The sequence below is a fragment of the Salmo trutta genome, chromosome 17 (assembly GCF_901001165.1).
Source record: "Salmo trutta chromosome 17, fSalTru1.1, whole genome shotgun sequence".
Classification (NCBI taxonomy): Eukaryota; Metazoa; Chordata; class Actinopteri; order Salmoniformes; family Salmonidae; genus Salmo; species Salmo trutta.
In genome coordinates this window covers 6,932,728-7,004,816 of record NC_042973.1, presented here as the reverse complement: position 1 = coordinate 7,004,816, position 72,089 = coordinate 6,932,728, and the positions used below count along the sequence as shown (strand labels likewise).

General features: G+C 43.1%; 1 protein-coding gene across 1 annotated transcript; it reads right to left on the bottom strand.

Moving 5' to 3' along the window:
* Window positions 1–22,489: 22,489 nt before the first annotated feature.
* nmur1a (neuromedin U receptor 1a) lies at window positions 22,490–56,815 on the bottom strand. Its single transcript, XM_029695474.1, has 3 exons — window positions 56,569–56,815; window positions 44,191–45,103; window positions 22,490–23,586 (listed from the first exon to the last, which is right to left on the bottom strand). The coding sequence occupies exons 2-3, from the start codon at window positions 45,083–45,085 to the stop codon at window positions 23,225–23,227; spliced, it is 1,257 nt and encodes a 418-aa protein (XP_029551334.1). The 5' UTR covers window positions 45,086–45,103; window positions 56,569–56,815; the 3' UTR covers window positions 22,490–23,224.
* Window positions 56,816–72,089: the final 15,274 nt, after the last annotated feature.

Below are 72,089 nucleotides of genomic sequence, written 5' to 3'. Positions count from 1 at the left end.
CCATGCTGTCAATGAAGCATGATTTGTGCCGCGCACAAAACAACTGTTAACTCGGAACTGTGGGGGGGGGGACGAGCTCCGACTGGGAAAATACGTTTTGAGCGGCCATCCAAATCGGAATTGTAAATTGGGACCTCGGGCCTCTTTCTAGAGCTGTGACCTAAAGATCACTGACATCATCATGATTCAACCTTGTATTTTTCAGAGTTCACAGTCGTCTTGAAAGCACCATAAATCCAGAGAATGCCAGACTTTGACGACAAAGTTTGATGGCAAAATTTGCCCACGAAGGATCGCTGCGACACCTTCCTGTTCAAGTGAGCACAGCACAACAAGGTGAGTCCAAAAATGTATTCTATGCTGCTGTATTAATGATGTAATATGCCAGGGATATATGTATACTGTAGCTAAGAAAGTAATACTAAGTGTATGTTGTCTAGTAAGCTGTTAGTAGCCCATGTGCCTCACCCTAATAATTTGGTCTATGTTTCCCTCTTAATTTTGCCTATTGTTCTGAGTTGGTGGTGCACATGTAGCCTATAACCTGTTTTAGAGAAATGTAATCATCAAATATTGTAAGAGCTTTCATTGTCTGATTTATTTATCCTACGGTTCTGACTTGGTGTACAGGGGGAACACTGTAAGGACGGCCAATGTTATGAATTCTGTCGCTGTACATTTCAAAAGTGCTGAACAAATAGCTTATATTGACCTTGTCCATCCATCCTAGCTCGCTCATTAATGTCTTAATCGGAATTACGGATTGCCTCTTATCCGCTTATCCCTTATGCCATAGTTTGTACATCTCAATTGTCAGTAGAAACCACATTTCGTTTTCAGCAAGTCAGCCATATCAACTATGTTTTTTTAAAACGGCAGTAAATGAGGCTGAATGAGCGGAGCCTTGCTGCTGTTGGGACTCTGCTGTTGGGACAGCTTTATGTAGGCCCTAACAGTTTGTGGACACCGCTTGTCACCGTCATAGTGCAATTCATGTATTGTTTAGTGTTGTGTTGTGTAATGGCTTTGCTGGCATGCATCCCACATTTTCTTTTTTGGTTTTCCGCACCAAGATTTACATGCTAAAATCACCCCTGATGAGGTCAGAACCCAAGGATCAACCCTACATGCTAGAATCACCCCTGATGAGGTCAGAACCCTTGGATAAACCCTACTCCTCGACCAAAGCGTCCAGTGTGCGCTCTGAACGCTCCGAGAGAACACTCTGAATTTACAAATGGCCACTCTGACACGCTGGTGGCCATTGACGAACACACCCTTAGTCTGCTTCGCAAGCGTTCCTGGAAGTCTCGCAATGTTGCATCTCTAGGTTTACAAATTTTATGATAATACTATAATGTACAGATATACCACATTTTTTGGTGGCCCCCCTCTTGATGGTGGAGAGAAAAATGTTAAAGTACATTTCCTGCAATTCTACACTTTTTGCCATGTGGTGTAGAGAAAATGTTTACATTTTAATGTACGTTTTCTGCAGTTCTACACATTTTGTCATGGGGCGGAGAGAAAATTGTGCAATCTTCTAACACATTTCATGCAATTCTACTCATTTTGCCATGGGGCAGAGAATATCTTTTCAGTTTTAAAGCTAATTTCCTGCAATTCTACAAATTTTGCCATGACTAGTGCCATGTTAATGATATCTGAGCGAGTGACTAACAAAATCAATGGGGGCCCCCTGGAGGTCAGGACCCTCCGGTCGGTATTCAGCTATGATTACTACGAGTTTAGATAGCTGGCAAGACTAACTTACCAATCTAAAAATGTTTAGCTGACATGGTTAATTGAGTGACTGTCAGTGACTGACAAAACAAGAGAAGAACTGCTTACGCACAACCAAATGTCAAACTCGCATCTTGTGTATTCTACTATTCTAACTCTCAACAGTAAGTTCCAACTGAGTTCCCTAGCGACCAGGGGCCCTAAGCGACCGCTTATGTCGCCTATGCCTGGAGCCGGCCCTGTACAGATAGATATACAGCCATCAGAACATTGAATGTTATGATGTACACAGCTTTGTAGAACCAAAACATACACAGCCACTGCTCAACAAACTCAAACTCCAGAAGGAATAATTTGGAGTGCTGCAGTTGGAATGATATTGTGCTTACCACCCTCACGGCAGTCAAGCAATGCATTCCTCCGAGAGTCGTTCACAATCTGGTCCAGTTGCGGCCACAACTAGACATCGTTTCAAATGTACAAGAAATAATATTAATTGTATGCCTAGCAATTTAAACAATCAACATTGTTTAAAGAACGCTTTTGTAAGTCGCAGTCACAAATTACTCCAATGAGCCCTTTATGGTGATAGACGTGAATGAGAGGCTTGTAGAATCCAGTGGCGTGTATTCATGGATGACAAGGGAAGCCAGGCTCCCCCAAATATTTGACCAATTAAAAAAAATAACAATTGATTAAATAATGTATCCTTTGTCCGTCTGTGTTTTTATAATTTTCCGTACATTTTCAGTGGTTGAATCTCACCGGAGAAATCATCTGAGCGAGGGAAACAGCGCCCCTCTGTCTCATTATAGGTAGACCATGTATCTGATACTGTCTGGAACAAAAGCGTTGGACATGTTGTCGCCATAGCATTTGATTAATTGATGCCAGCAAGCTTTTGGCCTCCCTTGATACAATGAAATAATGAATAATGAATAATGAAATAATTAGCCAATCAGTGTTGAGCTGAGCTCAATTGTGTGTTGTCCTGGCGCAGCAGTAGCTAACTTGCTAAATCAATCCTTTCCTAAGCCATGGATGGAGATGGGGATTTGGAATTAGTTCTCTGTACAGGCCAATGATTATGACGGCGATTCTGATCTAACCATCAATTCACATTTTGTGACACTGTCCTGAGACGATTGAAGTTCAATATGTAGCCTAGATGTAGCCTAGTAAGCTCACGTTAACTAGCTAGCTAGCTTAGTTGGTTCATTGTTGCCCATGCGGAAAAGTTAAGCTAGTAAGCATGACAACAAAAACTAAAAACGTATGACAGAGCCACAGACCGTTTTGCCAACATGAAAGAGAGGAGAATAGCATTGGCGATCAACTAGTCTGCAGGTCCCCAAAAGGTTTTTTACTTGCACGCGCACACACAGCCAGTAATAACAACCTTTAGCAACATTGATTGGACTAAACAGTTTTTGGTATCTTTAAGTTTGTTTTCAGTGTATTAACCAAAGCATAAACTCAGCAAGAAAAAGATACGTCCCTTTTTCAGGACCCTGTCTTTCAAAAATAATTCGTAAAAATCCAAATAACTTCACAGATCTTCATTGTGAAGGGTTTAAACACTGTTCCCAATTAATGATAATGTACCTGTGGAACGGTCGTTAAGACATTAAACAGCTTACAGATGGTAGGGAATTAAGGTCACAGTTATGAAAACTTAGGACACTAAAGAGGCCTTTCTACTGAAAAACACCAAAAGAAAGATGCCCAGGGTCCCTGCTCATCTGTGTGAATGTGCCTTAGGCATGATGAAAGGAGGCATGAGGATTGCAGATGTGGTCAGGGAAATAAATTGCAATGTCCGTACTGTGAGACGCCTAAGACAGCGCAACAGGGAGACAGGACGGACAGCTGATTGTCCTCGCAGTGGAAGACGACGTGTAACAGCACCTGCACAGGATCGGTACATCCGAACATCACACCTGCGGGACAGGTACAGGATGGCAACAACAACTGCCCGAGTTACACCAGGAACGCACAATCCCTCCATCAGATTCAGACTGTCTGCAATAGGCTGAGAGAGGCTGGACTGAGGGCTTGTAGGTCTGTTGTAAGGCAGGTCCTCACCAGACATCACTGGCAACAACGTTGCCTATGGACACAAACCCACCGCCGCTGGACCAGAGAGGACTGGCAAAAAGTGCTCTTCACTGACGACTTGCGAAGAGCCCGGATCTCAATCCCATTGAGCACGTCTGGGACCTGTTAGATCGGAGGGTGAGGGCTGGGGCCATTCCCCCCAGAAATGTCCGGGAACTTGCAAGTGCCTTGGTGGAAGAGTGGGGTAATATCTCACAGCAAGAACTGGCAAATCTGGTGCAGTCCATGAGGAGGAGATGCACTGCAGTACTTAATGCAGCTGGTGGTCACACCAGATACTGACTGTTACTTTTGATTTTGACCCCCCTTTTGTTCAGGGACACATTATTCCATTTCTGTTAGTCACATGTCCGTGGAACTTGTTCAGTTTATGTCTCAGTTGTGAATCTTGTTATGTTCATAGAAATATTTACATATTTTAAGTTTGCTGAAAATAAACGCAGTTGACAGTGAGAAGACGTTTGTTTTTTTGCTGAGTTTATATACAATGTACAAAACATTAGGAACACCTACCAAATATTGAGTTGCACCCCGCCTTTTGCCCTCAGAACAGCCTCAATTCGTCTAGGCAAGGTGTCTAAAATGTTCCACGGCGATAGTGGCCCACGTTGACTCTAATGCATCCCACAGTTGTGTCAAGTTGACTGGATGTCCTTTGGGTGTGTCGTGGAAGTTCAGTACAGAGAGAGATTTGGTCATTTCTTCAGCCAATCATCTTTATTTAGTATCGATTAATTATTGCAATAATGAGGCTGGTCGACCCCCCCACCCCCCACCCTTGAGTGTTGGACCGAGTAACCTAACCTTTACACAAATGCAGAGTACTATATATAGCTGACACTAACAATGTGATGAAACAAACATATGTGTTGTTGATTTTATTCCGCCACCGCGTGACTGTTGTCTTTTTGTTGTCACGGGCCTTATTGTATATCATGGTGTATGAACGTGGTGCAGCGGTCTACGACACTGCATCTCAGTGCTAGAGGTGTCACTACAGTCCCTGGTTTGATTCCAGGCTGTATCACAACCGGCCATGATTGGGAGCCCCATAAGGCGGTGCCCAGTGTCGTTAGGGTTTGGCCGGGGTAGGACGTCATTGTAAATAAGAATTTGTTCTTAACTGACATGCCTAGTTAAATAAAAATAAATGAATGGATTATAGAGCAAACAACACAACATAGGTTGTAATATGGCTTTATTATTACTGGCTTGGCTTCCTAAGGGATTTTACCCATACGCCGATACTGGTAGAATCATGACTATTTTGAGTTTTGAGTTCATCGTTTGCCGGTAGGCGGTGCTGCATGCTCTGGGCATTACTGACTCAAATAAAGTAAATTAGTTGAAATATTAATTATTTTGACTGAACAAGTGAAAATAAATTCCCATCACTACTAGTTTTAGTACAAGTCATAGTTTACAGGCCACATCAGTCCTGCAAAGCACATTCTGCTGGTTTGTAAAGTGATGTGTAATAATTCCAATTGGAATCCAGCCGGAGTGAGCATAATAAACATTTAAAATGTTTTATTCACCCGCAAGGTGCATTTATAATTACTGCCAGGAATTATTCATTCCTTTATAATTACTCCTTATAAATTACTGCTGGGAAGATTACGATTTAAGACTACCTTAAACATCTAAACTGGACCAACCAGTTCAGTAGCGGATGCAATAAGTCCAAGTAACTGATTTGGAATAGTTTAGAAAAATATGTTATTTATTTTTGAGTTGCATAAGATTAATTAATCAATCAATGTACATGCAAAAACACAGATATTGAAACAAGCAATTCCAAAAAAAACTACCTGCAATAGAGCATGCTGGGAAAATGATGGGCATGGTTTTGGTTCAACTTTGGTTATTAACACCAACACTGTTTTTTTTTTTACACCACTGGGTGTTAATTGAACTCTTTACAGTGTTAATTTAACTCTTGAATCAACACTAGAAATGTTACACTGAAAAATCAACACTAGTTAGTAACACTGGCCATTTTGCTGTGTGCTATGAAAGGGACACATCGGCAGACTTCCAGAACCTTTCTAAAGAACCATAGATGCCATGTAATGTCAAGAACTACATTTACATTTTACATTTTAGCAGACGCTCTTATCCAGAGCGACTTACAGTAGTGAATGCATACATTTCATAGTTTTTTTCCCCATACTAGTCCCCCGTGGGAATCGAACCCACAACCCTGGCGTTGCAAACACCATGCTCTACCAACTGAGCCTCACGGGCTCAAAGGTTATTTATCAGGCAAGAGTCCTCCTAGGAACCTTAAGAACTAACCTTTATTTTTTTCAGTATGGGTTCTGGCACACACTTAACTCATTCTGATCATTTGCAACTCTTATCCCCAAACATCACCACCCGCTATCCTCTAAGCCTCTGCATTGGGATAGATTACTGTCTCTTTATCACAGTTGGCCCCACATGTAACCTCCATGGTGTGATGATGATGACAAATACACCATGACAGGGGCGGACTGGGACCAGACACTTTTTAAAAAATATATATTTTTTTTAGGCCCATACATCAACCATTTTTCCCCCTTGAGGCCTCCATTATGAGCCAGAAAATTATCATTTGTTAGACAGGCCCACAGGACTAAACATTTACTTGCCCATCTGGCATTTTCCCAATATACCAGATGCCCAGTCCGCCCTGCTGTCATCTTCTTATGGTTCCGTAAGAGTTTGTCCAAGCAGGCACTGGCAGCGTTTGAGTCAAAGGAGCTCAGAGACCTCTGTCCTTCTATATTTGTCTGCCATGTCGTTGTTAAACAGGGTGTGTCATTGGCAGGGTGCATTTTAATTTATATAGATGTGAGCCAACCTTTCTAGGAGCAGAGACAAAGCATTGCTACACAGAACAATGTAGCCCAATGTACTATGAATATACCTCTTGGGGCCACAGGGGACTGCATTGTAGTGGCTCCCTAATAAATCACCATGGTGCCGAAGTACACAAGGCACAAGGTTTAATCAACTTGTTTGTTTCTGAAGCATGCCTCTTTGATGATGGCAATTTTGGTGTTTCTTTTTGTCCAGATGGCTGGTGTATGTGGCCAATTGTGTTGCCAGATTCTTGAAGAAAATAAATAGCAGAGGGGTGCTTCATTCATTCCAAAACAACCACAGGTGCTCCTAGAGGGCAATCAGAATTGAAAAGCAGAAAAATTCAAACTACAAAAAGTGGCATAACAAATCCAAGTCCAGGTGCTCTTTTCGGTTTGAAAGTTAAAAAGCATTTAATGTACAAGCTAAGACATGATTAAAATACACCAGGCTTCATCAGGGTGTCTCAATTGTGTTGGCAGATTGTTAGCACATTTTTTTTGCTGGGCCGAATCGGAAACCGCTCATGTGGTGACCTCACCTGTGTCACTTTTTATTTACTTCCCCTTTGGACTCACCCAGCCCTCTGTAGATTTTACTTACTCCCAACTTCATACTGAAACATGCTGCACCTCAATGTAAATAAAATGTATGAATTGTGGCCTATAGCAAATACATTTTTCCCAGAGTAAGGTATTCTACGATATATAAGTAGTCTGAGCTCAATGATAACAACATATTGGTATTTATTTGGAAAGTCAGTGGCCAATGTGTATATAAATAAACAGACAGCTGTGTGTAATTCATTCATAAAACAGAAAGTTTTTGGTACATTTTTAGACCACAGCGTTTTCCAGCAGGTAACCAAACATGGTTTGTATACTTTTGCAGTTGCACTCCGGAGATTTCTGGAAGATGGCTGTCACTAGCGTCCCAAATCCTAATATTGTTACGCATTTAAAAAAAAAATGTTTACTGACGGATCCCATTCAGCACTGTGTGTCTGCATTAAAGAGGGCATAGTTGCATACTTTATAGTTTTCTCCAGTTAGGGGGCAGAAACCTTTAATACACTCAGGGAGGTAAGAATAGATTCTGCAGTGACAGCAGAGAATGTTTGGTGAAGGTTGACCTGGCTGAAGCTCCTAAGTCTCTGTCAAAGGCTGTAGGTTGTCATCCCAGATGATCCTCTGAGCTGCTGATGATCGTCCCCGATATCAAATTGTATTTGTCACATGTGGCGAATACAACAGGTGTAGACCTTACAGTGAAATGCTTACTTACAAGACCTTAACCAACAATGCCGTTTTAAGAAAATACCAACAACAAAAAAAGGTAAAAGATAAGAATCACAAATGATTAAAGAGCAACAGTAAATAACAATAGCAGGGCTATATACAGGGGGTACCGGTACAGAGTCAATGTGGAGGCTATATACAGGGTGTACCGGTACAGAGTCAATGTGGAGGCTATATACAGGGGGTACCGGTACAGAGTCAATGTGGAGGCTATATACAGGGTGTACCGGTACAGAGTCAATGTGGAGGCTATATACAGGGGGTACCGGTACAGAGTCAATGTGGAGGCTATATACAGGGTGTACCGGTACAGAGTCAATGTGGAGGCTATATACAGGGGGTACCGGTACAGAGTCAATGTGGAGGCTATATACAGGGTGTACCGGTACAGAGTCAATGTGGAGGCTATATACAGGGTGTTACGGTACAGAGTCAATGTGGAGGCTATATACAGGGGGTACCGGTACAGAGTCAATGTGCGGGGGCATCGGTTACTCGAGGTAATTGAGGTAATATGTACATGTAGGTAGAGTTATTAAAGTTATTGATAATAACAGAGAGTAGCAGCAGCGTTCGCATGGGGGTGCAATGCAAATAGTTTTTGTAGCCATTTGATTAGCTGTTCAGGAGTCTTATGGCTTGGGGGTAGAAGCTATTTAGGAGTCTCTTGACCTAGACTTGGCACTCCGGTACTGCTTGAGATGCGGTAGCAGAGAGAACAGTCTATGACTAGGGTGGCTGGACACTTTGACAATTTGTAGGGCCTTCCTCTGACACCGCCTGGTATAGAGGTTCTGGATGGCACAAAGCTTGTCCCCGGTGATGTACAGGGTCGTACACAGTACCCTCTGTAGTGCCTTGCGGTCGGAGGCCGAGCAGTTGCCGTACCAAGCAGTGATGCATCAAGTCAGGATGCTCTCGATGGTGCAGCTGTAAAACCTTTTCAGGATCTGAGGACCCAAGCCAAATCTTTTCTAATCCCTCACTGAGACACTAACAGTTGACATGGTTGACATAGTTTTGAGGGGGTGAATGTTGGGGCGGTTAGATAAAGAGGCCAAGAGGTCAAGCCTTTGAAGTAATACACAAGATCAGAGCCTCAATTCTGCGCGGACAAACCTACCGATATCCTATCTTAATTAGACCAGTTTCTCACAGCCCGAAAATAAATCTGCAGCAACAGGAAATGTGAATTATTATGTGGATCGTAATTAATGGACATTTTTGCAGGGGTTGATAGATTTTTCATTAGGGAAAATCATGTCTGAAATATTAAATTGCAAGCCTTTTTAAACCTCGAATACACTGCAGTTATCCAATTAAGATAGGAGATCTGTACATCAGGAACTGTATAAGGACAGTTATTTGATTGAAGGGCAGCGCAATTAAGACAACTCTCACATGGGGAAGGCTGTCATTGTAATTTGTATTTTATTACGGATCCCCATTAACTGCTGCCAAGGCAGTTACATACAATAAAACACTCATTAACAAGACTCATTAACACAACACATTAACACAAAACATTAACACAACTCATAGTAATGATGAGAATTTGAAGAATAATCTGTATTTTAAGCTCCCGGATGAAGACCCTAAATATAAATTTGACTGTGTCAAGGAGAAGATGTATTGGTGCCTGTACATTTAAAAAAAGCAGAGCTAGAACGAAGAAGATTATTATTTTATTCTTGGTCTTCATCTTTTAGTCCTTGTTTTTACCATTTTAACTCTTTGCCATTTTTAAGCCTGTTTTTTTTATTTATATACACTACCGGTCAAAAGTTTTAGAACATGTATTCATTCAAGGGTTTTTCTTTATTTTTATTCTATTTTCTACATTGTAGAATAATAGTGAAGACATCAAGACTATGAAATAACCCATATGGAATCATGTAGTAACCAAACAAGTGTTAAACAAATCAGAAATATTAGATTGTCTAGTTTGAGAAGCAGACGCCTCACAAGTCCTCAACTGGAAGCTTCATTAAATAGTAACCGCAAAACACCAGTCTCAACGTCAACAGTGAAGAGGCGACTCTGGGATGCTGGCCTTCTAGGCAGAGTTGCAAAGAAAAAGCCATATCTCAGACTCTCTATCCAGTGTCTGTGTTCTTTTGCCCATCTTAATCTTTTCTTTTTTTGGCCAGTCTGAGATATGGCTTTTTCTTTTCCCACTTAATTGCAAATGGTTTTCTAATGATCAATTAGCCTTTTGAAATGATAAACTTGGATTAGCTAACACAACGTGCCATTGGAACACAGGAGTGATGGTTGCTGATAATGGGCCTCTGTACGCCTTTGTAGATATTCCATTCAAAATCAGCCATTTCCAGCTACAATAGTCATTTACAACATTAACAATGTCTCACTGTATTTCTGATCAATTTCCTGTTATTTTAATGGACAATTGCTTTTCTTTCAAAAATAATGATAAAATGGCGCTGGAAGAAATGGCAGCAATTTTACAGGCGCCCAACCAATTGTGCTATTATGTGGGGTTTTTTCGCGTTATTTGTAACTTATTTTGTACATAATGTTTCTGCAACCGTATCTTACGGCAAAAAAGAGCTTCTGGATATCAGGGCAGCGATCACTCACCTCGGATTAGATGAAGATCTTTTCTACAACAAGGAGGAACGCATTCACATTCTCCAAGCACCCCACAGGGCCGACATCCCTGTTATTTGCAAGAGGAAGCGAGGCAGGTACAGATGACAAAGAGCCGGATGCCTGGTCAGGACCCGGAGAAGGCGAGTGGGAAAGCTGCCGTTAAATCAAATCAAAACAAATCAAATGTATTTATATAGCCCTTCTTACATCAGCTGATATCTCAAAGTGCTGTACAGAAACCCAGACTAAAACCCCAAACAACAAGCAATGCAGGTGTAGAAGCACCGTTACCATCAATACTACTCGCCAACGTACAATCATTGGACAATAAATTAGATGAGGTACGATCACGAATATCCTACCAACGGGACATCAAAAACTGTAATATCCCATGTTTCACGGAATCGTGGCTGAATGATGACATGGATGTTCAGCTAGCGGAATATATGCTGCACCGGTAAGATAGAACAGCACACTCCGGTAAGACGAGGAGGGGCGGTCTGTGCATATTTGTAAACAACAGCTGGTGCACGAAATCTAAGGAAGTCTCTAGATTTTGCTCGCCTGAAGTGGAGCATATTGTGAATAATTGCAGGCCACACTACTTGCCTAGAGAGTTTTCAGCTATACTTTTCGTGGCTGTTTATTTACCATCACAGACAGATGCTGGCACTAAGACCGCACTCAGCCAGCTGTATAAGGAAATAAGCAAACAGGAAACCACTCACCCAGAGGCGGTGCTCCTAGTGGCCAGAGACTTTAATGTAGGGAAACTTAAATCAGTTCTACCAAATTTCTATCAACATGTTAAATGTGCAACCAGAGGGGAACAAATTGTAGATCACCTGTACTCCACACACAGAGACGTGTACAAAGCTCTCCCTCGCCCTCCATGTGGTGAATCTGACCACAACTTTATCCTCCTGATTCCTCCTTACAAGCAAAAATGATAGCAGGAAGCACCAGTGACTCGGTCTATAAAAAAGTGGTCAGATGAAGCAGACGCTAAACTACAGGACTGTTTTGCTATCACAGACTGGAACATGCTCCAGGATTCCTTCGATGGCATTGAGGAGTACACCACATCAGTCACTGGATTTATCAATAAGTGCATCGAGTACGTCGTCCCCACAGTGACTGTACGTACATACCCCAACCAGAAGCCATGGATTACAGGCAACATTCGCACTGAGCTAAAGGGTAGAGCTGCAGCCTTCAAGGTGCGGGACTCTAACCTGGAAGCTTACAAGAAATCCTGCTATGCCTTGCGACAAACCATCAAACAGGCAAAGCGTCAATACAGGGCTAAGATTGAATCATACTACACCGGTTCCGACGCTCGTGTTATGTGGCAGGGCTTGCAAACTATTACAGACTGCAAAAGGGAAGCACAGCCGTGAGCTGCCCAGTGACACGAGCCTACCGGACGAGCTAAATCACTTCTATGCTCGCTTCGAGGCAAGCAACACTGAGGCATGCATGTGAGCATCAGCTGTTCCGGACGATTGTGTGATCACACTCTCCGTAGCCGACGTGAGTAAGACCTTTAAACAGGTCAACATACACAAGGCTGCGGGGCCAGACGGATTACCAGGACGGGTGCTCCGGGCATGTGCTGACCAACTGGCACGTGTCTTCACTGACATTTTCAACATGTCCCTGATTGAGTCTGTAATACCAACATGTTTCAAGCAGACCACCATAGTCCCTGTGCCCAAAAACACAAAGACAACCTGCCTAAATAACTACAGACCCGTAGCACTCAAGTCCGTAGCCATGAAGTGCTTTGAAAGGTTGGTAATGGCTCACATCAACACCATTATCCCAGAAACCCTAGACCCACTCCAATTTGCATACCGCCCAAACAGATCCACAGATGATGCAATCTCTGTTGCACTCCACACTGCCCTTTCCCACCAGGACAAAAGGAACACCTACGTGAGAATGCTGTCATCAAGACAGTGTGGCTACTTTAAATAATCTACAATTTTAAATATATTTTGATTTGTTTAACACTTTTTTTTGGTTTCTATATGATTCCATATGTGTTATTTAATAGTTTCAATGTCTTCACTAATATTCTAATATTCAGTGAAAATAAGAATTTGTTCTTAACTGACTTGCCTAATAAATAAAGGTAAAATAGTAACAATAAAATTAATTCTGCAATGTAGAAAATAGTAAAAATAAAGAAAAACCCTTGAATGAGTAGGTGTGTCCAAACTTTTGACTGGTACAGTATATACAGAAAAATATGTATCATAATTTGGAAGAAACTCTTCCAGTTCTTTTAGTAAAACCCTTTGTATGTGAATGGCATCGGCCACCTCTCTCAGACGTGGTGGCAGTGGTGAGATAGGTTCCTAATGGCAATACCCAAGATTACATTTTTGTTTAAGAAAAGGTTTGTTAGGAACAGTGTGCTATTCGACGGTGTAAAGCAATATGGTGGGTGACAGGACTTCATTCAGGAGTTTGCTGGACCTGAGGAGTGGTTTGTCTGGAGGATGGAGCGTGGCCAGTGCCCAAGGGGTGAGCCGTTCATGAGTCCACTGGTGCTAAAGCGAGCTAGGAGGAGAGCTACTTCCGCGGCTTCATCAGGTGACGCTCAAAGGTCCATGGGGGCAGTTTCCTGGGGCTCCAGAGGGAGGCAGCCTAATGGTCTAGTCTGGAGGCCCAGCTTGGGGAACCCCAGTTAATTCTGCAGAGGGCGAGCTGGTGGGGTTGACACTCGTCGTCTGGCGTGAGGTGCTGTCTGCAGCGGGACAATGTCGTTGTCCTGCGCAATGTGCCTCGCGAGAGGTGCATGTCATCACCACCATACCATCAAATGGCAAGAGCTGTAACTGTGTGGCTTATTTTGTTACAGGCTAAGAGTAGCTCCACATCACTTTTGTCCAGCTAGGAAGAAGGGAATGATGTGTGATGCCAACACAATCCATTGAACGTTGCCACTTATTTATATTGTATTTGTGTTTGTATTGTATTCCAGGTTCCTGTTTAACTTACGTTATTCATATCATGCCATGCCATAGATGTGATCACATTTCATCTGAACCAGTTAAGTGTCTAGTAATTGAGTGTTTGTGTCTGAATTGGTATTGGCTAAAGAGGTAATTGTAGGCCCCTCTCCCTACTGTGAATAAGATAATGAGCTAGACTTGTGTTTGTGGGAGAGCGCCAGTGAGAAGAGAGGTAAGCAGGGATAGACTGGCAAAAATTATTCTTGGTCTTGTTTTACATTTTTTTGCCATTCCGAAGCCTGTTTTTTGTATTTCAATATTATTGAATATCTCCAAATTTGAAAGAAACTGGTCCAATTCTTTAAGTAAGTCCCTTTATGTGAAGGGCATCGGCCAGCCCTCTCACACATTGTCATTACCATTGATGTTGCACAACGGGGGAAAAAAAGCCCCATTAGTTTGGTCTGGGAAGAATCGTTGCATGAAAAAGCAGATAAATTAATGGCATACTGTGTTCACTTCTCATATGGAATCAAGTATTATTGATCCCTGGACTATCAAGTCACTAAGGTCATTATATACAATGTACCACTTTAAACGTGTTATTGAAAATTAGGAAACAACGAGTGGTCCTTAGTAGACATCATTAATTCACTTCACACACTGCATGCAACCCATGTTTATTTTGTTGTCCATCACAAGAGGTTGTTTTTAATGGTGTAGCCAGGAGGGGGGCTATCAATGGTGGACTGATCTTCACTCATATGCCGCAAATATCACAGAAAATGTTGGCAAAGCACTTGACTGACCCCTTAATCTTTAACAGCTTACAATATTCAGTATCTATCACAGTGACAACGTGAAAAATGTGATGCATCCTCCATGAATGCTTTCTCAAATAGAAATCAGATTATCTAAATACTGTACATGATTACTGTAATATATGATATATGCCATTTCGCAGATGCTTTTATCCAAAGCCACTTAGTCATGTGTGCATACGTTTTACATATGGGTGGGTCCCAGGAATCGAATTCACTACCCTGGTGTTACAAGTAGCCATGTTGCAAGCGCTATGCTCTACCAACTGAGCTACAAAGGACTACTCTGAGACAAAATCTGTATCTGCATTGTTTATCAAATTAGAAGTGGAATTGTAATTAGACACAAGAGAAAAGGTTATTCGTAAATGAAATTATTAATGTCATTAGCTTTCCATCCAACTGCTGACAGAAAATATGCACATTTCCCACCCAGTGGTGTTTTCGCCAAACTGAATTGTTGTGGATAAAATCAGTGCGTGATGAAGTAGTGTACACAAAATGTACTTTTTTTCGCTTAATTTTTCATAAACCGAATTAAAATCTAATGTTCAATGTTTTTCTATTGCATTTTCAACTCTACCAATCATTTTGTCATAAAAACTGTTGCGTTAAATAGCAAATGTGCCTAGTCTGGTCTCGGCACGTGCTCTCTAGCCAACAGCTTGCAGATAGGCTACAGTGCGGGTAGGCTAGTCTACAATACATGATGAGATTATTATGGAAAAGAGCGAGGATATGTGTATTTGTCAAGCATCAATCATCATCACGTCACCAGAAAGAAGACCCTCAACATTTATTGGAAAGGAGCATCAAGCTCATATCGCCCCTCCTCTCCCCTGTAACTATTCCCCAGGTCGTTGCTGTAAATGAGAATGTGTTCTCAGTCAATGTACCTGGTAGAATAAGGCTTAAATAAAATAAAAATATTGTGCACTTTCACCACCCTGTGAAGATGTTAACTTATTTCATCTGTAGCCTAAAACTATCATATCAATATTTGCACATAAAGGTGTTTCCATCGCCATTTCTCTAATACATTTTGTGCTGAAACTTCCTCTTTCCATAGCAGCTGCCTTTTTATATATATTTTTTATACGGTATGACTTTACTCTAATAAAATCTGTGGATGGAAACGTGGTTAGTTAGTGTTTATTTTCATTAGTGATGATCGAATTGAACGTAATTTGCATTCCACAATCCACAGTTTGTCTTCTTGGCAAACGTCCCATATTGCAAAACAAACAAACAAACAAGCCATCTGTTCTCTGTGCTGCCTTCACACAATATTCACCACGACATCCTGATATTCTAAGGAAGTTTGGGACATCCCCTATAGGACTGTCGGGGAAAAATGTGTGGAATATGAAGAGTTTTAAAAGCACTGTCTATGGGTTCCCGAAGGTCGTATGATATGTTCTTCTGGAAAGTCCTTAAATATGAAAGCCCTCCATCTTTGGAATTTGGTATTAGAACACTGTAAGATTGGCATAGCGTGAAATATAATAAGACGGATTTAGAAAATGGTGTAATGTAAAAGAAGCTTTAGGAAACGCATGAAAAGTAAATTACTCATTGCATTTCTGCTGGTGTGAACTGAAATTTGCACTCTGACTTTACAAGGGCAGTTATCAGTAGGATACAGTTCAGAGAGATAGTTCTCAGGGGGAACAAGAAGAGGACCGGCTATAGGGCAAAAAGGGTAGCCTGGGGGATAAACTATGTACCTTGATCTGACGTTGTGAGAATCGAGTGAAGGTTATTGTTGCCACTTGTGTATTCTGGCTAATATTCTGGCACTAGGCTTGTAGCAGTTGCCACTATCGAGAATGTTGTATATGTGTCGCAGGATACTGAATGGACATGATGCAGACATTTTTTTGTTGTTGCATAGTTATCACCACTGGATAACTAACTGATTTGTTCCTGAAAGGAAACACGGGGTGACAGTGATTTAGCAGTCTTTGTATACGAATAGAAAACAGGAAGAACCCCCAAGGACAGACCTTCATTTGGATAAGGTCTACGTAACTGCCAAGGTTCAGCAGTCTAAAATGGTTTGTTGAAATACTGTACCTTTTCAGAATATGGCCCACTGTGCGCAAATCCTCCCCTTTTAGTTCTTCTGACAGTGGCTCCACATAATGTAAGGCTTATTTTTAAATAAAATGTATTAAAGAGTAAGTACTTCTCAGTCTGTGAAGATGTTTTAATAACGCGTTGCAAGAGTCTGCGTTGGTTTCATACCAGTGGGCCTGAGTCATCTTTGTCTAATGGGAGAGTAGAAGATGAGATGGTCACACCCACTTTAGATAAAATGTTGTTAGTGAACTATTACATATATTGCAGTATGAAGTTCCAGTGGTTAGTACACCATTGCCTTGACCTCATCAGCCCACCTAAAACAGAAACATGGTGGAAGCTTGAGTCATTGCCCCCCCCCCCCCCCCGCTTGAGTCATTGCCCCCCCCCCCCCCCCCGCTTGAGTCATTGCCCCCCCCCCCAAAAAAAACATTTGTCTGAAGAAAAGAGGCAACCTTTCTCTGTGCCCTTTACCATTGATTTACATATTCCCCTTGGGTACAGTGTGGAGCTTGGGTCATAAACAAAAGCTGAACTATCACTGCTGAGACAAAAAAAAAAGGCCTTTTAGCAGAGATGCATATTTAACTGTCTGTAATTTAGAAATATGGAGAATATTTAGTCATCAGTAAAATAATGGTGTGTGGGTCAAAGTCCTCTTTTAACATTTGTCAGGTACAATTAAAATGTCTTTCAAACAAAGGAATTAGAGGAACATTTAGGTATATTCATTTTATTTTTCAGACAGAAAAATACCATACTTTTAATACATAAAAGAACGTTTTGTTGCTTTATGGTTGGTAATAATCTCTGTCATTTGCATACTAAAATCCAGTTCAAATCAACCTACACAATATTTGTAAACTAGTTTCGACATAAACAAAAACATTTTTTAACAAAACTGTGTCAATGCAGGTATCGATTTTACTGACAGTTAATGTAAGGATTATTGTTTGGGGGGGGGATGTGTTCTCAGAAATTGCTGATGTTACCACTAGATCAACATCACTTTTATAATGCATTCAAACACAGAACTCATCTTACAAATGTGACATTACATTGTATGAGTTTAGATTATATTTGGCATAACCTGTTTGGTAAAGCTTTGCATTTTGGTAAAGCTTTTCCACGACATGTTCAAGTTTTCTATTACATATTTAATAATCAAAACAGAAGCACATATTTCAAGGAAAAATAAAATAATTCCTTTTGTCCTCATTAAATACCCTGTTGAACACAATAACTCAGTACAGTGCTCGACTTGGACTGAAACAGATTCCGGTACTGATTTTGGGAGCCGGTACTTTTTATATTTAGGTGCAGAAGCTATACAATACTTTTCAGCTAATATTTTATAAGAGGAAACAGGTGCTCAAGCAGTAGAATATTTTATGTGCCGGTACTCGGCTCCGGTGAGCTCCTGCCCAAGTCAAGCATTTTTATTTTATTTTTGTATTCACCCATTGTTTTCCAATGTACAATATTCTTCTCTTGCAGCTTTATACAGTAGTGGCACTACAGCACAAATCTCCACCCCACTGGAGAGTAGTTTCCCCCCTGGAAACTATTCTGCACTGAAACAATCACACAGGTATACATTTACAAGAAGAAGAAGCAAAGAGCTGGATCCATGCAGTTGCATTCAGTCAAAATCTCCACAGTGAGTCTGTACAAGATTGTTGATCAGTCTGTACCCACTCTCCTTTGGTTTGTGAAATGTGAAAATGTACACCCCCCTCCCAAATCAGATAGTGTGGTTAGAGGGATGAATCAGTTTGTTAGACTGTACATGCAAGCAGGCAGTTACAGCTATGTTTTGTCAGAGCAGCGAAATGGTCATTACTGTGCCTGACACACGTGTTGTCGCTCGGGCGATGATGGATGGGAACGTGAGGTGGTACGACAGCTCCTTGCACAAGGACTGACAGATTTACACATTCCTGGCTCACACACCATCTCCAAGTGTAGATGGAAATTAGCAGCTGCTGGGATTACAGTTCAATGAGGCCAACCTCGATAAAAGGTTTGTTTGGTGAAATTGCGTTCAGAAGATTTGATGTTTTCCCCACAGGACTTCAGTGCACATCTTCAGAAGGCCAGTTTTTTTCACAGCTCTGTTGAAGCACACATTCGGCAGTGTACACTCTCAGAAAATCAATACCCGTTTCAAGGATAATAATAAAAAATTAATATTGTAATTTGCTATCCTTTACATCTTTACTGTAAAAATGTATACATTCAGGGGCGGCAGGTAGCCTAGTGGTTAGAGCCTTTGGACTAGTAACTGAAAGGTTGCAAGATTGAATCCCCGTGCTGACAAGATAAAAATCTGTTGTTCAGCACCTGAACAAGGCAGTTAACCCACTGTTCCTATGCCGTCATTGTAAATAAGAAATTGTTCTTAATTAACTAACTTGCCTAGGTAAATAAATACAGAACTTTAGTGGAGTAGTCCACTCCTTAATAGAAATATTGATTGTTTAGTAACAAAAACAACACGTGTGCAACTATGGTGCAAAACAGACAGCGTTGGCTTAGATTGTTGACAACTTGTAAACTATATTTAGTCTCCAATATTTAAGTTGCACAATGAGCACTTGTTGTCTCTGAAATACACTGTTACAGTTGTTGGTAAGCTAGCTAGCAAATTTTTGCAACGTTAGCATAGAAGTGACAGTGCAAAACAACTCAAAACAAGACATGATATCAAGAACAAGATAAAACTAGCTGAAACGAGCTACCTACGAGTCCCCACTTTCTTGTCATCTGGTCGTCCAGAATCACAACAACACACTGACTTGACTGGAAAGAAGCTTATTATTCATCTGAAGCTTGAAACTCTTAAAGGGATACTTCAGGATTTTGGCAATGAAGCCCTTGATCTATTTCCCCAGAGTCATGAACTCGTAGATACCTCTTTTTTTATATATCTCTGCGTGCAGTTTGAAAGAAATTGCTAACTAGCATTAGCGCAACTGCTAACTTGCGTTGGAGCAATGACTGGAAGTCTATGGTAACTGCTAGCTTGCTGTACCATAGACTTCCTGTCATTGTGCTAACGCTAGTTATCATTGGCTCGCAAAGCTGCCTCTAACTTCCTTCAAACTGGATGCAGAGACATAAAAAAATGTATCTATGAGTTCGTCTGACTCTGGGAAGTAGATAAAGGACTTCCTTAACAAAATACCTTTAAGAGTTATGACTTGGAATTAATAGTTTCAGATAAAGGCAAAACAAAGTCATAAGACTAAGTCACTCTGGATAAGAGTGTCTGCTTTAATGTCCAAAATGTAAAGGCCCAAATAATTAAATTAAATGATGGTACAAAAAGTTAAAACAATTAAGTTTGATTTTGGAATTAGCACGAGGTCCTTTATTTCATGAAGCCAAATATCCTCGGCTGTAAAGATTAACTTTCCCCATTCACATTATGTCACTGCTCTTACTTCCTAATGATTCTCCATCATTTTGGTGGTTCCAGACAGTGTCTCTTTTTCATCTGTCTAGCGCAGTGGTATTTAGATCCGAGCATGTGGAGCACTGCTGGTTTTCTGTTCTACCTGATAATTATGAACAGTTCCGGCTCTCACAAGCCAAGGCTCGTGCAAGGCTACAGTGAGGGAAAAAAGTATTTGATCCCCTGCTGATTTTGTACGTTTGCCCACTGACAAAGAAATTATCAGGCTATAATTTTAACGGTAGGTTTATTTGAACAGTGAGAGACAGAATAACAACAAAAAAATCCGGAAAAACGCATGTAAAAAATTTGCATTTTAATGAGGGAAATAAGTATTTGACCCCTCTCAATCAGAAAGATTTCTGGCTCCCAGGTGTGTTTTATACAGGTGTGTTTTATTAGGAGCACACTCTTAAAGGGAGTGCTCCTAATCTCAGCTTGTTACCTGTATAAAAGACACCTGTTGTCATAGGGGTCGTTGAATGGAGACCAAGGCGCAGCGTGTATAGTGCTCATACTTTTACTTTAATGAATACACTTTCAACAACAAAACAACAAACGACCGAGAACAGTCCCGTCAGGTACACAAGACTAAACGGAAACAACCACCCACAAACCCCCATGAAAAACAGGCTGCCAAAGTATGGCTTCCAATCAGAGACAACGATAGACAGCTGCCTCTGATTGGAAACCATACCTGGCCACAACATAGAAAATGACAACATAGAATGAAACTCTAGACAATCCACATAGAAAACAGAAAACCCAAAACACAGACAAAACACCCCCCTGTCACGCCCTGACCAATCTACTAGGGAAAAATGACCTCATACCAGGGTCAGAACGTGACACCTGTCCACAGAAGCAATCAATCAGATTCCAAACTCTCCACCATGGCCAAGACCAAAAAGCTCTCCAAGGATGTCAGGGACAAGATTGTAGATCTACACAAGGCTGGAATGGGCTACAAGACCATCGCCAAGCAGCTTAGTGAGAAGGTGCCAACAGTTGGTGCGATTATTCGCAAATGGAAGAAACACAAAAGAACTGTCAATCTCCCTCGACCTGGGGCTCCATGCAAGATCTCACCTTGTAGAGTTGCAATGATCATGAGAACGGTGAGGAATCAGCCCAGAACTACACGGGAGGATCTTGTCAATGATCTCAATGCAGCTGGGACCATAGTCACCAAGAAAACAATTGGTAACACACTACGCCGTGAAGGACTGAAATCCTGCAGCGCCCGCAAGGTCCCCCTGTTCAAGAAAGCACATATACATGCCCGTCTGAAGTTTGCCAATGAACATCTGAATGATTCAGAGGACAACTGGGTGAAAGTGTTGTGGTCAGATGAGACCAAAATGGAGATCTTTGGCATCTACTCAACTCGCCGTATTTGGAGGAGGAGGAATGCTGCCTATGACCCCAAGAACACCATCCCCACCGACAAACATGGAGGTGGAAACATTATGCTTTGGTGGTGTTTTTTTGCTAAGGGGACAGGACAACTTCACCGCATCAAAGGGACGATGGACGGGGCCATGTACCGTCAAATCTTGGGTGAGAACCTCCTTCCCTCAGCCAGGGCATTGAAAATGGGTCGTGGATGGGTATTCCAGCATGACACAGACCCAAAACACACGGCCAAGGCAACAAAGGAGTGGCTCAAGAAGAAGCATATTAAGGTCCTGGAGTGGCCTAGCCAGTCTCCAGACCTTAATCCCATAGAAAATCTGTGGAGGGAGCTGAAGGTTCGAGTTGCCAAACATCAGCCTCAAAACCTTAATGACTTGGAGAAGATCTGCAAAGAGGAGTGGGACAAAATCCCTCCTGAGATGTGTGCAAACCTGGTGGCCAACTACAAGAAACATCTGACCTCTGTGATTGCTAACAAGGGTTTTGCCACCAAGTACTAAGTCATGTTTTGCAGAGGGGTCAAATACTTATTTCCCTCATTAAAATGCAAATCACTTTATAACATTTTTGACATGCGTTTTTCTGGATTTTTTGTTGTTATTCTGTCTCTCACTGTTCAAATAAACCTACCATTAAAATTATAGACTGATCATTTCTTTGTCAGTGGGCAAACGTACAAAATCAGCAGGGGATCAAAAACTTTTTTCCCTCTGTATATACTCTTACTTACTAATAATTAATTGCACCCACCTGGTGTCCCAGGTCTAAATCAGTCCTTGATTAGAGATTCAGATTAAAATGTTCCTGGTGTTTTTACATTTTTTATGAATACATCGACTTGTTAAATATGTGTTTACAAACTGTGAATCTATACATTGTTTTTGTACATTGTGACGCACATGATTGTACGTTTTACATTAGTGAAACAGATCATCAGAGATCATTCACCAGATTGTTGATGGAGACACACAATGTTTCTGGGAATTTAAAAGCTACTTTTTCAAAATGCCAATCTGCAGCAGGATTCCTCTGTTAATAATGTGACAAACTCTCTTGAAGGGAGGCGCCAAGTTCATTAGCAATATCCAACCCATGCATTGACATACATTTCTGAAAATATGCAGTTGATGGTGCAACTACATCTATAATTTTTTTTTTACTGTACTTCAGTACAGGTTAACTTTTTTAATACCCAGATAAGTATTATTATGCTCAGAAAGCAGGTGTAGATGTTACATTTCACTTTAAGGTCTACACCTGTTGTATTAGACGCATGCGACAAATGAAATTTGATTTGAAGCTGCTCATCTCAAGTTCTATTTAGTACGTACTGCAAATCCTTTGCACCATTGTTAAACCACTCAGTGATTTGAGAACTATAGACACACGTTGGACAGCATCTTTGAAGGAGCTTTGACAGGGCACCTCTGCCTGTTTTCAATCTGAGCTGTAAGGAAAATCAGCTTTTAGCCATCTCTTGAGACTGGATGTTCAAAAGTTTGTGCTGTTGAACATGAACTGCTAAACAGGAGTGCAAAAGCAGTGATGCAGAATCTGCCAGGTCTTCTAGATGAGAATTATCGATTTGTCTGTACCTCCTGAGATATGTTTCTATTTTTTTTTTATACATAGAATTGCTCAAATAATACGTCAAAGCATCAGGTTTTAATTTGTTTTGTTTTCTTTTGTTTAGGGAGTTTAGTGACAGGAGAATTCTACTCTGGTTTGGTGACCAAAGCAATAACTTAGATTGGATAAGCACATCCTTAGATCCTTAAAATCCCTTATAACATCTCAATCATCCCAGAACCATCATCCTCTGATCAGATTAATGTATTAAGCTCCCTCCTCTCCTAGGAAGTCCTTTCAAGGAAAGGTGGTCTCATGCTCCTTTTCTTCGTGTAGGCCAGCAATGCCATTAATGGGCGTGGCCTCACTGAGAATGCTGCGGAGTGTTACCCGGGTAACACTGAGTGACTGCTTCCTGGGCACGGGGTGCCGTGGCCGATGACACATCACTTCCTTGAACATCTCTCGGAAGCGGGTGGACATGAGGTTGTAGAGGATCGGGTTGACGGCCGAGCTGAGGTAGAAGAAGACGCCAGAGACGATGTGGACGTACTTGTACACCTCCAGCTGGATGCTGGTCCACTCGTCGATGAAGCTCCACATGAGTCTGTCGGTGTGGAATGGAGCCCAACAGATTCCAAAAACCACCACCAGAACAACTGGAGGGAGGGAGGGAGGGAGAGAGAGAGTCTTATTATTTTCATATTGTATTGACATCAAAACTATGAAATAACACATATGGAATCATGTAGTAACCAAACAAGTGTTAAACAAATCAAAATACATTTTAGATTTTAGATTCTTCAAAGTAGCCACCCTTTGTCTACATGACAGCTTTGCACACTCTTGCCATTATCTAAACCAACTTCATGAGGTAATCACCTGGAATGCATTTCAATTAGCAGGTGTGCCTTGTTAAAAGTTAATTTGTGGAATTTCATTCCTTCTTAATGCGTTTCAGCCAATCAGTTGTGTTGTGACAAGGTAGGGGTGGTTTACAGAAGATAGCTCTATTTGGTAAAAGACCAAGTCCATATTATGGCAAGAACAGCTCAAAGAAGCAAAGAAAAATGACAGTCAATCATTACTTCAAGACATGAAGGTCAGCTAATCTGGAAAAAGTTAAGAACTTTGAAAGTTTCTTCAAGTGCAGTCGCAAAAACTATCAAGTGCTATGATGAAACTGGCTCTCATGAGGACCGCCACAGGAAAGGAAGACCCAGAGTTACTTCTGCTGCAGAGGATAAGTTCATTAGAGTTACCAGCCTCAGAAATTGCAGCCCAAATAAATGCTTCACAGAGTTCAAGTAACAGATACATATCAACATCAACTGTTCAGAGGAGACTGAGTGAATCAGGCCTTCATGGTCGAATTGCTGCAGAGAAACCACTACTAAAGGACACCAATAAGAAGAGACTTGCTTGGGCCAAGAAACACGAGCAATGGACATTAGACCGGTGGAAATCTGTCCTTTGGTCTGATGAGTCCAAATTTGAGATTTTTGGTTCCAACCCCCGTGTCTTTGTGAGACGCAGAGTAGGTGAACGGATGATCTCTGCATGTGTTGTTCCCACCGTGGAACATGGAGGTAGTGTGATGGTGTGGGGGGTACTTTGATGGTGACACTGTCAGTGATTTATTTAGAATTCAAGGCATACTTAACCAGCATGGCTACCTCAGCATTCTGCAGCGATACTCCATCCCATCAGGTTTGCGCTTAGCGGGACTGTCATTTGTTTTTCAACAGAACAATGACCCAAAACACACCTCCAGGCTGTGTAAGGGCTATTTAACCAGGATGGAGAGTGATGGAGTGCTGCATCAGATGACCTGGCCTCCACAATCACCCGACCTCAACCCAATTGAGATGGTTTGGGATGAGTTGGATCGCAAAGTGAAGGAAAAGCAGCCAACAAGTGCTCAGCATATGTGGGAACTCCTTCAATGCTGCTGGAAAAGCATTCCTCATGATCCTGGTTGAGAGAATGCCAAGAGTGTGCAAAGCTGTCATCAAATCAAATCAAATTTATTTATATAGCCCTTCGTACATCAGCTGATATCTCAAAGTGCTGTACAGAAACCCAGCCTAAAACCCCAAACAGCAAGCAATGCATGTGAAAGAAGCACGGTGGCTAGGAAAAACTCCCTTGGAAAAACTCCCTAGAAAGGCCAAAACCTAGGAAGAAACCTAGAGAGGAACCAGGCTATGAGGGGTGGCCAGTCCTCTTCTGGCTGTGCCGGGTGGATATTATAACAGAACATGGTCAAGATATTAAAATGTTCATAAATGACCAGCATGGTCAAATAATAATAATCATAGTAGTTGTCGAGGGTGCAACAAGTCAGCAACTCAAGAGTAAGTGTCAGTTGGCTTTTTCATAGCCGATCTTTGAGAGTATCTCTACCGCTCCTGCTGTCTCTAGAGAGTTGAGAACAGCAGGTCGGGGACAGGTAGCACGTCCGGTGAACAGGTCAGGGTTCCATAGCCGCAGGCAGAACAGTTGAAACTGGAGCAGCAGCACGGCCAGGTGGACTGGGGACAGCAAGGAGTCATCATGCCAGGTAGTCCTGAGGCATGGTCCTAGGGCTCAGGTCCTCCGAGAGAAAGAAAGAAAGAGAGAAAGAGAGAATTAGAGAGAGCATATTTAAATTCACACAGGACACCGGATAAGACAAGAGAAATACTCCAGATGTAACAGACTGACCCTAGCCCCCCGACACATAAACTACTGCAGCATAAATACTGGAGGCTGAGACAGGAGGGATCAGAAGACACTGTGGCCCCATCCGATGATACCCCCGGACAGGGCAAAGTGTGGCTACTTTGAAGAATCTCAAATCTCAAATATATTTTGATTTGTTTAACACTTATTTGGTTACTACATGATTCCATATGTGTTATTTCATAGTTTTGATGTCTTCACTATTATTCTACAATGTAGAAATAAAACCCTTGAAGGAGTAGGTGTGTCCAAACTTTTGACTGGTATTGTATGTGAACAGAGAAGTATTTTTTAAACTCAGGTTATTCTATTATTGGACTGTACCTCAGTGTAATTTATGGTCTTGGTAAAAACAGAGTGTCTCGGGGATTATTTGTGAGAAGATCCACTCTTAATGAATTTATGCATTAAATACCAAGTTGGGAGTCTGGGTGAAGTCTTGAAGTACACCGCTAAATTATAACTATCTATCCGAGGCAGACTTACACCCAAAGACCTCCGAGCTAAATAAGAGGGATAGGCTATATCACGAGTGATAGAGTGAGATAATAACAAACACTCTTAGAAATAAAGGTTTAGTGTTCTTAAAGGGGTATAACCGCTTGTCTCTGGGCTGTAAGGTCATTGTACCCCAGTTCCTTCTTACATACTATATGCACTCAGTGGCTAGTTTATTAGGTACACCACCCTGTTCACGAAAAGGGTTCACTCCTACAGACAGTGAGTCACGTGACTGTAGCTTGCTATATAAAGCAGGCAGACAGGCATTGATGCATTCAGTTACTGTTTGATTGAATGTTAGAATGAGTGACACTAAGCAACTTTGAGCATGGTATGATCATTGCGCGACGGTTCCAGTGTTTCAGTATATCTGTTGTGGGGGGTTAAGTGACTTGCTCAAAGGCACAACAGCAGGCAATGGCATCTAGGATTTGTTAACAGCAACTCTTCGGTTTGCATGTTGACTTCGTGCCAGATTTTTCCCGTCAGACCCGGGATTCGAACTGGGGAAAGGGGATACCTAGTCAGTTGCACAACTGAATGCATTCAACCGAAATGTGTCTTCCACATTTAACTCAACCCCTATGAATAAGGTGAAGGTGGCAATTGTTGTTGGGGGTTAACTGCTCAACGGTAGAACAGCTCAGGGATTTGAACCAGCAACATTTTGGTTACTTGCCCAATGCTCTTGGCTACCTGCCGCCAAATAATGCCCATTCATCGACGAGATACTATTCCTGTACTCTCTATGTGGCTGTAGTATTGTATGTGTAAGGCAGGGGTGTAAAACTAAATTCCTGTAGGACCAAGTGTCTGCTGGGTTTTTACTCCTCCCTTGTGATTGATTGGTCAATTAAGGTAATTGATTAGTTAGGAACTGTCATATATACAGCTGTGTCTAACCGCAGGCACCATTACGACACTGTTGGCCTAAAACAAGTGATTTGAAAGCGTAGTGTAAATTCACCTGATAGCTTCAGGTTTCTGATAGAAGAGTTATCATTTCATATTTTGAAATATAATATGGTTGTCTAACTATACAAATACGTTTTGAGATCAATCGACACTATCCAAAGAGTTTTGATCAAAATTGTTTAATTTAGTCTCTGTCTTCTAGGTCTTTTTATTTTTTATATATTTTTAAATAAATTCTATTTGATCACAAGGTCATACAAAGGTCGCTGAGGTATGCAGAAGGGCTGCTTCAAAATAGATATAGAAACAATGTATAATAGAAATAGTTAGATACTGACTGATTTGTTTTCCAAGATGACTTAGCATACATGAGAGGAAAAGAGTCAGCAGGTAGCCTAGTGGTTAAAGCGTTGGGCCAGTAACCGAAAGGACTTGCTAGCACAGAATATGTTCCGGGATTCCTCCGATGGCATTGAGGAGTACACCACATCAGTCACTGGCTTCATAAATAAGTGCATCGATGACGTCGTCCCCACAGTGACTGTACGTACAGACCCCAACCAGAAACCATGGATTACAGGCAACATTCGCACTGAGCTAAAGGGGAGAGCTGCCGCCTTCAAGGAGCGGGACACTAACCCGGGCGCTTATAAGAAATCCCGCTACGCCCTCAGACGAACCATCAAACAGGCAAAGCGCCAATACAGGGCTAAGATTGAATCGTACTATACCGGCTTCGACACTCACCGGATGTGGCAGGGCCTGCAAACTATTACAGACTACAAAAGGGAAGCACAGCCGCGAGCTGCCCAGTGACACGAGCCTACCAGAAGAGCTAAATAACTTCTATGCTCGCTTCGAGGCAAGCAACACTGGGGCATGCATGAGAGCATCAGCTGTTCCCGGACATCTGCCACACTGACCCTCAATACTGGAGCCCCTCAGGGGTGCGTGCTCAGTCCCATCCTGTACTCCCTATTCACCCACGACTGCATGCTCAGGCACGACTCCAACACCATCATTAAGTTTGCAGATGACACAACAGTGGTAGGCCTGATCACTGACAACGACGAGACAGCCTATAGGGAGGAGGTCAGAGACCTGGCCGGGTGGTACCAGAATAAGAACCTATTCCTCAACGTAATCAAGACAAAGGAGATGATTGTGGACTACAGGAAAAGGATGACCGAGCACGCCCCCATTCTCATCGACGGGGCTGTAGTGGAGCAGGTTGAGAGCTTCAAGTTCCTTGGTGTCCACATCACCAACAAACTAGAATGGTCCAAACACACCAAGACAGTCGTGAAGAGGGAACGACATAGCCTATTCCCCCTCAGGAAACTAAAAAGATTTTGCATGGGTCCTCAGATCCTCAAAAAGTTAAACACCTGCACCATCGAGAGCATCCTGACTGTTTGCATCACTGCCTGGTAGGCAACTGCTCAGCCTCCGACCGCAAGGCACTACAGAGGGCAATGCGTACGGCCCAGTACATTATTGCGGCCAAGATCCCTACCATCCAGGACCTCTATATTAGGCGATGTGAATAGAAGGCCCAGAAAATCGTCAAAGACCCCAACCACCCAAACCATAGACTATTTGCTCTGCTGCTGCACGGCAAGAGGTACCGGTGTATCACGTCTGACACCAACAGGCTCTTGAACAGCTTCTATCCCCTAGTAATACGACTGATAAATAATTAACAAAATAGCTACACAGACCGAGCTTACCTTGTATCTTTATTTAGCTTTTATTTCCGTATTTGCACACTCACAGGGCCCTACACACTCACACACACTGTCACTCCAACACACACACACACACACACACAAACACTCACTGCATAATCTGCTCACTTATACATAATATACACATACATTTATGCTGACTCTACACAGCCACACACCCAATCACATACATTTATGCTGACTCTACACAGCCACACACCCAATCACATACATTTATGCTGACTCTACACAGCCACACACCCAATCACATACATTTATACTGACTCTACACAGCCACACACCCAATCACATACATTTATGCTGACTCTACACAGCCACACCCAATCACATACATTTATACTGACTCTACACAGCCACACACCCAATCACATACATGTATACTGACTCTACACAGCCACACACCCAATCACATACATGTATACTGACTCTACACAGCCACACACCCAATCACATACATTTATACTGACTCTACACAGCCACACACCCAATCACATACATGTATACTGACTCTACACAGCCACACACCCAATCACATACATGTATACTGACTCTACACAGCCACACACCCAATCACATACATGTATACTGACTCTACACAGCCACACACCCAATCACATACATTTATACTGACTCTACACAGCCACACACCCAATCACATACATGTATACTGACTCTACACAGCCACACACCCAATCACATACATGTATACTGACTCTACACAGCCACACACCCAATCACATACATGTATACTGACTCTACACAGCCACACACCCAATCACATACATTTATACTGACTCTACACAGCCACACACCCAATCACATACATGTATACTGACTCTACACAGCCACACACCCAATCACATACATGTATACTGACTCTACACACCCTGTACATATCTACCTCCATCACTCCAGTATCTCTGCACATGTAAATATGGTATTGGAGCTGACTTTTTAAATATTTCCTGTAAAGAGTGTGCTTGCTAACTTACTTATTTTATTGTGTATTTCATATTTTTATATATTTTTTTCTAGTAATACATTGTTATTGATTATTGCATTGTTGGGTTTTGAGTTTGCAAGAAAGGCATTTCACTGTGACATAAAAACATGAAACATTTTCATTGAACAGAAACAACAGTTTTTTTTATCTGTTTTATTTACCTGAAAGAAGTCTGTCCTTTGACTAATGAAGTACGTCTCAGTATGACTAATGTGACTAATGAAGTACGTCTCAGTATGACTAATGTGACTAATGAAGTACGTCTCAGTATGACTAATGTGACTAATGAAGTACGTCTCAGTATGACTAATGTGACTAATGAAGTACGTCTCAGTATGACTAATGTGACTAATGAAGTACGTCTCAGTATGACTAATGTGACTAATGAAGTACGTCTCAGTATGACTAATGTGACTAATGAAGTACGTCTCAGTATGACTAATGTGACTAATGAAGTACGTCTCAGTATGACTAATGTGACTAATGAAGTACGCCACAGTATGACTAATGTGACTAATGAAGTACGTCTCAGTATGACTAATGTGACTAATGAAGTACGTCTCAGTATGACTAATGTGACTAATGAAGTACGTCTCAGTATGACTAATGTGACTAATGAAGTACGTCACAGTATGACTAATGTGACTAATGAAGTACGCCACAGTATGACTAATGTGACTAATGAAGTACGTCTCAGTATGACTAATGTGACTAATGAAGTACGTCTCAGCATGACTAATGTGACTAATGAAGTACGTCTCAGTATGACTAATGTGACTAATGAAGTACGCCACAGCTAGCACCAGCTCCAGTGTTAATTAGCTTAACTCCCAAGTTCAGCTCGCCACCTGTGGCTGTGCAGATAATCTACGGTTTTCTAGAATTATTATTATCACTATTTTATCCTTCACTGTGTGTGAATGCTAGAACTTTAATACAATATTTGTTTCCTAATGAAGTTGTCAATGTTTTTTTCAAATTTCTGTCATGGTGCAACATTTTTTGCACTTATTTTTGCGCTAGCTATGGAAGTACTGTGAGCCACATTTTTCCTGTCAGCTGACTCGCTAGCTAGCTAGCTAAAGTGTAGCAGTTTGTATATTGTTTTTGAGTCACTGTATTGTTAAAGCAGATGATAAATGTTTTTTTGTTTATTATCGCTAAATATATGTGCCCAAGTCAACCCCGTTTTCAGGATTTCAGGTAGATCATTAAAATCAATCTATAACACCACCTTTTTGGACTCATTCAGCAGTTTTTACCTAAATAAGTAGAATACTATTTGGAATTTAATATTGGAAGTTCCATTTATATTCCTAAAACATAAGTTGAAAATGATGCTATCGTCCAGCGGAGGGTTTAGTATTTATTTATTTAGTCCAGGGGAGGGTTTAGTATTTATTTATTTAGTCCAGGGGAGGGTTTAGTATTTATTTATTTAGTCCAGGGGAGGGTTTAGTATTTATTTATTTAGTCCAGGGGAGGGTTTAGTATTTATTTATTTAGTCCAGGGGAGGGTTTAGTATTTATTTATTTAGTCCAGGGGAGGGTTTAGTATTTATTTATTTAGTCCAGGGGAGGGTTTAGTATTTATTTATTATGTCCAGGGGAGGGTTTAGTATTTATTTATTTAGTCCTGGGTAGGGTTTAGTATTTATTTATTTAGTCCAGGGGAGGGTTTAGTATTTATTTATTTAGTCCAGGGGAGGGTTTAGTGTTTATGTATTTAGTCCAGGGGAGGGTTTAGTATTTATTTATTTAGTCCAGGGGAGGGTTTAGTATTTATTTATTTAGTCCAGGGGAGGGTTTAGTATTTATGTATTTAGTCCAGGGGAGGGTTTAGTATTTATTTATTATGTCCAGGGGAGGGTTTAGTATTTATTTATTTATTAAGTCCAGGGGAGGGTTTAGTATTTATTTATTTAGTCCAGGGGAGGGTTTAGTATTTATTTATTTAGTCCAGGGGAGGGTTTAGTATTTATTTATTTAGTCCAGGGGAGGGTTTAGTATTTATGTATTTAGTCCAGGGGAGGGTTTAGTATTTATTTATTTAGTCCAGGGGAGGGTTTAGTATTTATTTATTATGTCCAGGGGAGGGTTTAGTGTTTATGTATTTAGTCCAGGGGAGTGTCATGTAATTTATAATCGATTAGATGTCATATTGCTCATTTTTTGGGAATTAGTTGCTGATTATATCTCGATGTGTGCCCGACGCTGTCACTCATCCTTGATTCTCTGCTGGGGGGGGGGGGGGGGGCATCAAGTGCGCCTTTTGTGGTCTCAATCAAATGATCCGTAGACTATACTATAGGCTATAGACCTAGGCTATACGATGCGCATACTCGGAGAAGCACAAGGCAAAGTAATATATATACAGTATATGTACACACCAAATTACCAAAAGTATGTGGACTCCTGCTCGTCGAACATCCCATTCCAAAATCCTGGAATTGGTCCCCCATTTTTAATGCTATAACAGACTCCACTCTTCTGGGAAGGCTTTCAACTAGATGTTGGAGCATTGCTGCGGGGACTTGCTTCCATTTAGCCACAAGAGCATTAGTGAGGTCGGGCACTGATGTTAGGTCATTAGACCTGGCTCGTTGTTGGCATTAGACCTGGCTCGTTGTTGGCTCGTTGTTGGTTGTGGTCATTCATCCAAATCAAATCAAATCAAAGTTTATTTGTCACGTGCGCCGAATACAACAGACCTTACAGTGAAATGCTTACTTACAGGCTCTAACCAACAGTGCAAAAAAGGTATTAGGTGAACAATAGGTAAGTAAATAAATAAAAACAACTGTAAAAAATACAGTGAAAAATAACAGTAGCGAGGCTATATACAGTAGCGAGGCTATATACAGGCACTAGTTGGTCGGGCCAATTGAGGTAGTATGCACATGAATGTATAGTTAAAGTGACTATGCATATATGATAAACAGAGAGTAGCAGTAGCGTAAAAGAGAGGTTGGGGGGGCACACAATGCAATTAGCCATTTGATTACCTGTTCAAGAGCCTTATGGCTTGGGGGTAAAAACTGTTGAGAAGCATTTTTGTCCTAGACTTGGCACTCCGGTACTGCTTGCCATGCAGTAGTAGAGAGAACAGTCTATGACTGGGGTGGCTAGGGTCTTTGACAACTTTTAGGGCCTTCCTCTGAGACCGCCTGGTGTAGAGGTCCTGGATGGCAGGTAGCTTAGCCCCAGTGATGTACTGAGCCGTACGCACTACCCTCTGTAGTGCCTTGCATTCGGAGGCCGAGCAATTGCCGTACCAGGCAGTGAAGCAACCAGTCAGGATGCTCTCGATGTTGCAGCTGTAGAACCTTTTGAGGATCTGAGGACCCATGCAAAATCTTTTTAGTTTCCTGAGGGGGAATAGGCTTTGTTGTGCCCTCTTCACGACTGTCTTGGTGGGTTTGGACCATTCTAGTTTGTTGGTGATGTGGACACCAAGGAACTTGAAGCTCTCAACCTGCTCCACTACAGCCCCGTCGATGAGAATGGGGGCGTGCACGGTCCTCCTTTTCCTGTAGTCCACAATCATCTCCTTTGTCTTGGTTACGTTGAGGGATAGGTTGTTATTCTGTCACCACCCAGCCAGGTCTCTGACCTCCTCCCTATAGGCTGTCTCGTCGTTGTCGGTGATCAGGCCTACCACTGTTGTGTCATCTGCAAACGTAATGATGGTGTTGGAGTCATGCCTGGCCATGCAGTCGTGGGTGAACAGGGAGTACAGGAGGGGACTGAGCACGCACTCCTGAAGGGCTCCAGTGTTGAGGATCAGCGTGGCAGATGTGTTGCTACCTACCCTCACCACCTGGGGGCGGCCCGTCAGGATGTCCAGGATCCAGTTGCAGAGGGAGTTGTTTAGTCCCAGGATCCTTAGCTTAGTGGTGAGCTTTGAGGGTACTAAGGTGTTGACTGCTGAGCTGCAGTCAATGAATAGCATTCTCACGTAGGTGTTCCTTTTGTCCAGGTGGGAAAGTGCAGTGTGGAATGCAATAGAGATTGCATCATCTGTTTGGGCGTTATGCAAATTGGAGTGGGTCTAGTGTTTCTGGGATAATGGTGTTGATGTGAGCCATTACCAGCCTTTCAAAGCACTTCATGGCTACGGATGTGAGTGCTACGGGTCTGTAGTCATTTAGGCAGGTTGCCTTCGTGTTCTTGGGCACAGGGACTATGGTGGTCTGCTTGAAACATGTTGGTATTACAGACTCAATCAGGTACATGTTGAAAATGTCAGTGAAGACACCTGCCAGTTGGCCAGCACACGTCCTGGTAATCTGTCTGGCCCCGCGGCCTTGTGAATGTTGACTTGTTTAAAGGTCTTACATCGGCTATGGAGAGCGTGATCAGACAGTCGTCCGGAACAGCTGATGCTCTCATGCATGCCTCAGTGTTGCTTGCCTCAAAGCGAGCATAGAAGTGATTTAGCTCGTCTGGAGGGCTCGTGTCACTGGGCAGCTCACGGCTGTGCTTCCCTTTTGTAGTCTGTAATAGTTTGCAGGCCCTACCACATCCGACGAGCGTCGGAGCCGGTTTAATACGATTCAATCTTAGTCCTGTATTGGCGCTTTGCCTGTTTGATGGTTTGTCGGAGGGCATAGCAGGATTTCTTGTAAGCTTCCGGGTTAGAGGGTAGGCAGCTCTACCCTTTAACTCAGTGCGAATGTTGCCTGTAATCCATGGTTTCTGGTTGGGGTCTGAACGTACAGCCACTGTGGGGATGACGTCCTCGATGCACTTATTGATAAAGCCAGTGACTGATGTGTACTCTGCAATGCCATCAGAACAATCTCAGAACATATTCCAGTCTGTGCTAGCAAAACAGTCCTTTAGTTTAGCATCTGCTTCATCTGACAACTTTTTTATAGACCGAGTCACTGGTGCTTCCTGCTTTAATTTTTGCTTGTAAGCAGGAATCAAGAGGATAGAATTATGGTCAGATTTGCCACATGGAGGGCGAGGGAGAGCTTTATACGCTTCTCTGTGTGTGGAGTAAAGGTGATCTACATTTCTTTTCCCTCTGGTTGCACGTTTAACATGTTGATAGAAATGAGGTAAAACTGATTTAATTTTCCCTGCATTAAAGTCCCCGGCCACTAAGAGCGCCTTCTCTGGGTGAGCGGTTTCCTGTTTGCTTATTTCCTTATACAGCTGACAGAGTGCGATCTTAGTGCCAGCATCCGTCTGTGGTGGTAAATAAACAGCCATGAAAAATATAGATAACTCTCTTGGCAAATAGTGTGGTTTACAGCTTATCATGAGATACTCTACTTCAGGCGGGCAAAATCTAGAGACTTCCTTAGATTTCGAGCACCAGCTGTTATTTACAAATATACACAGTCCGCCCCCTCATCTTAACAGAGTGTGCTGTTCTATCTAACCTGTATATCCCGCAAGCTGAATATTATACATGTCGTCATTCAGCCACGATTCGGTTAAACATAAGATATTACAGTTTTTGTTGGTAGGATATTCGTGATCGTACCTCATCTAATTTATTGTCCAATGATTGTACGTTGGCAAGTAATACTGATGGTAAGGGCAGATTTCCTACTCGCCGTCGGCGGATCCTTACCAGGCACCCCGCCCTGTGTCCTCTATATCTGCGTCTCTTTCTCTTGCCAATGACGGGGATATTTTGCCTTGTCGGGTGTCTGAAGTACATCCTGTGCGTCCTGCTTATTGAAGAAAAAATCTTTGTCTAACCCGAGGTGAGTGATCGCTGTCCTGATATATCAGAAGTTCTTTATTGCCGTAAGACACGGTGGCAGAAACATTATGTACAAAATAAGTTACAAATAACGGAAGAAAAAACACATAATAGCACAATTGTTTAGGCGCCCGTAAAACGGCTGCCATTTTTTAATTCTAGGCTACACTGTATTACACACTGCAATGAATAGGCTATCCCAATCAGGAGCCCTGTCCTGCCGTGCTCTTGCTGATGTGCTCCCGAGTGGCGCAGCAGTCTAAGGCACCGCATCTCAGTGCTAGAGGCATCACTACAGACCCTGGTTTGATTCCAGGCTGTATCACAACCGGCCGTGATTGGGAGTCCCTTAGGGGGGGGGGGCACAATTGGCCCAATGTCGTCCGGGTTTGGCCGGGGTAGGCCGTCATTGTAAATAAGAATTTGTTCTTAACTGACTTTCCTAGTTTTCAACAACTGGTTCTGTTGCGCTCACATTGTACAGTTGATAGACAACTGTATTTGCATTTATTATGGGTCCCCATTAGCTACTGCCGAGGCAGCAGCTACTCTTCCTGGGGTTTATTAGGGATCCCCATTAGTTCCTGCCAAGGTAGCAGCTACTCTTCCTGGGGTTTGTTAAGGATCCCCATTAGTTCCTGCCAAGGCAGCAGCTATTCTTCCTGGGTTTTATTATGGATTACCATTAGTTCCTGCCAAGGCAGAAGCTACTCTTCCTGGGGTCCTGCAAAATTAAGGCAGTTATACAATTTTAAAAACATTACAATACATTCATTACAGAATTCACAACACACACTCAGGCCCATACTCCACTACCACATATCTACCACGGTTCCAAACTTAGACTATCCTCTATTTTAACAAGAGCCTGTATAGAAATCAAAAAGTCTGGTGCTGCAGCATGCGCTCATTCATTGTCATGCTCTGTTGTGCTATTCTAAAATATTCTGCTTGTCTCTAGTCATGTAAAATGACGTAGAATTGAATGAAAAGCGATTATAAAAGACAATTGTTTTCTCTGACCCAGACTTAAGATGTTAGATTCATGCAGTTATTTTATTTTAATGGAGATCTTTTCACCCTTGTCCACACTGGTCTGGGAATCCACAACCTTCTGGCTACTTTGTCATGTAATGGTTAGGCTACAAAAACGGAGAACCCTTTCTAAAACTGCATATCTAAGGCTCTGGTCTGTCCTAAGAGTGAGGGTAAATGGTAGGCATGTTCTCAGCTATCCACTTGGTTTTAATAATTATTTTTGATATAGGGGAGGGTCACTTGTTTGTTTTTTTTTCAAGTGTTTAGGGAGGGTCAAAACGAAAAGGTAAACGCAACACTATTTTGTTAATCACTCATAACAATATCAATTTGAAATCAATAGAGTGGGGGCAAATGTTTGGGGTGTATGCACTGTTTAAATGAACACTATTCAAAGGCCACACTGAATCTGATAATCATTTTCATATCAGTGGTTAGAAGAGAATTTGCTGAAGACAGTCATGTGAACTTCTGGAACGTCGGGTGGAAGTTTTGTGAGGCTGGCGAAACGTAGAAGGGAACAAATCAGTTGCATTGTTATTTAACTTTGACGAATCACAACCCGCCATAGGAGATCAACAGTGACAAGGGTTGGCTGTTATTTAAGTGATAGTTTGACTCTCAGATCCATATATAGGTGTGAGACCAGCAACTTCTATACAGAGAGCACCCCAAAATTTACAACTGGATAAATACAGCTTTATTGGACAATCTCACAGCTAAATATCACACTGAAACCTGAACATGTATGTTAAACTGCAATCAAGATTAAAGTGCAGTAAACAGAGGAACAGCCTCTCCCCCATGTGTCACCGGAGCACAATCTACATATCTTTACCTACTCACACCAGTGATAATTGTTGTGGAAAAATATTCAATCAAATACTTCTTAGATACCGGAGCTTGTAAATTCAATTAGACTTTATTACAAAAGTAACAGAAGCTGAGTCTTTCCATGGAAAAAATCTGCCTCCTCATTCTTAGTGCTTGGCTTTTATACAGTTTTACCCTTACATAACATCGTCACTCCATTTTACGAATCATGTTGTCTTACTTAGTTTGCATTCTTTTATTGGCTCAGACATTGTGGCATAGATTATATTGGTGGCATGACATGCATACCCCTTAGCTAATGTTCCTGTCCAAAGGTCTTTACAAGTTCAGGCTGAGGTTATCTATGTATGATTACTCATGTGCGTGTCCAGTAGCCTTCACAAGATCAGATATGGCCCAGAGCAGTCACGTCTTGTTAGTTTACCTTGCCTCATCTACACAGATTCTGCTTACGTTCTGTTTTTTTACGTGTCCAATGGTCAATTCGATGTTAATCTAGCTTTGTACACTCACATGGACTTCAACCTTCATTCTGTTTACACATGTCTAATATTTAAACTTATATTGATTATTCTTTCTACTTCAAAGAGAACAGTATAGTTACTGAGAATCACCAGATGACTGGAAAATGCTACCACATAATTCCCTGAGGTTCTCAACTTCTTCAACACACCATCAAAATATGAGAGTGATTCAAGGATGCAAGTTAATTTTGGAACCAGTCCTACTGGACTCCTATGGAATTATATCCAATAGGTTTTAATTTTATAGGATCCTATAGGATTCCAATATAAGAATACAATAGAAAAATCCTATCAGATTTTGGAACTTGTGCTATTGTAGTCATAGACCTGGGCAATTCCTGTCCTCGGGGGCCTGATGAGTGTCACACTTTTCCCCCATCCTTACTAAACACAGCTGATTTAAACTAATTGCATTTTTAACTGAAGATCATGATTAGGTGATTATTGGAGTCAGGTGTGTTAGCTGGGGCAAAACTGTGACACCAATCAGGTCCTTGAGGACTGCAGTTGCCCAGGCCTGTCCTATAGGATAGGTTCCAAAATCTGATAGGATTTTCTATAGGATTTTTTATTATTGGAATCCTATTGGATATTTTGACTAGGGTAAGAGCAGTCAGTAGGTCGGGTTTTTTAACGACACTACATGACCACACCTGCTCATCGAACATTTCATTCCAAAATCATGGGCATTAATATGGAGTTGGTCCACCCTTTCCTGCAATAACAGACTTCTGGTAAGGCTTTCCACTAGATGTTGGAACATTGCTGCGGGGACTTGCTTCCATTCAGCCATGAGCATTAGTGAGGTCGGGCACTGATGTTGGGCGATTAGGCCTGGCTCGCAGTCAGCATTCCAATTCATCCCAAAGGTGGGGTTAAGGTCAATTAAAAAAATAGTTTATCAATTTTAGAATAAGGCTGTAATGTAACAAAATGTGGAAAAAGTAACAAAATGTGGAAAAAGCCTGAATACTTTCCGAAGGCACTGGATGTTCTCTCTCTTTCTGCATGAAGCGATCCTTATCTTGAAAGTCATCGAAACGCACAACGAAGGGTCGTGATTTGGAGATCTCTCTGCCTATTCCAGTGAATTCACGGCCTAGGTGGTGAGCCTGTTCCAAGGCCAAGGGAGTGTGAAGAATTCTTTGCCCAGGACCTCCTCGAAAAACCTGGTGATAAACTTAACTGGATCCTTCTGGTGTATTTGCAATAATCTTGTCCACTCTCTCTTACAATAGTTTGTTTTCTGTTTTTAGAGTTTCATAGCATTTTTCTAGCTCAACAATTCGTTCACTGCAACCAGACAAGCCATTCTCCAACTCTGTTACTTTCGTGCCTTGCTCCTTCCTGTATTGTAGTTTGCATTCCGGCCAGGGTGGTAACGATGGGAGACAAGGCCGCGTCCACGGCATCTTTTACCAGGGTTGTGAGTGAGACTGAAAGATCCGATATCAGTCGTAAACAGAGGTTTTCTAGATCCGCTGGTAGCTCATCGGGTGATAACAATGCACTGTTTAAGATGAGGAGTCTGTAGCTGTTTTGTACTGTGCGTACGCACAGATGTAAATGGGCTGTGAGATTTCCTCCAAACTTGCGTTTAAGACATCATTCGCTAACAGCATTTTGCATTAGATTTGTTTTTAATAAAAAAATGCAGGATACACTGCCAGAGTAATGAAGGGTTCCCATTCGTGACAGCTTTTTATATTACCTTAATAAATGTATCAGTGTTGACTACATTGTTAGCTTAGCTGAGTTCGTTCTTCGGTTGAAAAAAATCCCTATTTGTTCATAGTTCTTTCGGGAACGTTCCCAGAAGCACCATAACCACCCTTTTTTCCCCCACCTAATTGAATTTAATCCACATTACACACACAAATAAACAGCACCCCTGGTGCCACTAAAATCGTATTTTTTTTCCCGGGACCTTTTTTATAGTAACGATAGTAAACACACGGAGCAGATAACGGTTGAAAAGATTCCCAGTGTTTGAGGTGTTTTCACATGTAGTCCTCTTTAAAAGAACCGATCTCAGTCCTCTTTAACGTGGATTTTGGTGTAAAAAAAAGAGCATAAGAACTCAGTTTTCTTTGTATTCATACTGCTTTTGAATGAGGACTCAACTCTCTTTGTATTCATACTGCTTTTGAATGAGGACTCAACTCTCTTTGTATTCATACTGCTTTTGAATGAGGACTCAACTCTCTTTGTATTCATACTGCTTTTGAATGAGGACTCAACTCTCTTTGTATTCATACTGCTTTTGAATGAGGACTCAACTCTCTTTGTATTCATACTGCTTTTGAATGAGGACTCAACTCTCTTTGTATTCATACTGCTTTTGAATGAGGACTCAACTCTCTTTGTATTCATACTGCTTTTGAATGAGGACTCAACTCTCTTTGCCAATTCACTTGACCTAGTTTGTGGTCCGAGTCCTCTTTGCATTCACATTGCTATGTTTAGAAAGGAACCAAGATCTTTTTCCTACAGGCATTCTGGGTTTTTACAAAGTGCAGGACAAGCCAGTAGGGGGCTGAGGGCACACAGTGGGTTGTGAAATCTGTGAATGTATTGTAATGTTTTAGAATTGTATAAACTGCCTTAATTTTGCTGAACCCCAGGAAGAGCAATGGGGATCTGTAGATATACCTACATCCATTTTAGAAGCTAATAGATTGCATTTAGTTAAAATATGAGACATAAGAATTGTAATCAGAAGATACTATTAACAATGAACTATTTGATTAACGTAATAAATAGCAATAGAATAACTGCAGATTAAATAATGTAGGGGTGAGGGGTTATGTCAGTAGTCTAGTGTGAGGGGTTATGTCAGTAGTCTAGTGTGAGGGGTTATAATAGTAGTCTAGTGTGAGGGGTTATGTCAGTAGTCTAGTGTGAGGGGTTATAACAGTAGTCTAGTGTGAGGGGTTATAACAGTAGTCTAGTGTGAGGGGTTATAACAGTAGTCTAGTGTGAGGGGTTATGTCAGTAGTCTAGTGTGAGGGGTTATGTCAGTAGTCTAGTGTGAGGGGTTATGGCAGTAGTCTAGTGTGAGGGGTTATGTCAGTAGTCTAGTGTGAGGGGTTATAACAGTAGTCTAGTGTGAGGGGTTATGTCAGTAGTCTAGTGTGAGGGGTTATGTCAGTAGTCTAGTGTGAGGGGTTATGTCAGTAGTCTAGTGTGAGGGGTTATAACAGTAGTCTAGTGTGAGGGGTTATGTCAGTAGTCTAGTGTGAGGGGTTATAACAGTAGTCTAGTGTGAGGGGTTATGTCAGTAGTCTAGTGTGAGGGGTTATGTCAGTAGTCTAGTGTGAGGGGTTATGTCAGTAGTCTAGTGTGAGGGGTTATAACATTAGTCTAGTGTGAGGGGTTATGTCAGTAGTCTAGTGTGAGAGGTTAAGTCAGGGCTGGCGATGTAGCAATAGTCTAGTAATCCACCTCTACGCAGACGACACCATTCTGTATACATCTGGCCCTTCTTTGGACACTGTCATAACAAACCTCCAAACGAGCTTCAACGCCATACAACACTCCTTCCGTGGCCTCCAACTGCTTTTAAATGCTAGCAAAACTAAGTGCATGCTCTTCAACCGATTGCTGCCCGCACCCTCCCGTCCGACTAGCATCACCACTCTGGACGGTTCTGACATAGAATATGTGGACAACTAGAAATACCCAGCCCACCCAACTACCTCATCCCCATATTATTACTTACCCTCTTGCTCTTTTGCACCCCAGTATCTCTACTTGCACATCATCATCTGTACATCTATCACTCCAGTATTAATGCTAAATTGTAATTATTTTCACCTCTAGGGCCTATTTATTGCCTACCTACCTACTCTTCTACATTTGCACACACTGTACATAGATGTTTTCATATTTTTATTTTCTTTTGTGTTGTTGACAGTACGTTTGTTTATGTGTAACTCTGTGTTGTTGTTTTTGTTGCACTGCTTTGCTTTATCTTGACCAGGTCTCAACTGGCCTACCTGGTTAAATAAAGGTGGAATAAATAATAATAAAATAGTGTGTGGTGCAGGAATAATGACAAGTGAACCTAGGGAGCTTTGCATTCACATGTCCTACAAAAGGGAACAAGACTGCGGAATTCAAGCGAACCAAACTCACACCACCTCTGGAGATGGTCTCAGTTCGGTTCACTTCAGGATGGGTCTGAGTTCCTTTGGAGTGTTCACACTGCACAAAAAAAAATACAGCAAACCACACTGAGTTCACATAAATTGGTTGAAAGGGACCAAGTTTAGAGCTTTATGGCGTGCATTTACTGTTCACCATACTCATCATCCTCATCTTCCTCCTTGTCATCATCATCCTCATCATCCTTCTCCGTGTCATCATCATCTTCCTCCTCATCATCTTCATCCTCGTCTTCGTCCTCTTCATCATCATCGTCATCCTCATTATCAAATGTTTGTAATATAAACACAGCTGTAAAGTATACTGAACAAAAATCTAAATGCAACATGCAACAATTTCAAAGATTTTACTGAGTTACAGTTCATTTTGAGGAAATCAGTCAATTGAAATAAATTCATTAGGCCCTAATCTATGGATTTCACATGACTGGGAATACAGATATGCATCTGTTGGTCACAGATACCTTAAAAATGGGTCTCACAATAGGCCTCAGGATCTCGTCACAGTATTTCTGTGTATCGATAAAATTCTATTGTGTCCATTGTCCGTAGCTTATGCCTGCCCCACACCATAACCCCACCGTCACAATGGGGCACTCTGTTCACAACGTTGACATCAGCAAACTGCTCGCCCACATAACGCCATACACATGGTCTGCGGTTGTGAGGCAGGTTGGACGTACTGCCAAATTCTCCAAAACGACGTTGGAGGCGACTTATGGTAGAGAAATGAACATTCAATTATCTGGCAACAGCTCTGGTGGACATTGCAGTCAGCATGCAGTCAGCATGCCAATTGCATTTGTTGCATTGTACTGTGACAAAGCTGCACATTTTAGAGTGGCCTTTTATTTCCCCCAGCACAAGGTGCACCTGTGTAATGATCATGCTGTTTAATCAGCTTCTTGATAATGTCACACCTGTCAGGTGGATGGATTATCTTGGCAAGGGACAAATGCTCACTAACAAGGGTGTAAACACATTTGTTCCAAAAATTTGAGAGAAATAATATTTTTGTGCATGTGGAACATTTCTGGGATCTTTTATTTCAGCTCATGAAACATGGGTCCAACATTTTACATATATTTTTGTTCAGTGTATGTCATGATTCGACTAAATTTGCACATAACATTTTTGTTGGAGAACCTTCTTAACATTACTTTGAATGACAAACGGACAGTCATAACAATACTACCATGCTAAATTAATGAATTTATTTATCGGAGCAGTGTTTTCCCCCCATCTCATCTACAATAGATTAGTCTGTTTGAAGAGCATATATTAAAAACTTGCCAAAGGAAATGATAAGGGATAGAACAGGATATGATGGGTATTTTCAATGAACAGCTATAAAGATGCTAAACAGACATCATCAAATAGATTACACAGGGCATATTAGTCAGGTCTTTAGGCTTATCTATCTCCGTCTTGCCGGAGTCTTTATCTTGGTTCATTTCACAACCATTGTTTTTTTGCTGTTCTTTACAATGCCCGAGGGACACAATCACAAATATATCGACAAAGGACATGGTCACTGTCTTTCGCCAATTTATTTTTATCTTATAAAATGCTTTTGAGGTTTGCAGTTGTTAAAAAAAAGTGCAACTGGAGTTTAACAAACAAGGTACAATAGGGAATGTTTGAACAGTTGCTTTGAACAGTTACTCTACTACTCTACTCTACTCTCTACTCTATTGTATCCACTAACTTAGTTGTACGTTCCCTTCAGTCTCACTTCATTGCGCAAAAAAACTTGTTGCATACATACTTTACGTTCAAGTTCCCTCAAGCAACTTAACTCAGTCTTGAGCTAGGCCCAATTCATCCCTGCTTGTCGCTTTTTCACGGGTTTACAAATATATCACAAAAATACCTCATAAGTGTGTAATAAATAACATCCCAAGAAACCCAGCCCACACAGGAGTCGCCCTTTAAACTTAACAGTCTACTGGGATGGGAGAGGGTCAATTAATTCAAGATACATGCCTCTGCTATTGTGGATGAGCATAAATGAACACGTTTATGTGGATGTCAGGAGGGCCGGGGGGAGTTGGAGGAGGGAGTGGAAGAGGTAGCAGCAATACTCACACAGCATCTTGGTGACCTGGCGTCGCCGGGCTTTCTGCTGCTGACTGCGGACGTTGCAGTAGCTGTTGCGCCCTAAGCTTGTCTCAGCCTCCATCACCTGGAGCATCTTCTCACGTTTGAGCTGCAGGCCGATGAGTAGGTAGAGAGCGCTGATGGTCAGCATGGGAAGCATGAAGAAAAGCAGGGTGGTCACTTGGATGGTCAAGTTGTACATCCAGCGGGGCTTGACCAGCGTACAGATGGCTGACTCTGGGATTTCCTTCCTGGTGGTGCCCCCTGCTGCCGACTGCAGGGTAAAGATGCCGTGCAGGCTGGTGTTGGGCACGGCACATAGCACTGAGATCCCCCACACGGTCATAATGACCCGTTTGGCATGTGTGTGTGTCACCACATACTTGGCGCGCAGGGGGTGCACCACAGCGATGTAGCGTTCCACGCTGAGCGCCGTCACATTGAGGATGGAGGCGAAGCAGACCGTCTCGAACAGGAAAGTCTTAAAGTAGCAGCCGCCCTTGCCCAGGAGGAATGGGTAGTTCTGCCACATCTCGTAGAGCTCCAGTGGCATGCCCAACAGCAGCACCAGCAGGTCAGACATGGCGAGGCTGAACAGGTAGTAGTTGGTGGGCGTGCGCATAACCTTGTTGCGAGCGATGACGATGCAGGTTAGCAAGTTGCCAAACGCGCCCACCAGGAAGATGAGCAGGTAGGTGAGGCAGACGGGGAGGAAGACAGAGGAGCGCAGAGGGCCCAGGTACTTCTCTAGGTACTCCTCCTGTGTCAGGCATGCATCAACCAGTCCCCCGCTGCCGTTCAGGTCAGGGGTCAGGTTGCCACACATCCCCTCCTGTGGGCAGTCCCAGCTGTCAGTGAAGGAGCAGTTGTACCTGGATGTCATCCTGTTGAGATACGAAGCCTGCAGACGCAAGAACATTTTTTTTATTCTCTGTAACATGCTTTTGTAGTGATAATACAAGTTAGAGTCCCTGCACTAAGCAAAAAGTTATTTAGTAAAATATAAAGTGCAGGATCATAAAAGGATATAAAATCAAAATGAATATGTTGTTAGTATATGTGGACGTAAAAAGCTGCCCTCTGTTGATAGTGTCTGAATGTGTGATTATTAATGTTGAACAGAATAATGTTCCCAGCATTTTGCTATAAGGATTTTCATAAACAGACAGTGTGAAAACTGAGAGTGGCTAAACTCGAATTACCGGCTGTTTAAAGCTCAGTGGGAGCGATTTAACGTTTCTGAGAAACTTTACCTTTGTCCTGTAATGCAGGGTTTCCCAAACTCAGCTATGGGTGCACGTTTTGGTTTCCCCCTAGCACTACACAGCTGACACAAATAAGCAAAACTTGATAGTGAATTGGTTATTTGAATAGGGCAAAAAATATCTATGTGCACCCGTGGGGCCCCCAGGACCAAGTTTGGGAAACCATGCCCCAATGAACATAAATTACACTGAATTATACTTTTTGTTGATCTTAAATTAAAAAAAGACACAGCTAGCACATTTGGTTCCTTGGAAGTTGTGGGAACGTATGTTTTTGGTTTCACATTGGTTGTGGGAACGAAGCCATACACGTCCTGAACGTATGTTTTTGTAAATGTTTTGGGAACAGATGTGAACATTTTCCCTGTTCTGGGAACGTTTATTTTTAGGTTGCAGGGATGTTCTGAGAACGTTTTACTCTGGTTACATGAATTTTTTATTAATGCACTGAGAAAAGAAATTCTAGGTTATTTGGAAGTTTCCGTAAAACTTTCACAGAATGTTTTCAATAAGACTTTTAATAACACTGCTAGCATAATGTTTTTTTTTAACTCTAAGCACATATAGGACACATGGAAATGAATTTACTTAAGCAGTAATCATGCAAACACATTTATTTTTTATATAGTGCCTGTTTGATTATGTGTTTGCCATCAGGCCATTGTCCACACTCCAAAAAATGCTGGGTTAGAAACAACCCAATTTGGGAAAATATTAGACAGAACACACATTGAGATATTTGAACTCAGCCATTTGGGTCACAAACAACCCACTGTTTTCTTTAAGTTGGGTTGTTGATGCTGGGTTATTGAGTTATGATCCACCGGGTCAGATCAGAACACTGGAGATGTGGCTTAGTAGGGAAGTGGCTTTCAGATAATAATTTTTGGCACCCCGTGAATGTAATTCCTAATAATCTGTTCTGTTGTATTGTCAACACATGTTAAGGTTGAGCACTGACACTTTTGTAGCTTTAATAAGGCTTACACAAGAGTATGAGTTCCTTAAGTGCAAATGCATATCGCAATGTTGGGATAGTAACCACTTTGTTATAATATTTAAACAATTATATGTTTATATTACAATGTGGGGTTTGACTTTCAGATAGGTATGTTTGTTCATCGTGAGAATAAATGTCTTTCCTGTTCATGTTATGTTTGTACACTGCACATTGAACTCTCACGGGTGGCCAAAAATAACTATCTGAAAGCCACGGCCGTACTAAGCCACACTAGTCTTCTGATCTGACCCGATGGATCATAGCTCAATAATCCAACTAAGTGACCCAACTGGCTGGGTCAAATATAACCCAATGTTTGTTCTGTCCATTATTTACCCAGCGCTGGGTTGTTTTTAACCCATAATGTTTTCAGAGTGCAAGGATAACAAGGTGCTTTGATCCAAACCAGGTCTGGCATTAAAGTATATTAGTCAGTAATTGCACTACATTATCAGCATGTGAGTTCATTGGATACAAATGAGCTGTAAGTGTTCGGGTGGTCGGGCCAACAACTCGCAATCAACTGCTTGGACAACAACAGCTATCCAAGTCTCATCTGTGTCAATACATGTGGGCTTGATGGAAGCCCAACGGAGCGTGACTGTGATCCCTGCACCATGCACCTGACACTCACCCCAGCTTTTTCCACTACTCTTCCTTGGTATATTGGTTTTGAACGGCTTGCCAGATGAGCACAAACCACCAAAGTTAACGGCACTCAGGGGTGTCTCTGAACGTCATCTGATGGTGACGTAAATGCCTTTGAGGTCAGCGCCAGGCAATAGATGTCATATGACATTCTAGAAAGGATCATAGAGACTCGCTCCATCTAGGAGCCGGCCAATCTACAGTATATAATGTATACAATATAATATAATACACTTGTTAATAGCTGGTGGGGGGGCGGGGGGGTTTGGAGTTGGCTCCATATTGACAAGTCATAGCAAGGAGCTAAACAAACATACGATCCCCCTGCAGTGGCTCATATCTGATCAAGGAAAGTCCATCATCAAAAATGACAACCCAAGGGAAGTTAATCCAATGCGTTTGAGTGATGCCTAAAGAGGACGACATCAAAGAGAGGGAGGAGACGGGTATAAACAGAGGAAGATTAAGGACATGGTGAACAGACGTCGAAGAGAGAGTCCACATGTCCACGATCCCATTAAATAATTAATTAACATCCGATTAGACATGAATGATTTGGTTTTAGGCGTTTGAGAAAAAAAACATGAAACTCGGACAGAACTTATGTTAATGTTAATGAGTTTCTGTTCTTTAATCTGCAAGAAAATGAAGAAAATAGAAAACTACTTAAAAAAAACAGACTCCTTTATGTACGCAACAGACAACATCTCACTAGTGCACTGTGTTCATCTTGACTGTAATAGGCTATACATTTACATTAGCTAGTTTAATGAGTTTCCCCCTCTCTTGCAGGGAATCATATGCATTCTATCAGCAGCACATTGTGAGGAACCAGGCTGGAGAAGAAAGTTAGCTGGCTGCCAATTCAGCCAAACCATGGCCATGTCAATTGTCCTTGGCATTTCAATTACATTACAACATTTCCATCATGCCTCTAACAAGCCCTTATTGCTTGCTGCTGCTGTTGACAGACACAAGATTGCCTGGGCGCCACAGAGGAGACAAAAGAGGAGACAACAGAGCAGTGTCCATCAGGCTACCAGATGTTTCACTTAGTGTGTCCGGAGAATCCAGCATCATAAAAGAGTGATGTCTTCATGTTTCATATTTTATACTGTAAATTCGTTGACATTACTGTCTTAGTAGATAAAAAGCTAAGAAGAGAGGCAGGCTCCAACGGCTCAGGACAAACACAAAGCTGTGCAAAACTCCAGAGCAAACAAGATTTAGAGCAATAACATGTTTTCCATGAATATGTACAGTATGTTCTGTGGGTTGTATCCTATAGGCTTTTGATGATAAGAGAAGACAAATCTGACCAACTTTGTCGCATGAATTATTCCATTCAAGTTTCTCGTGCCTTTCATTCACCTTTGTCATGACTTCCGCCGAAGTCGGCTCCTCTCCTTGTTCGGGCGGCATTCGGCGGTCGACGTCACCGGCTTTCTAGCCAATGCCGCTCCATTTTTCATGTATCCATTTGTTTTGTCTTGTTCCCTGCACACCTGGTTTTCATTCCCCAATCAGTCTACATGTATTTATTCCTCTGTTCCCCCTCATGTCTTTGTGTAAGATTGTTTGTGTGATAAGTGTTTTTGTACGCACTAGGCTTGCGTGTTTTTTGATGGTATACATTTGCGTGTTTTTTGATGGTATACATTTGATGGTTGTGACTGTTTTTGCGCTTTTTACACTTTGCCTTGTTGGTTGGAGGTTTTTTGGACGCCTATATTCTTCTTTTTTGGATGTCTATATTCTCTCCTGCCGAAATAAAGTGTGCGCCTGTTCACAATTCTCTGCTCTCCTGCACCTGACTTCACTACAAGTATGCACACGCCTGGCAGAATCTTACTCCCACCATCGAGTCAGCAGGAGCAGGTACCCCGGTCAGAGGAGTGAGGAGCGTGTCCAGGAACACACGGCAATGCTACATCATCTCGGTGCCATGATGGATCGCGTTATCCAGACCATGGACCGCTGGGAGAGACAGAAAGTCTCTCCAGCGCCTCGACCATCGCAACCGGGGTTACCTCTACCCGTCCCGTCCAGATCCAGCTCCAGTGGGATGCGTCTCTCCCTTCCCAGGGAGTATGATGGGACGGCCGCACAGTGCCAGGGGTTCCTCTTACAACTGGACCTATACCTGGCCACCGTTCCCCAGCTCCCTCAGGAAGGGAGAGAGTGTCCGCCCTCGTCTCATGACTCTCGGGGAGAGCTCTGGAGTGGGCAAACGGCGTGTGGGGAGAGGAAGACGCGGCGTTAGACCACTTCAAGGAGTTCACCCGCCGCTTCCGGGCCATCTTTGACAATCCACCCGAAGGTAGAGCGGCGGGGGAACGACTCTTCCATTTGAGGCAGGGGACGAGGAGCGCACAGGAGTTTGTGCTGGAGTTCCGGACCTTGGCCGCCGGAGCAGTATGGAACGACAGGGTCCTCATCGACCACTATCGATGCAGCCTGCGCGAGGATGTTTGACGGGAGTTGGCCTGCAGGGATGCCACCATCACCTTTGACCAACTGGTGAATCTGTCCATCCGGTTGGATAACCTGCTGGTCACCCGTGGACATCCTGAGGGGGCTCTGTCAGTTCCATCTCCCAGCACTCCCGCTCCGGTGCCCATGGAGTTGGGAGGGGCTGCACGTAGGGAGGCTGGAGGAGGGGCCTTCACGTGCACCATCTGTGGCCGCAGAGGGCACACTGCCGGTCGGTGCCGGGTTGGTCCCTCTGGGAGTCGAGGCAGCAGGCAGGGCACTCTGGCATCACCCCAGGTGAGTCTGCACCACTCTCATCCAGAGTCCTCTGTTGTCCACCTGTTTGTACCTGTTTGTTTCCCTGAGTTTTCCCCGCATTCCCAGCATAAGGCGCTCGTCGATTCAGGCGCAGCTGGGAATTTTATCAACAGAGCGTTAGCTCTCAGTTTAGGGATCCCCATTATTCCTGTGGTTAGACCTTTCCTGGTTCACGCTCTGGATAGTCGACCATTAGGGTCCGGGCTAATCAGGGAAGCCACCATCTCCCTGGCCATGGAGACACAGGGGGGGTCACGAGGAGAGAATCAGTCTCTTTCTCATTGACTCTCCTGCGTTTCCCATGGTACTAGGCCTTCTCTGGTTGGCTCGTCACAACCCCACCATTTCCTGGCAACGGGGTGGTCGCAAGAGTGCTCGGGGAGGTGTGTAGGGGTTTCCGTTGGTGCTACCACGATGGAAAGTCCAGACCAGGTCTCCACCGTGCGCATTCCCCCAGAATATGCTGATTTGGCTCTCGCCTTCTGTAAAAAGAAGGCGACTCAATTACCACCCCATCGACGGGGCGATTGTGCGATAAATCTCCTGGTAGACGCTGCACTTCCCAAGAGTCACGTGTATCCCCTGTCACAGGCGGAGATGGTAGCTATGGAGACATATGTCTCCGAATCCCTGCGTCAGGGGTACATTCGGTCCTCCATTTCACCCGCCTCCTCGAGTTTCTTTTTTGTGAAGAAGAAGGATGGAGGTCTGCGCCCGTGCATTGACTATAGAGGTCTCAATCAAATCACGGTGAGGTACCTCTTATCGCCACGGCGATGGAGTCAATGCACAGGGTGCACTTCTTCACTAAACTGGATCTCAGGAGTGCGTACAACCTGGTGTGTATCCGGGAGGGAGACGAGTGGAAGACGGCATTTACCTCAGGGCATTATGGGTACCTCGTCATGCCGTATGGGTTGATGAATGCTCCATCAGTCTTCCAATCCTTCGTAGACAAGATTTTCAGGGACCTGCACGGGCAGGGTGTAGTGGTGTATATCGATGACATTCTGATATGCGCCGCTACACGTGCCGAGCATCTGTCCTTGGTGCGCAAGGTACTTGGACGACTGTTGGAGCGTGACCTGTACATCAAGGCTGAGAAATGCCTGTTCTTTCAGCATGCCATCTCCTTCCTAGGGTATTGCATTTCCACATCAGGGGTGGAGATGGAGAGTGGCCGCATTGCAGCCGTGCATTATTGGCCAACTCCCAACACAGTAAAGGAGGTGCAGCAATTTTTAGGGTTTGCCAATTACTACCGGAGATTTGGACAGGTGGCTGCTCCCATTACCTCACTGCTGAAGGGGGGTCCTGTACATCTGCAGAGGTCGGTTGAGGCGGACAGGGCTTTTGGGCACCTAAGAGCTCTGTTTACCTCGGCTCCCGTGCTGGCCCATCCGGATCCCTCTTTGGCATTCATAGTGGAGGCTGGCATCGGAGCCGTGCTCGGGCACGCCACCGAAGCTCCGCCCCTGTGCTTTCTTCTCAAAGAAGCTCAGCCCGGCAGAGTGGAAATATGATGTGGGGGACCGGGAGCTGTTGGCTGTGAAGCCGTGGAGACATTGGCTTGAGGGGGCTAAACACCCTTTCCTCATCTGGACTGACCACCGCAACCTGGAGTACATCCAGGCAGCTAGGAGACTGAATCCTCATCAGGCAAGGTGGGCCATGTTCTTTACCCAGTTTGTGTTTACCCTGTCCTACAGACCAGGTTCCCAGAATGTTTATTTTACCGTTATTTAACCAGGTAAGTTGACTGAGAACACATTCTCATTTACAGCAATGACCTGGGGAATAGTTACAGGGGAGAGGAGGGGGATGAATGAGCCAATTGTAAGCTGGGGATGATTAGGTGACCATGATGGTATGCTGGACAGCTTGGGAATTTAGCCAGAACACCAGGGTTAACAGCCCTACTCTTACGATAAGTGCCATGGGATCTTTAATGACCTCAGAGAGTCAGGACACCCGTTTAACGTCTCATCCGAAAGACGTTACCCTACACAGGGCAGAGTTCCCAATCACTGCCCAGGGGCATTGGGATATTTTTTTTAGACCAGAGGAAAGAGTGCCTCCTACTGGCCCTCCAACACCACTTCCAGCAGCATCGGGTCTCCCATCCAGGGACTGACCAGGACCAACCCTGTTTAGCTTCAGAAGCAAGCCAGCAGTGGGATGCAGGGTTGTATGCTGCTGGCCATGTGTGAAAGCAGATGCACTGTCCCGGCTGTATGACACAGAGGAGCGGCCCATGGATCAGATTCCCATTCTCCCGGCCTCCTGCCTGGTAGCGCAGGTCGTGTGGGAGCTGGACGCAGACATTGAGCAGGCGTTGCGTACAGGCCCGCTCTACTCCAGTGTCCCATCGGGCGTCAGTGCGTTCCGTCTGCTGTCCGTGACCAGTTGATCTATTGGGCCCACACGTCACCCTCCTCTGGTCATCCGGGGATCGGTCAGACGGTGCGCTGTCTGTCTGGGAAGTACTGGTGGCCCACCTTGGCTCGGGACGTGAGGGTTTATGTTTCCTCCTGCTCGGTGTGCGCCCAGTGTAAGGCTCCTAGACACCTGCCCAGAGGTAAGCTACATCCCTTACCCGTTCCACAACGGCCTTGGTCACACCTGTCGGTAGATTTTCTAACGGATCTTCCTCCCTCACAGGGAAACACCACGATCCTAGTCGTTGTGGATCATTTCTCAAGTCCTGTCGTCTCTTCCCTCTGCCCGGTCTCCCTACGGCCCTACAGACTGCGGAGGCCCTGTTTACACACGTCTTCCGGCACTACGGGGTGCCTGAGGATTTAGTGTCTGATCGAGGTCCCCAGTTCACTTCGAGAGTCTGGAGGGCGTTCATGGAACGTCTGGGGGTCTCGATCAGCCTCACCTCGGATTTCCACCCTGAGAGTAATGGGCAGGTGGAAAGAGTGAACCAGGATGTGGGCAGGTTTCTGCGGTCCTATTGCCAGGACCAGCCGGGGGAGTGGGAGGCGTTCGTGCCCAGGGCAGAGATGGCGCAGAACTCGCTCCGCCACTCCTCCACTAACCTCTCCCCCTTTCAGTGTGTATTGGGGTACCAGCCGGTTCTGGCACCGTGGCATCAGAGTCAGACCGAGGCTCCTGCGGTGGACGATTGGTTCAGACGCGCGGAGAAGACCTGGGAAGCCGCCCATGGTCACCTCCAGCAGGCCGCGCTGCGCCAAAAGACCAGCGCAGACCGTCACCGCAGTGAGACCCCGGTGTTCGCACCGGGGGACAGGGTCTGGCTCTCGACCCGAAACCTGCCCCTCCGCCTGACCTGCCAGAAGCTGAAGTCCTGAGGAGAGTGAACGAGGTATGTTTCAGGTTACAGCTTCCCCCCAATTACCATATTAACCCCTCATTCCATGTGTCTCTCCTCAGGCCGGTGGTGGTTGGTCCGCTCCAGGAGTCAGAGGTGCGGGAGGTTCCTCCACCCCCTCTGGACATCGATGGGGCCCTGGCGTACTCCGTCCGTTCCATCCTGGATTTGAGGCGTCGGGCGAGGGGCCTTCAGTACCTCGTGGAGTGGGAGGGTTACAGTCCGGAGGAGAGGTGCAAGGTTCCGGTGGCAGATGTATTGTACCCTGAACTGCTGCGGGAGTTCCTCCTCTCGTGCCTTGCCCTCCGGGTCGCCCCCATCCCCGAGGCCGGTGTCGACGCACCGCTGAAGCCGCGCATCAGGGGAGGGGGTACTGTCACGACTTCCGCCGAAGTCGGCTCCTCTCCTTGTTCGGGCAGCGTTCGGCGGTCGACGTCACCGGCTTTCTAGCCATCGCCGCTCCATTTTTCATGTATCCATTTGTTTTGTCTTGTTCCCTGCACACCTGGTTTTCATTCCCCAATCAATTTACAGCTATTTATTCCTCTGTTCCCCCTCATGTCTTTGTGTAAGATTGTTTGTGTGATAAGTGTTTTTGTACGCACTAGGCTTGCGTGTTTTTTCTCTCGTGTTATTTCACGAAGCCTGTTTGTATACATTTGATGGTTGTCACTGTTTTTGCACTTTTTACACTTTGCCTTGTTGGTTGGAGGTTTTAAGTAACTGTCCAGTGAAAAGTTCATACTCTGTGAACTCATTCCCAAATAATGCAGTTGACTCGTCCAATAGTTGTATTTGTGGCCAACGTATAGTTTGGAGGAAAAACAAAAAACACTTCAAAAACCCCACCTCAAACTTGTATCTCAAACAGACCGCTTAGAAAAATGCTTGCCATTTCCTCATAGAACATGATGTCATGTTGGGTCATTGACAGGAGAGGGCCAATCAGCAGTCTAATGGCATGAATATTTTTTATAATTAGCATACACCACACCATTCCAACCAGAGTATGTGAGTACAGTTGAGAAGTTGGAAATCCCACTCATGGTTCATGGAGTGCTCAACATCCTTTCCCATGCTCAGCTAAAAAAGGCACTCCATTCATATTTTGTTTAAAAATATAATTTACCAAACACCCACATCTACAGTCATGGCCAAAAGTTTTGAGAATGACATAAATATTAATTTTCACAAAGTCTGCTGTCTCAGTTTGTATGATGGCAATTTGCATATACTCCAGAATGTTATGAAGTGATCAGATGAATTGTAATTAATTGCAAAGTCCCTCTTTGCCATGCAAATTAACTGAATCCCCCAAAAACATTTACACCGCAGTTCAGCCCTGACACAAAAAGACCAGCTGACATCATGTCAGTGATTCTTTTGTTAACACAGGTGTGAGTGTTGACGAGGACAAGGCTGGAGATCACTCTGTCATGCTGATTGAGTTCAAATAACAGACTGGAAGATTCAAAAGGAGGGTGGTGCTTTGAATCATTGTTCTTCCTCTGTCAATCACGGTTACCTGCAAGGAAACACGTGCCGTCATCATTGCTTTGCACAAAAAGGGCTTCACAGGCAAGGATATTGCTGCCAGTAAGATTGCACCTAAATCAACCATTTATCGGATCATCAAGAACTTCAAGGAGAGCGGTTCAATTGATGTGAAGAAGGCTTCAGGGCGCCCAAGAAAGTCCAGCAAGCGCCAGGACTGTCTCCTAAAGTTGAATCAGCTGCGGGATCGGGTCACACCCAGTACAGAGCTTACTCAGGAATGGCAGCAGGCAGGTGTGAGTGCATCTGCACTGCACCTGGTGTCAAGAAAGGCAGCAAAGAAGCCACTTTTCTCCAGGAAAAACATCAGGGACAGACTGATAATCTGCAAAAGGTACAGGGTGTCACGTCCTGACCATAGTGAGTGTTATTTTCTATGGTAGATTAGGTCAGGGCGTGACAGGGGGTGTTTGTCTGGTTTTTGTATGTCTATGTTTTGGTTCTAGGTTTGTATTTCTATGTTGGTGTTATTTGGCATGACCTCCAATTAGAGGCAGCAGGTTGTCGTTGTCTCTAATTGGAGGTCCTATTTAAGTTTAGGTTTGTCCCACAGGTGTTTGTGGGTGATTGTTCTTCGTGAGGTTTATGTTCCTCCAGCGTCACGGTTTGTTGTTTAGTATTTACTTAAAGTGTTAATTGTTGCATTCGGCTTCACTGATTTAATAAAACATGTGGAACTACGAAAACGCTGCATCTTGGTCCGCTCATTCAAACAGCCGTGACACAGGGATTGGACTGCTGAGGACTGGGGTAAAGTCATTTTCTCCGATGAATCCCCTTTCCGATTGTTTGGGGCATCCGGAAAAAAGCTTGTCCGGAGAAGGCAAGGTGATATTTCAAATCAAACGTTATTTGTAACATGCGCACAATACAACAGGTGTAGGTAGACCTTACCGTGTAATGCTTGCTTACAAGCCCTTAAAACCGACAAAGAAATAGTGCTATAGTCAACAAGTGCTACAAAGTGCAGTGATCAGAGGGGCTATAGGTACTTTTGGCTCCTAAATCAACAGAATAGTTTAGATATCACTGAACGGTTTGATCATCAGAAGCATTGAACTAGGCTGAAATCCAGTCCAATCTAATAGTAGTAAAACCCTGAATTCCGGGACTAAAATAACTGCTGAGAGATGTGACACGGTAACATTAGTAGCTGTACAAATTCTGGATTGCATTTCAAGACTTTGTGTGTGTGCTCAAAAGATCAAGTGAATTGACAGACTGCTGACTTGGTTAGGAAAACATCATTTCACATTTACCAGTAATAATACAGTAGTTGTCACAGTGAGCTTGACTTAACTGTACTGTACCCTGGGGTGAACGGTTGACTAATTGAATCAAAAAACCAAAATCAGCAAAACCTTTCAGCTTTCAGTTCAAGGCAATGTTTTTTTTTTTTTTTTTTTACATTTATCCTTGAAGAAACTGTTGTCAGTTTGTAAAGGGCATGGGATCTTGATATGATGTCATCATGTATTAATTGTAATGCCATGGCTGGTTTTATTAAAGCTCTGATGAAATAACGTAATGAATAATGTGGCATACAATTAAAGCTATGAATAATGTATGAAATATATTTTTTGTATCACAGTAAACATTGATATATTTATACTGAATTAATGTACCATTTATACTGTATTAATGTACCATAATTTTGACACAAAACATCTCTACAAATGTCATCATGCTGACATCTGTAAAAACTTCTAAATACATTTGAAAAAGTCTAAGAAAATACATCTATGTAAGTTTCTCAGCAAGAATAGTCTTACCTCCTAATTGTTCTGCTTTTCCCACCTTATGTTCCTCTGATGTCACAAAAGTATCTTCTTGAGTAAAGGCTCTACAGCTCTTATTCAGTAATTTCCTACAGAGTGAAATCCTGCTGGTCAGTTGGTATTAAGTCCCTGTTTGTGAGCGCTCTTTCAGTAACTGTCCTTTCAGTCTGCCACTCGGTGAATATACTCCCCCGGTGCGCTCTCACTCTCTCTCCTTCCTCTCTGTTCTTCCTCTCTCTCTCTCTCTTTCTTTCTATCTCTCTCTCTCTCCTTCCTCTCTGTCCTTCCTCTCTTTCTCTCTTTCTATCTCTCTCTCTCCTTCCTCTCTCCTTCCTCTCTCTCCTTCCCCCCCTCTCTCTCTCCTTTCCCTCCTCCATCTCTCTCTCCTTCCTCTTTCTCCTCTGTCCTTCCACTCTCTCTTTCTCCTTCCACTCTCTCTTTCTCCTTCCACTCTATCTCCCTCTCCTCTCTCCTTCCTCTCTCCCTATCTCATTCCCCTCTCTCTCTCTTTCTCCTTTCTCTCTCCCTCTCTCTCTCCTTCCTCTCTCTCTATCTCACTCTCCTTTCTCTCATTCCTCACTCTCCTTCCTCTCTCTCCTTTCTCCTCTCTATCCTTATCTCTCTCCTTCCTCTCTCCTTTCTTTCTCTGTCTTCTTTCCTTTCTCCATCTCTCTCTCCTTCCTCTCTCTTTCTCCTCTCTCCTTCCTCCCTATCTCGCTCATTTCTCTTTCCGCTCTTCCTCTCTCTCCTTCCTCTCTCTCTCATTCCTCTCCCTCTTTCTTTCTCTCTCCTTCTCTCTCTCCTTTCTCCTCTCTCTCCTTTCTCCTCTCTCTCTCTCTCTCTCTCTTTCCTCTCTCTCTCCTTCCTCTCCCCCAGCTCTCTCTCTCTCTCCTTTCTCCTCTCTCTCTGTCCTCTCTCTCTCTCTCCTTCCTCTCTCCCTCTCTCTCTTTCCTCTCTCGCTCCCCTTCCTCTCTCTCTCGCTCTCCTTCTTCTCCCTCTCTCTTTCTCCTCTCTCCTTACTCTCTCTCTCTCTCCTTTCTTCTCTCTCTCTCCTTTCTTCTCTCTCCTCTCTCCTTCCTCTCTCCCTCTCTCTCCTTCCTCTCTTTCCTTCCTCTCTGTCCTTTCTCTCTGTCCTTTCTCTCCTCTCTCTCCTTCCTCTCCCTCTCTCTCCCTTCTCCTCCCTCTTTTTCCTTCCTCTCTTTCTCCTCTCTATCTCTCTCCTCTCTCCCTCTCTCTCCTTCCTCTTTCTCCTTTCTCTCTCTCCTCTCTGTCCTTTCTATCCTCTCTCTTTCTCTCCTCATAATTCCTCGCTATCTCTCTCCTCTCTCCTTCTCTCCCTCTCGCTCCTTCTTCTCTCTCTCCTTCCTCTCTCTCCTACCTCTCTCTCTCACCTTCCTCTCCCTCTCTTTCTCTCTCTCTCTCCTTCTCTCTCTCTCCTTTCTCCTCTCTCTTTCTCTCTCTCTCTCTTTCCTCTCTCTCTCCTTCCCTCTCCCCGGCTCTCTCTCTCTCCTTTCTCCTCTCTCTCCTTCCTCTCTCTCTCTCCTTCCCCTCTCTCTCCTTTCTCTCGCTCTCTCTCTCTCTCTCTCTCTCTCTCTCTCTCTCTCTCTCTCGCCTTCCTCTCTCCCTCTCTCTCTCTCTCCTTCCTCTCTCTCCTTCCTCTCTCTCCTTTCCTTTCTTTTAGGTTAACGGTCAGAGCCCAGGTCTGACAGAACCTGTGCAGATGATCTAGATGCTGATGTAACCCCTCCTTAGTGGGAGACAGGAGCACCAGGTCATCTGTGTACAGTTTCCCCTCCTTAGTGGGAGACAGGAGCACCAGGTCATCTGCGTACAGCAGACACTTGATTTCAGCGTTGTGTAGGATGATACCAGGTGTTGCCGATTCTTCTAATGTTTTTGCCAATTCATTAATGTAGATGTTAAATAGTGTTGGACTTATTGGGCAGCCCTGTTTCACTCCAACTCCCTGAAGGAAGAAGTATGTTTGCTTGTTGCCAATTTTAACTGCACATTTGTTTTTAGTGTACATTGATTTAATAACATCATATGTTTTCCCTCCAATACCACTTTCTATTAGTTAATAAAAAAGACCTTTGTGTCAAATTGAATCAAACTCTTTCTTGAAATCTACAAAACATGAGTAGATTCTGCCTTTGTTTTGGTTTACTTGTTTGTCAATTAGAGTGTGGAGGGTGTAAATGTGGTCTGTTGTACGATATGTTTTTAGAAATCCAATCTGGCTTCTGCTCAGGACGTTGTGTTTGTCAAGGAAATGGTGTAGTCTGATATTTATAATACTGCAGAGAATTTTCCCCAAGTTGCTGTTAATGCATATTCCTCTGTAATTATTTGAGACAAATTTGTCTAAATTTTTATAGATTGGTGTGATCAATCCTTGGTTACAAATATCAGAGAAAATACCTGTAGTGAGGATAATGTTGAAGAATTTGAGTATAGCCAATTTGAATTTGTGGTCTGTGTATTTGATCATTTTATTAAAAATACCATCAGCACCACAGGCCTTTTTGGGTTGGAGCGTGCATAGTTTTTCCAATAATTATTCTTCTGTCATTGGGGTATTGTCACGGGTGCTGTCTTCGAATTCCCTGTCATAAATTAGCCAAGGCGCAGCGTGCCAGTAGTTCCACATCTTTTATTGGTGAACTCGAACAAAACAAGAAAACAGGTGAAAACTGAAACAAACGTGACGTTCTGGGGGCTGCTCACACACAGCTGCACAAAAACAAGATCCCACAAAAACACAGGGAAAAAAAAGCTGCCTAAGTATATCTTCCAGTCAGAGACAACGATAGACAGCTGCCTCTGATTGGAAACCATACCCGGCCAAAACATAGAAAACAAAACATAGAATGCCCACCCACCTATCACACCCTGACCTAACTAAACAGAGAAAACACAGCTCTCCTAGGTCAGAGCGTGACAGGTATCCACAGGATTATGATAGTCTTTGACTGCTGATTCAAGGATTTGTAATTTTTTTCTATATCTTTTTGTTCTGGGCTCTTTGTTATATTGCTGTAGAGGTTTGCAAAGTGATTTCTCCACATATCCCCATTTTGGATAGCAAATTCCTCCTGATGAGGTTTGTATAATTTATTCCAATTCTCCCAGAAGTGGTTTGATTCTCTGGATTCCTCAATTCCATCCAGCTGATTTCTAATGTGCTGTTCCTTTTTTGTTCTTAGGGTGTGTTTGTATTGCTTCAGTGTTTCCCCATATTGAAGGCGTATGTTTTTGTTGTCTGGTTCTCTGTGTTTTTGATTAGATATATTTTTCAATTACTTTCTTAGATTTCTCCAATCATTATTAAACCATTTTTCATTATCTATTGTTTTTGGTTTGCTCTTATGTTTCTTTAGATTAGCCAAGGAGGCTAATTTGTCAAATATAAAGTTTCTGTTCCAAACGGCCAAATGTACACCTTCATTGCTGTAGGAGAATGTTAAGGCTAAAAAGTTATCCAGGAGAGATTGTTTTTTTTGGGCTACGAATTGCTTTTTGGTAGATGCCTGTACTGTTTGCACTCCATCTATAGGCCTGTTTAGTACCATGTCATTTACTGGGCCGTGATGCTTCATGGTTGGGTTCCGCTCTTCTCAGATACGCTGTGATTTTACTGTGGTCTGAGAGAGGTGTTAGTGGGCTGACTGGGAAGGCTCTGAGAGACTCTGAGTTTAGGTCGGTGAGGAAGTAATCTACAGTGCTGCTGCCAAGGGATGAGCTGTAGGTGTACCTACCAAAAGAGTCCCCTCTCAGCCTGCCATCGACTATGTACAGACCCAGTGTTCCACAGAGCTTCACGAGCTGTACTCCATTTTAGTTTTTCACTTTGTCATAGTTGTTTCTGTGGGGGTATGTGGGAAGGGAAAGGTTGTTGCTTCCTGGTCGATGTTTATCCTCATGACTGTTAATAGTGTCTGGTTCTTCTGCTGTTCTAGCATTCAGGTCTCCACAGACCAGTACGTTGCCTTGGGCCTGAAAGAGACTAATCTCCCCCCTCTAGAATGGTGAAACTCTCTTCATTGAAGCAGGGTGACTCTGAGGGGGGGATGTATGTGGCACAGAGGAATATGATTTTATCTGTTAAGAATTCTCCTGTTTTGATCAATTCGATATAATTAAATAGTTCAGATTTATACCATATTAACATTCCCCCTGAGTCTCTGCCCTGTCCTGAGTCTCTGCCCTGTCCTGAGTCTCTGCCCTGTCCTGAGTCTCTGTCCTGTCCTGAGTCTCTGCCCTGTCCTGAGTCTCTGCCCTGTCCTGAGTCTCTGCCCTGTCCTGAGTCTCTGCCCTGTCCTGAGTCTCTGCCCTGCCCTGTCCTGAGTCTCTGCCCTGTCCTGAGTCTCTGTCCTGTCCTGAGTCTCTGCCCTGTCCTGAGTCTCTGTCCTGTCCTGAGTCTCTGCCCTGTCCTGAGTCTCTGCCCTGTCCTGAGTCTCTGCCCTGTCCTGAGTCTCTGCCCTGTGTGATTCATTTTAATTAAGTGGATGGTATTACTATCTCCCTATAACCTAGTGGACAGCCAGTGGAAACATCACCTCTGCACCATGTTTCCTGTACTACTACAATATCAACATCAGCAATTTCTTTCAGGAAGTGTGGGTTTCTTCTCTTGACCTTCAAAATGAGACAAACACTCACAATCCAATAACTATTAAAATAGGATTTTTCAATTAACGTAAACTCTTATTATGCAAATGTGATTTGTTTATCAGTTAAGACAGCATTTGTGCCTTGCCACTTGGGTGGATGTAGTGTGAGGAGGGTGGAGTTCTTGTGCTCATCTTACCATGACCCTCGGCCTATCACATGTGAGCATAGTAGACTCAGCATTTTGTTTAATGTCACTCATTTGGTTGGTGGGGGCTGGGCCAGTTGTTCCTCTCACAGCCTGTGCGTAGCTCTGCCTACTGGGCTGTGGCTCCTCCAGGTGTGGGTCTGGGGTGGGGAGGAGGGGAGTGGTAGGCCTCGTCTGGGTGGGTCTGAAGCTGGGCTGGGGTGGTCTGTGCTGTACTGGCTGTGGTGGGTATTGAGGTTGGTGGTGCTGTGGTCGTGGCTGGGTGGTCCAGGGTGCTGGTCCGGGGTGTAGTCTCGGTGATCTCGTAGGGGTGGAGATTGCTCCGCTGTTCCTGGGTTGAGAGGTCGGGCTGCGGTATAAAGCAACGTCCTTGATAGTTTTGGCAAGGATGGGGACTGTCTCCCTATACAGGTGAACATGGTCATGGAAACAGTTCAGATTAGAGGGTGGGATGGTGGAGGCTTTCTCAATCACTCCCCATAGTGAAGTGGCCACCCTCTCCTGCTGAGCACGCAGGTCGTTGCTTCCAGTGTGTATGATTATGTGGCTTGGTGACACGAGCTGGGCCTTATCAAACAGCTCCATGGCACTCTGCGTTGTTGTGTTGAGGCGCAAAGTTACTTTTTTTTCTTTTCTAATTGAATAGAGTTGTTGTTCATCACTTCTTGTCTGGAATTCTTTTTCGATTCAAGTGTTTATCTCGTTCTAAAAACCAAAAAACGTAATATATATCAGGAGCTCATGTTGAGCATCTCTCTCTCTCCTTTCAATTCAATTGACTTTATTGACATGGCAAGTTCATTATTACTTACATTGTCAAAGTATACACATAGAAAAATATATATATATTTAAATACATATAAAATATATATATAAAATCTAGATATATTTCTCTCCATTCTCCTTCCTCTCTCTCCTTTCTCTCTCCCTCTCGCTCTCCTTCCTCTCTTTCTCTCTCTCTCTCTTGCTCTCTGTCTCCATCCTTTCTCTCTCTCTCTCCTCCTCTCTCCCTCTCTCTCCTCCTCTCTCTCTCCTGTCTCTCTCTCTCTCTCAATTCAATTTGCTTTATTGGCATGACGTAACAATGTACATACTGCCAAAGCTTACTTTGGATATTTACAATATGAAAATAATAATAAGTCTCTCTCTCTCTCTTTCTTTTTTTGTTGTTGGTGGTATTATACATTTTGTATTGTAGATATGTAGTGGTGTTTGGGCCCTAGGAAGAGTAGCTGCTTCCTTGGCATCAGATAATGGGGATCCCTAATAAACACAAATTCCAAAATACAATCTCTCTCTCTCTCCCCACTCTCTCAATTCAATTTAATGGGAAACATATGTTAACATTGCCAGATCAAGTGAAGTAGATAATAACCTAAATTGAAATAAACAATGAAAATGAACAGTAAACATTACACTCACAGAAGTTCCAAAAGAATAAAGACATTTCAAATGTCATATTACGTCTATATACAGTGTTGCAGTTGGCAAATAGTTAAAAGTTCAAAAGGGAAAATAAATAAACATAAATATGGGTTGTATTTACAATGGTGTTTGTTCTTCACTGGTTGCCTTTTTCTTGTGGCAAAAGGTCACAAATCATGCTGTTGTGATGTCACACTGTGGTATTTCACCCAGTAGATATGGGAGTTTATCAAAATTGGGTTTGTTTTTGAATTCTTTGTGGATCTGTGTAATCTGGGGGACATGTGTGTCTTTAATATGGTCACACATTTGGATGGAGGTTAGGAAGTGCAGCTCAGTTTCTACCTCATTTTGTGGGCAGTTTGCACATAGCCTGTCTTCTCTTGAGAGCCAGGTCTGCCTACGACAGCCTTTCTCAATAGCAAGGATATGCTCACTGAGTCTGTACATAGTCAAAGATTTCCATAATTTTGGGTCAGTCACAGTGGTCAGGTATTCTGCCAGTGTGTACTCTCTGTTAAGCGCCAAATAGCATCCTAGTAATCTCAGTTTTTTTGTTAATGCTGTCCTCAACCAAGGAGGGCCTACAACAGCACCTACATATCCTGCAAAGTTGCTAGATATTGGCAGGAAGTGGAGGTGAAGAGGCCGGAAATGGAGGTTCTGGGCTGGCGTGGTTACCTGTGGTCTGCGGTTTAGGCAGGTTGGATGTACTGCCAAATGATCTAAACTAACATTGGAGGCGGTAGAGAAATTAACGCTCCCTCAAAACTTGAGACATTTGTGGCATTGTGCTGTGTGACAAAACTGCACATTGTAGAGTGGCCTTTTATTGTCCCCAGTTCACCTGTGTAATAATCATGCTCCTCAATCAGCTTCTTGATATGCCACACCTGTCAAGTGGATAGATTATCTTGGCAAAGGAGGAATGCTCACTATCAGGGATATTAACAAATTGGTGCAATTTAGAGGTATAAGCTTTTTGTGTGTAGATAATCTTTACATTCAGGGTATCCCCAAACTCGGGCCTCAGGACCCCAAGAGGTGCATGTTTTTGCACTAACACTACACAGCTTGATGATTCATTTATTATTTGAATCAGCTGTGTAGTGTTAGGGGAAAAAACAAAACGTGCACCCTTTGGGCCCCAAGGACCAGGTTTGGGAAACGCTGCAGTAGGATTTGTGTTGTATCAGTTCTACTGTTTTGAGTAATGCCCCCGCTAAGCCACGCCTCCAATATAATATCCCAGCGTGTCTTGCCTTTTCAAGTGAATTGTAGAGTTACCACCCATGGCTGTATTTGTTAGAGACAGAATTGAATTCCTTCCTTTTCAATCCTGTGGCCATCACCAAGTGATTTCCTGAGTAAATGTCAACATTTTAATTAAACTTCTTATGACAATACACTGGATATCTCATAAGGACTTATTTTGAGCCCTAGTTTTATTCATGGCTTTCAGGCCTGCAAGTAGAGTCACAAAATACCAGCAACTTTCTCTAAATCCTGGGTTTCAAAAAATCCTGGTTGAAAGTTTTCCAGCAATCTTCCAGACAGAATTTTTGGAAAACCTGGAATTTTTACAAGTCACATTATGCTTGCAAAGTGATGTGTAATTCCTATTAGAATCCCGCTAGAGTTAAATTACACTACAGTTCAAATTTGTATTCACTCACAACTTGTATTCATAATAACTTCCATGCTTGGGTGAAGTATGAGGAGATTACTTAAACCATTTAAACCGGAACAACCATTTCAGTAATGGGCGCAAAAAATTCAAACTAAATTATTGTATTAGTTTAGAAAAAAACTATGTTATTTATCTTCGTGTAAAATAAGATTAATCAATTAATCACTCAATGTACATGTAAAAATACAGATTTTTTTATCAACCTGCAGTAGAGCATGCTGGGAAAAAAGTGTATTTGTTATCATATCTTAAACCATTTTAGTTGGTGTGACTTCTAATTTAGTTTTGAGTCAGTACCACATAAATATTTAAGTAATAAAGACTTTTCATTGACTTCGAGTTCAACTTACTAGAAGTATTTGAGTTAAAAATGCCTTGGGGTTTACAGCGTAGTAATAGTACATTATTTAGTTTGCATATACCCCACCCATTCCCCTCCCCCATATCCAAATGTGTGCCACCCATGAGTGAGAAACCTACAGGTTATAACTTTTTATAATGATTTTACACAAGTTCAGGCTGTTCAGTCTCCAGTCCATCCCACCTAGGTTATAGAAAATGTGCTCTTTTGCTATTTGTCCAGTAGGTATCCTCAAGGAGAAAGCCTACCCTTTTATATAAAAAATAATAGAACAAAAACACAATTTTACTACAGTAAACTGAAAATACTACAGCATGCAAATATACTATGTGAAATACAGAAAAATCATCAAGTACACTTCAGTGAATACTATAATATATACCTATACAGTAGTATTACGACAGTATTCATACCATATTATAAACTGGATTGGTTCAAGCCCTGAATGCTGATTGGCTGACACGGGTATGACAAAACATTTATTTTTGACTTTTCTAATTACATTGGTAACCAGTTTATAATAACAATAACACACAATATGCCCAATATACCACAGCTAACAGCTGTGTTCGGGCACTCCGTGTTGTGTCCTGAAGTACACTATAGTATTTTGCGGGTATAGCACGACAATGGACAAGTTGCTAATCATACCCTTCGTAGCTGTCTGAGTGTGGTCTGTGCTCCACAAAGAAGCCACCTAAATGTTGTATCATAAAAATGACAATTGGAATGTTGAGTACCTGTTTAGTGATCTGCCAATTATATAACGTTTAGACACTGTGTATAATTTCAAAGGCAGCGGGTGTCTTTTATCCACTCAGTTTCATCATTTGAGTAGCAATGGAGCCAGAGGAGAAGGTGTCATTTCGTGAAACTTGGGCGCTGTCCTGTAGTCTAGATCCTCTTGATGAATAACAATATGGTCACGTCCAACAGCTGTTCTCAGCCCTCCTGGACTATTGAATGTTAATAAGTGTCATGATGACCTTTTATGCCTCCATTTGTCTCAACTAACATCGTATACTTGGAATCAAGTAACAAGTGACATGACATGACCATTTGTAATTTATATGGCAAAGTATTGTGTATTCATTAAGAGCCAACCCTCAGTGAGAGTTGCAGACTTTTTCTCCAGTCATGGTTACTAGAAGCTTTACTGATCTACGTGCGCGCATGCACATGGGAGTAGTGGAATTTTTTGGGACACCTTTTGGTAACATGATATCCGCGATGGTAAATTGACCGTTAATTGACCGTTAATTAACATAAACACATAACATAAACATATTCAGCATCTCCTGGCTTCCACAAGCCACTGATGCAGACTTTTGGAAACAACTACATTTAAATAAAGTCTAATAAATCCATGTTACATAGCCTACACCTTCACGATAAATCCATTATTTATTTTAGACAGGTCTAAAGAAAGATGATGTACAGACAATGTAGTCTATTTCAGAAGAACAGAAGAGCTCTGAGTCGTCCTTATGTTAGGTACTGATCTGGCTATGCCATATGGCTGTGGGCTACACTAGTTCATTTAGCAGACAAGATTTGGTTAGAATTCCGTGGAATTATTTTATATTATAGTATGAAGAGTGGTGCAGCAGTCTAAGGCACTGAATCTCTGTGCAAGAGGCGTCACTACAGACCCTGGTTTAATTCCAGGCTGTATCACAACCGGCTGTGATTGGGAGTCCCATAGGGTGTCGTTTGGCCTGGGTATGCCGTCATTGTAAATACGAATTTGTTCTTGACTGACTTGCCTAGTTAAATTAAAAAAATACAATTTAATAAAATAGAAAGGATATTTTCTCCAAATGATTTGAGGGAGTGTGCACATACGGCTATTCTGTGTTGAGCGGTTAACAAAGAAACAAGTCCTCCTATATGCTTAATTTAGAGTTATTTGTGTAACTTTAGTTGTGATACAAATGTTGGGCTATATGTTTTGATTTTTAATACATTGCTTGCAACTCTAATGATTATTTGAAAAAAGTAGCTTGTTTTTTGTGCTGGCACAGCCAGAAGAGGACTGACCACCCCTCAGAGCCTGTTTCCTCTCTAGGTTTCTTCCTAGGTTCCTGCCTTTCTAGTTTTTCCTAGCCACCGTGCTTCTACATCTGCATCTGCATCTACGTCCTTTGTCGACACGGCGCCCCGCCGCACCACCACGACTGGTCTGCCAACGAATACTCCATCCGCTGTGCCTCCAACCGGCCTCCGTCGGACGTTGGAGCAGACGCTTCTACTAGCCCCGGCCTGCTAACTTTAAACCACGTGTCGCACGCGTGCTAGCGTAGTAGCGACTACTCCGCGGCCTCCCTGTTCCATCTATTGCTGTCCCCTGGACCCTATGATCACTTGGCTACATAGCTGATGCCTGCTGGACTGTCCATTAATCACGGTACTCCATTTTGTTTATTTTTTTGTTTATCTGTCGGCCCCAGCCGCGAACTCAGGCTCTGTGTGTAGTTAACCGACCCTCTCTGCCCAGTCACCTGTTGTTGTTGTTTTAGCTGATCAGCTGTTGTTGTTTCACCCGTTGTTGTCAAGCTAGCTCTCCCAATCAACACCTGTGATTACTTTATGCCTCGCTGTATGTCTCTCTCAAATGTCAATATGCCTTGTATACTGTTGTTTAGGTTAGTTATCATTGTTTTAGTTTACAATGGAGCCCCTAGTTCCACTCATCATACCTCTGATACCTCCTTTGTCCCACCTCCCACACATGCGATGACCTCACCCAGTATAACCAGCATGTCCAGAGATACAACCTCTCTTATCATCACTCAGTGCCTGGGTTTACCTCCGCTGTACCCGCTCCCCACCATACCCGTCTGTACATTATGCCCTTAATCTATTCTACCACGGCCAGAAATCTGCTCCTTTTATTCTTTGTCCCCAACGCTCTAGGCGACCAGTTTTGATAGCCTTTAGCCGTACCCTCATCCTCCTCTGTTCCTCGGGGGATGTGGAGGTGAACCCAGGCCCTATGTGTCCCCAGGCGCTCTCATTTGTTGACTTCTGTGATCGAAAAAGCCTTGGTTTCATGCATGTCAACATCAGAAGCCTCCTCCCTAAGTTTGTTTTACTCACTGCTTTAGCACACTCCGCCAACCCTGATGTCCTTGCCGTGTCTGAATCCTGGCTTAGGACGGCCACCAAAAATTCTGAGATTTCCATACCCAACTCCAACTTTTTCCGTAAAGATAGAACTGCCAAAGGGGGAAGAGTTGCAATCTACTGCAGAGATAGCCTGTAAAGTTCTGTCATACTTTCCACATCTATACCCAAACAGTTCGAACTTCTAATTTTAAAAATGAATCTCAGAAATAAGTCTCTCACTGTTTCTGCCTGCTATCGACCCCCCTCCGCTCCCAGCTGTGCCCTGGACACCATTTGTGAATTGATCGCCCCCCATCTAGCCTCAGAGTTCGTTCTGTTAGGTGACCTAAACTGGAATATGTTTAACACCCCGGCATTCCTACAATCTAAGCTAGATGCCCTCAATCTCACACAAATCATCAAGGAACCCACCAGGTACAACCCTAAATCCGTAAACATGGGCACCCTCATAGACATTATCCTTACCAACATTCCTCACCATCTTAGATAAGCATGCCCTGTTCAAAAAATGCAGAACTAAGAACAGATATAGCCCTTGGTTCACTCCAGACCTGACTGCCCTTGACCAGCACAAAAACATCCTGTGGCGGTCAGGGCCCAATACACGCAGTCAGTCAGGAAAGCAAAGGCTAGTTTTTTCAAACAGAAATTTGCATCCTGTAGCTCTAACTCCAAAAGGTTCTGGGACACTGTAAAGTCCATGGAGAACAAGAGCACCTCCTCCCAGCTGCCCAATGCACTGAGGCTAGGTAACACGGTCACCACCGATAAATCCATAATAATCGAAAATTTCAATAAGCATTTCTCAACGGCTGGCCATGCTTTCCTCCTGGCTACTCCAACCCTGGCCAACAGCTCCACCGCCCCCGCAGCTACTCGCCCAAGCCTCCCCAGCTTCTCCTTCACCCAAATCCAGATAGCAGATGTTCTGAAAGAGCTGCAAAACCTGGACCCGTACAAATCAGCTGGGCTAGACAATCTGGACCCTCTCTTCCTAAAACTTTCCACCGCCATCAGGGAATCGCCCACAGCAAGAGCGACATCATTGATGTATACAGAGAAAAGAGTCGGCCCGAGAATTGAACCCCTATTACCAGCCTGTTCAACCTCTCTTTCGTATCGTCCGAGATCCCTAAAGATTGGAAAGCTGCCGCGGTCATCCCCCTCTTCAAAGGGGGTGACACCCTAGACCCAAACTGTTACAGACCTATTTCCATCCTGCCCTGCCTATCTAAAGTCTTCGAAAGCCAAGTTAATAAACAGATCACTGACCATTTAGAATCCCACCGCACCTTCTCCGCTGTGTAATCCGGTTTCCGAGCTGGTCACGGGTGCACCTCAGCCACGCTCAAGGTACTAAACGATATCATAACCACCATCGATAAAAGACAGTACTGTGCAGCCGTCTTCATCGACCTGGCCAAGGCTTTCGACTCTGTCAATCACCGTATTCTTATCGGCAGACTCAATAGCCTTGGTTTTTCTAATGACTGCCTCGCCTGGTTCACCAACTACTTTGCAGACAGAGTTCAGTGTGTCAAATTGGAGGGCATTTTGTCCGGACCTCTGGCAGTCTATGGGGGTACCACAGGGTTCAATTCTCAGGCCGACTCTTTTCTCTGTATATATCAATGATGTCGCTCTTGCTGTGGGCGATTCCCTGATCCACCTCTACGCAGATGACACCATTCTGTATACTTCTGGCCCTTCATTGGAGACGGTGTTAACAAACCTCCAAACGAGCTTCAATGACATACAACACTCCATCCGTGGCATCCAACTGCTCTTAAACGCCAGTAAAACCAAATGCATGTTTTTCAATCGTTCACTGCCCGCACCTGCCCGCCCAACTAGCATCACCACCCTGGACGGTTCCGACCTAGAATATGTGGACAACTATAAATACCTAGGTGTCTGGTTAGACTGTGAACTCTCCTTCCAGACTCATATTAAACATCTCCAATCCAAAATCAAATCTAGAATCGGCTTTCTATTTCGCAACAAAGCCTCCTTCACTCACACCGCCAAACTTACCCTAGTAAAACTGACTATCCTACCGATCCTCGACTTCGGTGATGTCATCTACAAAATAGCTTCCATTACTCTTCTCAGCAAACTGGATGGTCTATCACAGTGCCATCCGTTTTGTTACCAAATCACCTTATACCACCCACCACTGTGACCTGTATGCTCTAGTCGGCTGGCCCTCGCTACATATTCGTCGCCAGATCCACTGGCTCCAGGTCATTTATAAGTCTATGCTAGGTAAAGCTCCGCCTTATCTCAGCTCACTGGTCACGATAACAACACCCACCTGTAGCACACGTTCCAGCAGGTATATCTCACTGATCATCCCCAAAGCCAACACCTCATTTGGCCGCCTTTCCTTCCAGTTCTCTGCTGCCAGTAACTGGAACGAATTGCAAAAATCACTGAAGTTGGAGACTTTTATTTCCCTCACCAACTTTAAACATCAGCTACCTGAGCTGCTAAACGATCGCTGCAGCTGTACATAGTCCATCTGTAAATTGCCTACCCAATCTACCTACCTCATCCCCATACTGTTTTTATTTACTTTTCTGCTCTTTTGCACACCAGTATTTCTAATTGCACATCATCATATGCTCATTTATCACTCCAGTGTTAATCTGCTAAATTGTAATTATTCGCTCCTATGGCCTATTTATTGTCATACCTCCTCATGCCTTTTGCACACACTGTATATGGACTTTCTTTTTTTCTACTGTATCATTGACTTGCTTATTGTGTTATTGGCTTGTTTATTGTTTACTCCATGTGTAACTCTGTGTTGTTGTCTGTGTCACACTGCTTTGCTTTATCTTGGCCAGGTTGCAGTTGTAAATGAGAACTTGTTCTCAACTAGCCTACCTGGTTAAATAAAGGTGAAATAAAAAAATAAAAAAATTGCCCGCTGTTTGTGGTTTTTAGGCTGGGTTTCTGTACAGCACTTTGTGACATCAGCTGATGTAAAAAGGGCTTTATAAAAACATGTGAATTTTATTGACTTCATCAGTCTCTTATTCACAATTTGACAAACACTTGATATGAATCAGCGATTGGCCGTTGTTCCCTTCTCCATGAATGCTGTGTGCTCCAAAGCGCCTCTCATTCACATAGCTCTCCATCACGTGATCAGGTCTTTTTCACAGGCTACAAGTGAAGATAGACACTTCTGGGATGCAGCAGCACGTGTCCTTATCCTTATCCAATTCCGAGGTGCATAATGAAGATATTGATTAAACTAGCTACATTTACTTTTCGTCAGCCAACAAGATGAACAGCAAAAGCACTAGCCTATGTCAATCTACTATCCCCTATAGTACAAAAGTTGACCTATTCTATTCTGCGCCAGAAATAAATATTCCAAACATAGTCAGGGCCAGTTGTGGGATGTGATAGATCCCAAATTAATACAACCACTAGCATCAAAAAAACTTTTTACGCAATGAGGCTGACGCAACAGAACAGTTATCTTAAAATGTTGATAAACGATTAGGCGTTTCTTCACATTATAAGCGTAGCAATGCGCACATGGCAGTAGGCTTTAAGCGCAAATATTCCATTAGCAGGAAAACACCATTATCAAAAGTGACCGCAAATGTGATTATGCATGTAATGCTTTTATTATAAAGGTGCATTTATATGGTGAAAATTATCTTCCCCAAACTTGAAACTCACTCGCTGCATACGTATGCCAGTTAGGCTCTACACCCCTTGTAAAGCAGATTAATGTGCTTAATTGTAAGTTATTTGGCCACTTTAGTTGTGATACAAACCTTATCAAAACATATAGGCCTATGGGCTACATGAGGTGTGCGACTGTGATTCGGAAAAGTCGCAACAAAAGGCATTGCTTCTATATCATTCACAAGTGACAGGCCAATGTTGTCACCCATCAGACTATTCTTGATTTAATCTGGTCTTTACTGTACATACACAAAATAATATATGTGTGAAATTTGTTTTGATTAAGAATGGACCATTATCATCACCTGTCTCGAAACAGGGGCAGGGGAAAAAATACATGTCATCTATGCACTGACATAGTGAATGGAAGACGATTTTCCCGT

Excerpts from the sequence above, each read along its gene's own strand:
- nmur1a (XM_029695474.1), bottom strand. The coding sequence starts at position 45,085 with ATGACATCCAGGTACAACTGCTCCTTCACTGACAGCTGGGACTGCCCA. Across the intron at positions 23,587-44,190 it reads CCAGGTCACCAAGATGCTGT|TTGTTCTGGTGGTGGTTTTT; the intron begins GTGAGTATTGCT and ends CCCTCCCTCCAG.